The sequence below is a fragment of the Mustela lutreola genome, chromosome 1 (assembly GCF_030435805.1).
Source record: "Mustela lutreola isolate mMusLut2 chromosome 1, mMusLut2.pri, whole genome shotgun sequence".
Lineage (NCBI taxonomy): Eukaryota > Metazoa > Chordata > Mammalia > Carnivora > Mustelidae > Mustela > Mustela lutreola.
In genome coordinates this window covers 166,711,655-166,783,743 of record NC_081290.1, presented here as the reverse complement: position 1 = coordinate 166,783,743, position 72,089 = coordinate 166,711,655, and the positions used below count along the sequence as shown (strand labels likewise).

General features: G+C 37.3%; 1 protein-coding gene across 2 annotated transcripts; it reads left to right on the top strand.

Moving 5' to 3' along the window:
• The first annotated feature begins 39,569 nt into the window (after positions 1-39,569).
• On the top strand, positions 39,570-63,051 carry LPL (lipoprotein lipase). 2 transcript variants are annotated; one of them, XM_059178931.1, is made up of 10 exons: positions 39,570-39,922; positions 46,648-46,808; positions 51,143-51,322; positions 52,627-52,738; positions 53,553-53,786; positions 55,181-55,423; positions 57,558-57,678; positions 58,401-58,583; positions 59,606-59,710; positions 61,472-63,051. In XM_059178931.1, coding segments are annotated over exons 1-10 (1,428 nt in total). In that variant the 5' UTR covers positions 39,570-39,834; the 3' UTR covers positions 61,473-63,051. The 2 variants fall into 2 exon arrangements, with proteins under 2 accessions (XP_059034914.1, XP_059034923.1); XM_059178940.1 differs by lacking the exon at positions 39,570-39,922 and adding an exon at positions 40,001-40,301.
• The last annotated feature ends 9,038 nt before the right edge of the window (positions 63,052-72,089 follow it).

Below are 72,089 nucleotides of genomic sequence, written 5' to 3'. Positions count from 1 at the left end.
TGAATACCCAACTTTTGTATCAACATGGATGGGACTGGAAGAGATTATGCTGAGTGAAATAAGTCAAGCAGAGAGAGTCCATTATCCTATGGTTTCACTTATTTGTGGAGCACAACAAATTGCATGGAGGACATGGGGAGTTAGAGAGGAGAAGAGAGTTGGGGGAAATTGGAAGGGGAGGTGAACCATGAAAGACTATGGACTCTAAGAAACAATCTGAGGAGTTTAAATTGGCGTGGGGGTGGGAGGTTGTGGTACCAGGTGGTGGGTATTATAGAGGGCACAGATTGCATGGAGCACTGGGTGTGGTGCAAAAATAATGAATACTGTTATGCTGAAAATAAATTTAAAAATAATATATATTAAATATAAATATTTAAATATATATGAATATTTAAATATTTTAAAAAGATTTTAAAAAATAAATAAAAATGAAAAATTATAAAATAAAATAAAATATACTTGAGCATTGAGTTCATAGTTTGTGAATACAGTTCCTGGAAGTCTGGAGGAATAAGTCCTGTCTGGTTACATGATGAAAGGTGTCCCACAAATTCAAGGAAGCCAGTTGTGTATGTGTGTGTGTGTGGTTATAATTTCTACCTTTGACATCAGTGACCTCAGAGCTTCCTCCTAGTGTTACACCACAAATTGTGTCACTGTGCAAAATTTGAGACTATGTCTTTCACCATCAATGCAGAACCAAATATTCCTCCTGTGATAAAGGAAAAATGAGTAACAAATTAGCTCAAAGGAAAATGGTCCTAGTTCTCTAAGGACTCATATGTGAAAGAGAAGTTGGATGTGTGTACTGAGGTCATTGTGATCTATGAATAGAAGTTATGGAAAGACAAAAAAAAAGTAGTTTTTACTGTCAGGAACGCAATAAACTGCCTTGAGAAGTTCAGAGTTTCTATTAATGGAAGCATTTTAATTGAGGCTTGATGATTGCTCAATTGTCAGGATACTATAGAAAATGCTTTTACATTATATAAGAGATTGTGGTTTTACCAAGTCTGACTTAGTTTTATTTGCTATACTGTTATAATTTTAGGGTTACAATTCAATGCTCAACATTTTCACCATTATCATCATCATCCTTATCATTTTCATTTTCACTAATATTTGTCTCATGCTCATAATAAATCAGGCATTGTGACAAATACGTATGTGTGGGTATTTAATTTTTTTAACAATCCCAGGAAATAGGTAATAGTAGGCAATATAACTAATATTTCCATTGATAAGTGAGAAAAACAAGCTTACAAAGATTGAGAATCCTGCTTTTAAACTCTCAGGATTAAGAAGAAATAAGTGGTTGTCAGGGGACTAGCAGTAGGGAGAGGAGCTTATTACAGAAGCATACCAAAAAAATTTGGGGGGTGATGAAATTATTTTTTTTCATGATGGTGGTTACATGGTTGAATGCATTGATCAACACTCAGAACTATACACTAAAAGGAGTAAATTGTATACTGTAAATTATTTCCTAATAAATTTGATTTTTAAAAATTTTGCCTTTGATCATAGAGCCAGTTAATACATCTTTGTGAGCTAAGATACTTATATGTTTGGATTCTAAGGTTATTTGGTTCTTGCCTGAGACCTATATTTTGTGTCTGGTGCCATATTACAACTGTGTTGCCTGGTATATCCAAAGTCTTTGTGGATACTCTTACAGACATGCCTAAGTCATAATATCTATCACATTGTACTGTATCCATCTCTGTAATTTACTTTTTATTCATAGTTTCCAGAATTGCTTTATTCTGTTAATTTGAAAAACGAGTTATTTTCATTATCTCTATAATTATTTCCACAATTCTAGTTTCTTTCACAATACCCAATTCAGGCAAAATGAGTCTTTTCCTCAATAAATAGCATTAGGAAAATTGAGATTTGGATTCTGCATAAGGAAATATTTTAGAGATTCACTGCTGCTCAGAAATGGACAAGTGCCCACTAGAACAAGGGTGGCTTATATCAGAGAGCGAAGTATTTCTAATCAACTTTTACTGGTTTTACCAAAGTTCCCAAATTTAAAAAAAGAATGACTTCTCCAAAGACTTGGGGAAACTTGCTTTAATAGTTTTATAAATACAGAATATCATGAGAGATTAGAGAGTTTTGCTTTGCTTCTACTTCCATTCAGCTTTTCTTCTGTGCCTACTTTCATGAACAAAGAGATTCCTACTGAGAGCAACCTAAAGGCAAGATTTAGAGGAAACTGTTGAATTAAGTCATTAAGAATAGTCAGTTTTATAAAAAAAAAATTATATTTTGTAATTAGCATACTTAAGATATTTTTCAGATCATTTGTTGTATTGCAACTGAAAATTGATACAAGTCAAATAATCTAAAATGATGAATGTTATTTTATTAACAATGATAAAGAAAAATGGGTAAGAGGTTAAATAAACTGAAGTTGTGAACTTTTTAGAAAAGCAAATTACATTAAATTTCTGTTTTTTTCATACATATTTCAGATGCCCAGTTTAGATCTGTACACACAACACTAATTTCTCAACATTTTACAGATGACAGTAGACTGAACATGACCATGAAAGCAAGATGCTGAAATACTCACAGCACCAAATTCACCAAGACAGAACATAATTAAATAGGTACAGAACATAATTAAATAGGAATTGAGGCTGTCAGTTCTCTGCAGCAAAAGCGGTCCAGATCACTTCAAGGTAGGTAGAATAACATAGGGAAAGTCATACAGAAGCTCCAGAGCTCCCCTTCTAACTAACTGCATGATCTTAAAAACAAGTCTCTACATGTTGGGCTTTTTTTTTTTTCTTTCTCACCTGCAAGATGAAAAGTATACAATTACTTGAATAGATTTCAGGACAATTCTTATATGATAGCAGTAGGTAATGTATTAAAATTTCAAATGCAATTCTGATCTGACAGTAGAAATGCCTGGAAAATTCCTAGTTTTTAATATTTGCATGAATTTTGAAATGTCAAGCCATTGTGAAAATTTCTTTTGCAGCTTTCCAGTATCTGGCCAATGACAACCAACAGCAATCGTTGTGAATTGAGCAAGATACAGACATCTTAAATTAGAGAAAATCTTGCCACATAGAACTTGTGTCATTATGAAAACTGAGAAATATCAAAGAATGATTTCTTATAGTTGCCCAATAGTGTTAGAAAGGTTAAATAAAAGGGAAAAATTGCCTAATATGTACTTCTCCTCCACAACATAAAATTAGCATTCACATGAAATGACTCTATAAACCAGGAAGTCCTAAAATAGAAAATTAAGTAGTTAAATATCTGCTGGATTAAAGTGTCACAAAACATAAAACATACAAATTAAATTCTATAGTAGAAAAGAAGATCAGAAAATTGCCTTCTTCAGTGTGTTATAAGATTTGATAGTACATATTTAATTCACACTATGAAAGGTGACAGCATAAGATCATAAAAATAAGTTTTCTTAAGCAATTTATTTAGCATTTTAACAATATGCTTTTTTGGTATAGTGTTTTATGATTTAAGAAGGGTTCACACACATTATATTATTTGAGACTCAGCAAAACTCTGAGATAAGTAAAGCATCCTTATGCCATATAGACACCTATCCCTCCCTCCCTCCCTAGGTGAAAATGGGAATGACCCACAATAATCAATAAGCAAATCCTATAGGTAGTGTAACCTTGTGTCCATTGTGAATCCAGCTGATGGCCACCTTTCCCATTTCCATTCCTGGACCTAAAAGAAGTGACACAAATGCCAGATTAAAAGCTCTGTCACAGGATACCTGAGTGGCTCAGTCAGTGAGGCAGGCAAGTCTTGATCTTGGATTTGTGAGTTTAAGTACCATGTTGGGTACAGAGGATACTTAAAAATAGAGTATTGAAAAATTCTTCTCTAGGGGGCCAAGATGGCTGAAGAGCAGGGGACCCTATTTCAAATGGTCCCCTGAAATCAGTTGGATATCTAAAAGACAACTGAACACCCATGAAATCAGCATAAGATGTAAGAAGATACATAAGAATCTATACCAACGGAATATCTACAGCAGATAATTTTGAGGTATGAAGTGGGAAGCCACCATTCTACAGGCAGATATTAGAAGATAAACAGAAGGGGGAGGGAGCCAAAATAGTCACTGGTGTCAGGAAGGTGAAATAACACAGAAGCACAAAAGCTCTGTGTTCTCTGTGCTGGGAACCAGGCAAAGACTCGCAGACAGGCAGAGGCAGGGAAAGGACTTTAGTACAGCCCCTTAGATTGAAACCTGGAGCTGCAGGGGTGCATATGTGAACTGGGGGTGGCTAGAGAAGCACAAAGGGCAGAGATGTACCTGGACCTGAAAATGAGGGCTGGGAGTGCTGCTGTGTGCTGCTCAACTGAGGATGCTGAGGTTTTTATCAGAACGGAAAAAAACAGAGTCAGTGTGGCCTGGAGGGCTTTCTGGAGAACAAACTGCAATCTCTCTGTTCTGATAGAGGATTGGATATAATCAGTTCTGCTCTCACTCTTGGAAGACACAAAGAAAGTCACCAGGGAAAGCTGCAAGAGAACAAAAGTCCTGCAAAACTGGTTTTCACTGAGCCCATCCCACCCCACAGGGGCAAGGCAATACTGCCCAAACACGGTTGCCTGAGTAACAGCATGGCAGGCCGCTCCCCCAGAAGATAGACTGAAGGAACACAAGGCCAACAACCTGAAGGTCCCTATAAAAGAGATGCATCTTGGGTCAGTTGTGGTCAATAGTTTGGACTCTGTACATTCCCTCAACCACCTCTCACCAGAATGAAGAGGAGGAGGAACCCCCAACACAGGAAAAATAAGTCTGTGACCCCTGCCACAGAAGAAATGAATACTGATATAAGCAAGAAATAGACTTCAAGGTAACAGTTATGCAAATAATAGCTAGGTTGGAGAAAACCATTAAAGGCAACATAGATTCTCGAAGGGCAGAAGTGAGAACTGATCTGGCAGAGATTAAAAATGCTATCAATGTGGGGCACCTGGGTGGCTCAGTGGGTTGGGGCCTCTGCCTTCGGCTCAGGTCATGATCCCAGGGTCCTGGGATTGAGCCCCGCATCAGGCTCTCTGCTTGGTGGGGAGCCTGCTTCCTCCTCTCTCTCTGCCTGCTTCTCTGCCTTCTTGTGATCTCTCTGTTAAATAAATGAATAAATATTTTTAAAAAAATGCTATCAATGAAATCCGGTCTAATCTATGTACTCTAACAGGGTAAATGAAGCAAAAGAATGAATTAATGATCTAGAAGATAAACTGATAGAAAAGAAGGGTCAGGAGGAAGCCTGGAACAAACAGCTTAGATTCCATGAAAATGGAATTAGAGAAATAAATGAAGCCATGAAATGTTCAAATGTCAGAATTATTGGGATCCCTGTGGGGTTGGAGAAAAAGAGAGGGCAAGAAGATAGAGTTGAGCAAATCCTAGCTGAGAATTTCCTAATCTGTGGGATGAAACAAGTATTCGTGTTGTAGTGGCAGAAAGGATAACCCCCAAGATCAAGGGGAGAAGACCAACACCCAGGCCTTTAATAGTGAAATTCGTGAATCTTAAAACCAGGGAAATCATCTTAGGGCAGCTAGGGAGAAGAGATTCCTTATGTACAGAGGGAGGACCATCAGAATAACATCAGAACTGTCCACTGAAACCTGGCAAGCCAGAAAGGGATGGCAAGACATATTCAGAGCACTAAATGAGAAGAACATACAGCCAAGAGTACTTCATCCAACAAGGCTGTCATTTGGAATGGATGGAGAGATTAAGAGCTTCCAGGACCAACAGAGATGAAAAGCACATGTGACCATTAAGCTCGCCCTGCAAGAAATACTAGGGGAGGTTCTATAAAAGGAGAAGGACCCCAAGAGTGAAATAAGAGAAATACACAAACTATACAAACCAGGACCTCACAGGCAACATCATAATCAAATCATATATTTCAATAATTACTCACAATGTGAACAGCCTAAATGCTCCCATAAAATGACACAGGTTGCAGATTGGATAAAAGACAGGACCCATCCATATGCTGTCTACAAGGAACTCATTCTGAAACTAAAGATACATCCAGAATGAAAGCGAAAGGATGGAGAATGATCTTTAATGCCAACAGACTGCAGAAGAAAGCTGCAGTCTGCAGCTTTCTGCAGCTGCAATTTAATTTGTCTCATATCAGACAAATTAACTTGTAAGCTAAAGACTGTAGTCAGAAATAAAGGAGGACACTACATATTTCTTAAGGGTCTATTCAAAAAGATATAACAATTGTAAATACCTGTGCCTCCAACATGGGAGCAGCAAACTACATAAGCTAACTGTTAATGAAAATAAAGAGACATATTGATGAGAAAATATTAATGTAGGGGACCTTACACACCACTCTCACCAACAGATCATCCAAACAACATCAAAAAATTAAGAAAAACAAGAGCTTTGAATAACACACTGGATCAGATGGACCTCAAAGCTATATTCAGAACATTCCACCCTAAAAAAACAGAATAGTCATTCTCCAGCATACACAGAATTTTCTCCAGAATAGAACACATACTGGGACAAAAATCAGGTCTCAACTGACACCAAAAGATTGAGATTATTCCCTGCATATTCTCAGAACACAATGCTTTGAAACTGGAACCGTCAGAAAAAAAAGTTTGGAAGAAATTCAAACACTTCAAAGCTAAAGACTATCCTCTTCAAGAACATTTGGATCAACCATGATATCAAAGACTTAAAAAATGCATGGATTAAAAAAATAATAATAAAATAAAATATATGCTTTTCTTGTGATTATAACTATCATACCTGTTTAGAATGTAAATTACAAATTTCAAATGCTTCATTGTGTCGCTAGTAGAGTATTTTGGACCACACAGAAGATATTGATGATAATAAATGGTTTCTTTGTCTTAAAAAAAAAATGCATGGAGATCAATGAAAATGAAGACACACAGTCCAAAACCCATAAGATACAGCAAAGGCAATACTAAGGGGGAATACATTGCCATCCAAGTCTCACTTAAAAAAAACAAAACAAAACCAAAAAACCGACAAAAATGAAAAATCCAGAATACACAAATTCTCTACACCTTAAAAACTGGATAATCAATGGCAAATTAAGCTTAACTCATGCATGAGAATGGAAATAATTAAGATTAGAGCAGAGATCAATAAATTGGAAAACAGAAGTACAGTAGAACACATCAATGAAACCAGACGCTGATTCTTTGAAAGAGTTAATAAGATTGATAAAACACTGCCAGACTAAGAAAAAAGAAGAGAAAGTACCCCAAATAATAAAATTATATAGAAAGAAAAGAGATCACAACTAACAACAAGATAAAAGAAACAATCATCAGAAATTATTATCAACAGTGATGGTCCAGATGGACCTCATGGAAATATACAGAACATTCCACCCTAAAACAACAGAATACTCATTCTTCTCAAGTGCACATGGAACTTTCTCCAGAATAGACCACATACTGGGTCACAAATTAGGACTCAACCGATACCAAAAGACTGAGATTATTCCCTGCACATTCTCAGATCACAATGCTTTGAAACTGGAGCTCAATCACAAGGAAAAGTTCAGAAGGAACTCTAACACCTGGAAGCTAAAGACCACCTGCTTAAGAATGCTTGGATCAACCAGGAGATCAAAGAAGAACTGAAACAATCATGGAAACCAATGAGAATGAAGACACTTCTGTCCAAAACCTATGGAATACAGCAAAGGCGGTCCTAAGGGGGAAATACATAGCCATCCAAGCCTCCCTCAAAAAAATTGAAAAAATCCAGAACACAGAAGCTGTCTCTAAACCTTAAAGAACTGGAGAATCAACAACAAATAAAACCATCTCAACACATAAGAAGGGAAATAATCAAGATTAGAGCTGACATTGATGAGGTACAAACCAGAGATACAGTAGAACGTATCAATGATATGTTCTTTTGAAAGAATTAATAAGATCGATACGTATATTGGTACTTTTTTTGGAAAAATTTTTTAAAATGTATTATTTATTTTCAGCATAACAGTATTCATTATTTTTGCACAACACCCAGTGCTCCATGCAATCCGTGCCCTCCATAATATCCACCACATGGTACCCCCACCTCCCACCCCATGCCCCTTCAAAACCCTTAGATTGTTTTTCAGAGGCCATAGTCTCTCATGGTTCACCTCCCCTTCCAATTTCCAACTGCCTTCTCCTCTCTAACTCCCCATGTCCTCCATGCTACTTGTTGTGTTCCACAAATAAGTGAAACCATATATAATTGACTCCCTCTGCTTGGCTTATTTCACTCAGCATAAACTCTTCCAGTCCTGTCCTTGTTGCTACAAAAGTTAAGTATTCATCCTTTCTGATGGAGACATTATACTTCATAGTGTATATGGACCACATCTTCCTTATCCATTGGTCCATTGAAGGGCATCTTGGTTCTTTCCACAGTTTGGCGACCGTGGTCATTGCTGCTATAAGCATTGGGGTAGAGATGGCCCTTCTTTTTACGACATATGTATCTTTGGGGTAAATACCCAGGAGTGTAATGGCAGGGTCATAGGGAAGTTCAATTTTTAATTTATTGAAAAATCTCCACACTGTTCTCCAAAGAAACTGCACCAACTTGCATTCCCACCAACAGTGTAAGAGGGTTCCCCTTTCTCCACATCCCCTCCAACACATATTGTTTCCTGTATTGCTAATTTTGGCCATTCTAACTGGTGTAAGGTGATATCTCAATGTAGTTTTAATTTGAATCTCCCTGATGGCTAGTGATGATGAACATTTTTTCATGTGTCTGATAACCATTTGTATGCCTTCATTGGAGAAGTGTCTGTCCATATCTTCTGCCCAGTTTTTGATATGCTTGTCTGTTTTGTGTGTGTTGAGTTTGAGGAGTTCTTTATAGATCCTGGATATCAACCTTTTGTCTGTACTGTCATTTGCAAATATCTTCTCCCATTCCGTGGGTTGCCTCTTTGTTTTCTTGACTGTTTCCTTTGCTGTGCAGAAGCTTTTGATCTTGATGAAGTCCCAGAGGTTCATCTTCGCTTTTGTTTCCATTACCTTTGGAGACATATCTTGAAAGAAGTTGTTGAGGCTGATATCGAAGAGATTACTGCCTATGTCCTCCTCTAGGATTCTGATGGATTCCTTTCTCACATTGACGTCTATTGTCCATTCTTAGTTTATCTTTGTGTATGGTATAAGAGAATGGTCGAGTTTCATTCTTCTACATATAGCTGTCCAGTTTTCCCAGCACCATTTATTGAAGAGACTGTCTTTTTTCCACTGTATATTTTTTCCTGTTTTGTCGAAGATTAACTGACCATAGAGTGGAGGGTCCATATCTGGGCTCTCTACTCTGTTCCACTGGTCTATGTGTCTGTTTTATGCCAGTACATTGCTGTCTTGGTGATCACAGCTTTGTAATAAAGCTTGAAATCAGGTAACGTGATGCCCCCAGCTTTATTTTTGTTTTTCAACATTTCCTTAGCGATTCGGGGTCTCTTCTGATTCCATACAAATTTTAGGATTATTTGCTCCAGCTCTTTGATGAGTACCGGTGGAATTTTGATCGGAATGGCATTAAAAGTATAGATTGTTCTAGGATAGACATTGTAACAATATTTATTCTTCCGATCCAAGAGCATGGAATGGTCTTCCACCGTTTTGTGTCTTCTTCAACATCTTTCATGAGTGTTCTGTAGTTCCTCAAGTACAGATCCTTTACCTCTTTGGTTAGGTTTATTCCCAGGTATCTTATGATTCTTGGTGCTATAGTAAATGGAATCGATTCTCTAATTTCCCTTTCTGTATTTTCATTGTTAGTGTATAAGAAAGCCACTGATTTCTGCACATTGACTTTGTATCCTGCCACATTGCTGAATTGCTGTATGAGTTCTAGTAGTTTGGGGGTGGAGTCTTTTGGGTTTTCCATATAAAGAATCATGTCATCTGCGAAGAGAGAGAGTTTGACTTCTTCATTGCCAATTTGGATACCTTTTATTTCTCTTTGTTGTCTGATTGCTGTTGCTAGGACTTCTAATACTATGTTGAACAAGAGTGGTGAAAGTGGGCATCCTTGTCTTGTTCCTGATCTCAACAGGAAGACTGCAAGGTTTTTCCCATTGAGGATGATATTTGCTGTGGGTCTTTCATAGATAGATTTGATGAGGTTCAGGAATGTTCCCTCTATCCCTATACTTTGAAGCGTTTTAATCAGGAATGGATGCTGGATTTTGTCAAATGCTTTTTCTGCATCAATTGAGAGGACCATGTGGTTCTTCTCTCTTCTCATATTAATTTATTGTATCACATTGATTGATTTGCGAATGTTGAACCATCCTTGTAGCCCAGGGATGAATCCCACCTGATCATGGTGGATAATCTTTTTAATGTGCTGTTGGATCTTGTTGGCTAGGATCTTGTTGAGAATCTTAGCATCCATATTCATCAGTGATATTGTTCTAAAATTCTCCTTTTTGGTAGGGTCTTTGCCTGGTTTGAGGATCAGGGTAATTCTGGCTTCATAGAAAGGGTCTGGAAGTTTTCCTTCTGCTTCAATTTTTTGAAACAGTTTCAGGAGAATAGGTGTTATTTCTTCTTTGAAAGTTTGGTAGAATTCCCCATGGAATCCGTCAGGTCCGGGGTTTTCTTTTTTGGCAGGTTTTTGATCACTGCTTCAATCTCGTTACTAGATATCAGTCTGTTCAGGTTGTCAATTTCTTCCTGGTTCAATTTTGGGAATTTATAGTTTTCCAGGAATGCATCTATTTCATCTAGGTTGCTAAGCTTATTGGCATATAACTGTTGATAAGAACTTCTGATGATTGTTTCTACTTCCTTGGTGTTAGTTATGATCTCTCCCTTTTCATTCATAATTTTATGAATTTGGGCTTTCTCTCTTTTCTTTTGGATTAGTGTGGCCAATGGTTTATCGATCTTTTTGATTCTTTCAAAAAACCAGCTTGTAGTTTCATTGATACATTCTACTGTATCTCTGGTTTCTACCTCATTGATTTCAGCTCTAATCTTGATGATTTCCCTTCTTATGTGTGGAGTTGGTTTGATTTGTTGTTGATTCTCCAGTTCTTTAAGGTGTAGAGACAGCTGCTGTGTTCTGGATTTTTCGGTTTTTTTGAGGGATGCTTGGATGGCTATGTATTTCCCCCTTAGGACCGCCTTTGCTGTATTCCATAGGTTTTGGACAGAAGTGTCTTCATTCTCATTGGTTTCCATGATTGTTTCAGTTCTTCTTTGATCTCCTGGTTGATCCAAGCATTCTTAAGCAGGTGGTCTTTAGCTTCCAGGTGTTAGAGTTCCTTCTGAACTTTTCCTTGTGATTGAGCTCCAGTTTCAAAGCATTATGATCTGAGAATGTGCAGGGAATAATCTCAGTCTTTTGGTATCGAGGAAAAAGCCCAAGAATAGCATTGAACAGAACTATAGAGACAATCTTCAGAAGGAAAGACTTCAAAGGTAACTCGATGTCAATAAAAACGTATCTATCAATAATCACCCTCAATGTGAATGGCCTAAATGCACCCATAAAATGGCACAGGGTTGCAGACTGGATAAAAGGGCCAGACCCATCCATATGTTGTCTACAAGAGACCCATTTTGAACCTAAATATACACCCAGACTGAAAGTGAAGGAATGGAGAAGCATCTTTCACGCCAATAGGCCTCAAAAGAAGGCTGTGGTAGCGATTCTTATATCAGACAAATTAGATTTTAAACTAAAGACTGTAGTCAGAGATACAGAAGGTCACTACATCATTCTTAAAGGGACTATCCCCCAAGATGATGTAACAATTGTAAATATCTATGCCCCCAATATGGGAACAGCCAATTACATAAGAAAACTGTTAATGAGGATAAAGAGTCATATTGATATGAATACACTAATCTTTGGAGATCTTAACATGCCTCTCTCAGAAATAGATCATCGAAGCAGAAACCAATAAAGAAATAAGAGCATTGAATGACACATTGGACCAGATGGACCTCATAGATATATACAGAACATTCCACCCTAAAACAACAGAATACTCATTCTTCTCAAGTGCACATGGAGCCTTCTCCAGAACAGACCACATACTGGGTCACAAATCAGGACTCAACCGATGATCTTTCCTCTTTTATTCATGATTTTATTATTTGGGCCCTTTCTCTTTTCTTTTGAATACATCTGGCTAGGAGTATTAATTTTATTAATTGTTTCAAAGATCCAGTTTCTATTCTCATTGTTCTGTTTTACTGGTTTTATTTCTATATCATTGATTTCTGCTAATATTTATTATTTATTTTCTCCCACTGGATTTATGTATTATTTGCTTTCTTTTTTCATTTTCCTTAAGTATAAGGTACGGTTGTATATTTGAGACTTTTCTTGTGTTTTGAGAAATTCCTTATAGCCATATACTTCCCTCTTAAGACTGCCTTTGCTGCATCTCAAAAGATCTAAACTGTTGTGTTCATTTTCATTGGGTTGATGTATTTTTTTAAATTCTTCTTTAATTTCCTTACTGACTTATTCATTCCTTAGTTTTATGTTCTTTAACCTCTGTGTATTTATGGTTCTTCCAAAAATTTTTTGTTTGACTTCAAATTTTAAATCCTTGTGGTCTGAAAATATGCACACATTAATCTCAATCTTTCTGTATGTGACTTGTATTGTGACCTCATATGTGATCTATTCTGGAGAATGTTCCATGTGTACTTGAGAAGACTGTGCATTCTGTTGCTTTAGGATGAAATGCTGTTAATATATCTGTTAAGTTTATCTATTCCAGTGTGTCATTCAAAGACCTTGCTTTTTTGTTGATATTCTTCTTACATGATATGTCTATTGTTGTGAGTGGAGTGTTAACATCCCCTACTATTACTGTATTATCAATGCATGTATTTAATTTTGTCATTAATTGGCTTGTATAGTTGGCTGCTCCCGTGTTGGGGCATAAATATTTACATTTTTTTCTCTTCTATTGTTGGATAGACCGTTTTATTATGATATAGTGTACTTCATCTCTTATTAGCCTTTGGTTTAAAATCTAGTTTTTCTGATATAAGGACAGCAACCTCATCTTTCCTTTGATATTCACTGGCATGATAAATTGTTCTCCAACCCCTCCCTTTTAATCTGGTGGTGTCTTTGTGTCTGAAACAGGTTTCCTCTACACCGTATATTCATAGATCTCCCCCCCTTCATTCTGATACTCTATGTCTTTGATTGGAGCATTTAGTCCATTTGTATTCAGAGTAATCATTGAAAGATATGAAGTTTGTGTCATTGTATTACCTTAAAAATTATTATTCCTTGGATTGTCTCTATTTCTTTCTGGTCCTTGTTACTTTAGGGCTTTCTCTTCACTCACAGGATTTTCTTCAAAATTTCTTGCAGGGCTGGTTTAGTGTTCACAAATTTGTTTTTGTTTCTCCTGGAAACTCTCTCTTTCTTTCTATTCTGAATGACAACCTGCTGGATAAAGTATTCTTGGTTGCATTTATTTTCCCATTTAGCATGTTGAATATATCATGGCATTCCTTTGTGGCTTGCCATGTCTCTGTGGACAGGCTCCTGCCAGTCCAATATTTCTACACCTGTAGGTTAAAGACTTCTTGTCCTGAATTGCTTTCAGGATTTTTTCTTTACCTTTGAAATTTGGAAGTTTCACTATTATATGTTTAAATGTTGACCTATTTTTATTGGTTTTTGAGGGAGATTCCTCCTGAACTTGAATAACTTTCTTCCCCAGATTAGGGAAATTCCCAGCTATAATTTTTTCACATAAATAATCTGCCCCCCATCATTTTCTGGGGTTCCTACTATCTGAATATTATTTTGATTTATGTAGTCACTGATTTCTTGAAGTCCCCCTTTGTGATCCAGTACTTGTCTTTCCCTTTTATTTTCAGTTTCCTTATTCACCATCATTTTGTCTTCTATATCACACTGATCCCCTCTTCTGTATCATTTAACCTTGCTGTTAAAGCCTCCATTTGTGACTGCATCTCAGTAATTTACTGGCCTGGTTCACCAGAGGGAGTCATTTTGTGTTTATGCAGTGAACTTAGATTGACCCTACCCCTCCCAGAGGAACTTATTTGCAAAGCCTAGATACAAGGGTGTGTCAGACCAGGTGAAGACACCCAATCAGTGGGGCATACATATATCTACTAGGGTAAATTGAAATTCACTTGGCCACCCGTGTGTTACCTAGCAGTTTTTTATGTGTGGCAGACCTAGCATGACTGTGCCATTTTCTGTGTGTATTGCAATCTCATTGGTCACCTGTGTATAGCCTGGCTAAACTACCTCTATAAAAGTTAGTCTGTAAGGCTGGGAGGGGTTGCCTCTTTGCAAGAGATGGCCCTGACTGGTTACTTTGATTTCAATGCTTGGTGTGAAATAAAGCTTTGCTTGACCTTTATATCAGTCTTGCTTCTTTGATTATGGACCCTAACAGTAATAGCATTTTTAATTTCAACCTGATTAGATTTTAGTTCTTTTATTTCTACAGTAAGTTATTCTCTAGTGTCTTCTATGCTTCAACACTAGTATTTTTATAATTCTTTTTTAAAAATCTCTTTCAGACATTTTACTTATACCTTTTTTTTTTGTGCCTTGTTAATATTTTTTTTTGTATTTTAATTTTTTATTTTTTATAAACATATATTTTTATCCCCAGGGGTACAGGTCTGTGAATTACCAGGTTTACACACTTCACAGCACTCACCAAAGCACATACCCTCCCCAATGTCCATAATCCCACCCCGTTCTCCCAAACCCCCTCCCCCAAGCAACCCTCAGTTTGTTTTGTGAGATTAAGAGTCACTTATGGTTTGTCTCCCTCCCAATCCCATCTTGTTTCATTGATTCTTCTCCTACCCACTTAAGCCCCCATGTTGCATCACCACTTCCTCATATCAGGGAGATCATATGATAGTTGTCTTTCTCTGCTTGACTTATTTCGCTAAGCATGATACGCTCTAGTTCTATCCATGTTGTCGCAAATGGCAAGATTTCATTTCTTTTGATGGCTGCATAGTATTCCATTGTGTATATATACCACATCTGCTTGATCCATTCATCTGTTGATGGACATCTAGGTTCTTTCCATAGTTTGGCTATTGTGGACATTGCTGCTATAAACATTCGGGTGCACGTGCCCCTTTGGATCACCACGTTTGTATCTTTAGGGTAAATACCCAATAGTGCAATTGCTGGGTCATAGGGCAGTTCTATTTTCAACATTTTGAGGAACCTCCATGCTGTTTTCCAGAGTGGCTGCACCAGCTTGCATTCCAACCAACAGTGTAGGAGGGTTCCCCTTTCTCCGCATCCTCGCCAGCATCTGTCATTTCCTGACTTGTTGATTTTAGCCATTCTGACTGGTGTGAGGTGATATCTCATTGTGGTTTTGATTTGTATTTCCCTGATGCCGAGTGATATGGAGCACTTTTTCATGTGTCTGTTGGCCATCTGGATGTCTTCTTTGCAGAAATGTCTGTTCATGTCCTCTGCCCATTTCTTGATTGGATTATTTGTTCTTTGGGTGCTGAGTTTGCTAAGTTCTTTATAGATTCTGGACACTAGTCCTTTATCTGATATGTCGTTTGCAAATATCTTCTCCCATTCTGTCAGTTGTCTTTTGATTTTGTTAACTGTTTCCTTTGCTGTGCAAAAGCTTTTGATCTTGATGAAATCCCAATAGTTCATTTATTCCCTTGCTTCCCTTGCCTTTTGCGTTGTTCCTAGGAAGATGTTGCTGCGGCAGAGGTCGAAGAGGTTGCTGCCCGTGTTCTCCTCAAGGATTTTGATGGATTCCTTTCGCACATTGAGGTCCTTCATCCATTTTGAGTCTATTTTTGTGTGTGGTGTAAGGAAATGGTCCAATTTCATTTTTCTGCATGTGGCTGTCCAATTTTCCCAGCACCATTTATTGAAGAGGCTGTCTTTTTTCCATTGGACATTCTTTCCTGCTTTGTCGAAGATTAGTTGACCATAGATTTGAGGGTCTATTTCTGGGCTCTCTATTCTGTTCCATTGATCTATGTGTCTGTTTTTGTGCCAGTACCATGCTGTCTTGATGATGACAGCTTTGTAATAGAGCTTGAAGTCCGGAATTGTGATGCCACCAATGTTGGCTTTCTTTTTCAATATCCCTTTGGCTATTCGAGGTCTTTTCTGGTTCCATATAAATTTTAGCATTATTTGTTCCATTTCTTTGAAAAAGATGGATGGTACTTTGATAGGAATTGCATTAAATGTGTAGATTGCTTTAGGTAGCAATTAGGGAAATTTCACAATATTTATTCTTCCCATCCAGGAGCATGGAACATTTTTCCATTTCTTTGTGTCTTCCTCAATTTCTTTCATGAGTACTTTATAGTTTTCTGAGTATAGATTCTGTGTCTCTTTGGTTAGGTTTATTCCTAGGTATCTTATGGTTTTGGGTGCAATTGTAAATGGGATTGACTCCTTAATATATCTTTCTTCTGTCTTGCTGTTGGTGTAGAGAAATGCAACTGATTTCTGTGCATTGATTTTATATCCTGACACTTTACTGAATTCCTGTATAAGTTCTCGCAGTTTTGGAATGGAGTCTTTTGGGTTTTCCACATATAGTATCAGATCAACTGCGAAGAGTGATAATTTGACTTCTTCTTTGCCGATTTGGATGCCTTTAATTTCCTTTTGTTGTCTGATTGCTGAGGCTAGGACCTCTAGTACTATGTTGAATAGCAGTGGTGATAATGGACATCCCTGCCGTGTTCCTGACCTTAGCAGAAAAGCTTTCAGTTTTTCTCCATTGAGAATGATATTTGCGGTGGGTTTTTCATAGATGGCTTTGATGATATTGAGGTATGTGCCCTCTATCCCTATACTTTGAAGAGTTTTGATCAGGAAGGGATGCTGTACTTTGTCAAATGCTTTTTCAGCATCGATTGAGAGTATCCTATGGTTCTTGTTCTTTCTTTTATTGATGTGTTGTATCACATTGACTGATTTGTGGATGTTGAACCAACCTTGCAGCCCTGGAATAAATCCCACTTGGTCGTGGTGAATAATCTTTTTAATGTACTGTTGAATCCTATTGGCTAGTATTTTGTTGAGTATTTTCGCATCTGTGTTCATCAAGGATATCGGTCTATAGCTCTCTTTTTTGGTGGGATCCTTGTCTGGTTTTGGGATCAAGGTGATGCTGGCCTCATAAAATGAGTTTGGAAGTTTTCCTTCCATTTCTATTTTTTGGAACATTTCAGGAGAATAGGAATTAGTTCTTCTTTAAATGTTTGGTAGAATTCCCCCGGAAAGCCGTCTGGCCCTGGGCTTTTGTTTGTTTGGAGATTTTTAATGACTGTTTCAATCTCCTTACTGGTTATGGGTCTGTTCAGGCTTTCTATTTCTTCCTGGTTCAGTTGTGGTAGTTTATATGTTTCTAGGAATGCATCCATTTCTTCCAGATTGTCAAATTTATTGCCGTAGAGTTGCTCATAGTATGTTCTTATAATAGTTTGTATTTCTTTGGTGTTAGTTGTGATCTCTCCTCTTTCATTCATGATTTTATTTATTTGGGTCCTTTCTTTTTTCTTTTTGATAAGTCGGGCCAGGGGTTTATCAATTTTATTAATTCTTTCAAAGAACCAGCTCCTAGTTTCGTTGATTTGTTCTATTGTTTTTTTGGTTTCTATTTCATTGATTTCTGCTCTGATCTTTATGATTTCTCTTCTCCTGCTGGGCTTAGGGTTTCTTTCTTGTTCTTTCTCCAGCTCCTTTAGGTGTAGGGTTAGGTTGTGTACCTGAGACCTTTCTTGTTTCTTGAGAAAGGCTTGTACCGCTATATATTTTCCTCTCAGGACTGCCTTTGTTGTGTCCCACAGATTTTGAACCGTTGTATTTTCATTGTCATTTGTTTCCATGATTTTTTTCAATTCTTCTTTAATTTCCCGGTTGACCCATTCATTCTTTAGAAGGATACTGTTTAGTCTCCATGTATTTGGGTTCTTTCCAAACTTCCTCTTGTGGTTGAGTTCTAGCTTTAGAGCACTGTGGTCTGAAAATATGCAGGGAATGATCCCAATCTTTTGATACCGGTTGAGTCCTGATTTAGGACTGAGGATGTGATCTATTCTGGAGAATGTTCCATGTGCACTAGAGAAGAATGTGTATTCTGTTGCTTTGGGATGAAATATTCTGAATATATCTGTGATGTCCATCTGGTCCAGTGTGTCGTTTAAGGCCTTTATTTCCTTTCTGATCTTTTGCTTGGATGACCTGTCCTTTTCAGTGAGGGGAGTGTTAAAGTCCCCTACTATTATTGTATTATTGTTGATGTGTTTCTTTGATTTTGTTATTAATTGGTTTATATAGTTGGCTGCTCCCACGTTGGGGGCATAGATATTTAAAATTGTTAGATCTTCTTGTTGGTCAGACCCTCTGAGTATGATATAGTGTCCTTCCTCATCTCTTATTATAGTCTTTGGCTTAAAATCTAATTGATCTGATATAAGGATTGCCACTCCTGCTTTCTTCTGATGTCTATTAGCATGGTAAATTCTTTTCCACCCCCTCACTTTAAATCTGGAGGTGTCTTCGGGCTTAAAATGAGTTTCTTGGAGGCAACATATAGATGGGTTTTGTTTTTTTATCCATTCTGATACCCTGTGTCTTTTGACAGGGGCATTTAGCCCATTCACATTCAGGGTAACTATTGAGAGATATGAATTTAGTGCCATTGTATTGCCTGTAAGGTGACTGTTACTGTATATGGTCTCTGTTCCTTTCTGATCTACCACTTGTAGGCTCTCTCTTTGCTTAGAGGACCCCTTTCAATATTTCCTGTAGAGCTGGTTTGGTACTTGCAAATTCTTTCAGTTTTTGTTTGTCCTGGAAGCTTTTAATCTCTCCTTCTATTTTCAATGATAGCCTAGCTGGATATAGTATTCTTGGCTGCATGTTTTTCTCGTTTAGTGCTCTGAAAATATCATGCCAGCTCTTTCTGGCCTGCCAGGTCTCTGCGGGTAAGTCAGCTGCCAATCTAATATTTTTACCATTGTATGTTACAGACTTCTTTTCCTGGGCTGCTTTCAGGATTTTCTCTTTGTCACTGAGACTTGTAAATTTTACTATTAGGTGACGGGGTGTCGGCCTATTCTTATTGATTTTGAGGGGCGTTCTCTGAACCTCCTGAATTTTGATGCTCATTCCCTTTGCCATATTGGGGAAATTCTCCCCAATAATTCTTTCCAGTATACCTTCTGCTCCCCTCTCTCTTTCTTCTTCTTCTGGAATCCCAATTATTCTAATGTTGTTTCGTCTTATGGTGTCACTTATCTCTCGAATTCTCCCCTCGTGGTCCAGTAGCTGTTTGTCCCTCTTTTGCTCAGCTTCTTTATTTTCTGTCATTTGGTCTTCTATATCACTAATTCTTTCTTCTGCCTCATTTATCCTAGCAGTGAGAGCCTCCATTTTTGATTGCACCTCATTAATAGCTTTTTAGATTTCAACCTGGTTAGATTTTAGTTCTTTTATTTCTCCAGAAAGGGCTTTTATATCTCTCGAGAGGGTTTCTCTAATATCTTCCATGCCTTTTTCGAGCCCGGCTAGAACCTTGAGAATTGTCATTCTGAATTCTAGATCTGACATATTACCAATGTCTGTATTGATTAGGTCCCTAGCCTTCGGTACTGCCTCTTGTTCTTTTTTTTGTGTTGAATTTTTACGTCTTGTCATTTTGTCCAGATAAGAGTAAATGAAGGGGCAAGTAAAATACTAAAAGGGTGGCAACAACCCCAGGAAAATATGCTTTAACCAAATTAGAAGAGATCCAAAATCGTGAGTGGGGAGAAAGGGGATAAAAAGAGGTTCAAAAAGGAAGAAAGAAAAAAAAAAGAAAAAAGAAAAAAAAAAAGAAAAGAAAAGAATTTTTTTTAAAAAAAGAAAACACCTAAGAAAAATGTAAAAAAGAAAAAATATATATATTAGATAAACTGGTAAAAAATCGTTAAAAAAGAAAAAGGTAACAGAAAAAAAAAATTAAAAAAAATAATTTAACCCGAAGGCGAGAATAAAAAAGAAAAAAAAAATGAAAAATAAAAAATTAAGTTAACTGCAAGACTAAAAAAAAATCACAGGAAAAAAGCCATGAGTTCCGTGCTTGGCTTTCTCCTCCTCTGGAATTCTGCTGCTCTCCTTGGTATTGAAACCGCACTCCTTGGTAGGTGAACTTGGTCTCGGCTGGATTTCTTGTTGATCTTCTGGGGGAGGGGCCTGTTGTAGTGATTCTCAAGTGTCTTTGCCCCAGGTGGAATTACACCGCCCTTACCCGGGGCCGGGGTGAGTAATCTGCTCGGGTTTGCTTTCAGGAGCTTTTGTTCCCTGAGCGCTTTCCGTAGAGTTCCGGAGGACGGGAATACAAATGGTGGCCTCCTGGTCTCCGGCCTGGAGGAGCCGAGAGCCCAGGGCCCCACTCCTCAGTTCGCCCTCAGAGAACAGCGCCCAGTTACTCTCGTCTGTCTGACCTCCAGCCGCGCTCCGAGCTCACTGAGCCTGTGACCGGTTCAAGGTAACACCGAGCTGTGAGCTTACTGTCGGCTCTGTCTCTGTAGCCGGCTTTCCTGTTCCAATAGCCGCAAGCTCTGAGACACTCAGACACCCCCGATCCTTCTGTGACCCTGCGGGACCTGAGGCCACGCTGACCCCGCGTGGGCTTCGCCCCGGTTTAGCCTCTGGAGCAATGTCCCTCAGCAGAACAGACTTTTAAAAGTCCTGATTTTGTGCGCGGTTGCTCCGCCGCTTGCCGGGAGCCGGCCCCTCCCCCCGGGGTCTATCTTCCCGTCGCTTTGGATTCACTTCTCCGCCGGTCCTACCAGAAAGTGGTTGTTTTTTTGTTTCCAGAATTGCTGTTCTTCTTCTCTTCGATCTGCCGATGGATTTTCAGGTGTTTGCAATCTTTAGATAAGCTATCTAGCTGATCTCCGGCTAGCTGAAGCAGTCTCAGCTTGCTACTTCTCCGCCATCTTGACTCCTCCCCCACTTATACCTTTTTTGATTAAATATCTGGTAGTGAGTATTACCTCTTGTTCTTTCTTTTGAGGTGATTTTTTTCCATCTAGTCATTATGTTCAGAAAAGAAAGGAGGAAAGAAAAAATACAAGAAAGAAAAACATCAAAAACAACAACAGTAGGAACAACAACAACAACACAGTAAGTGTTTCTCATGCACAGTGTATACACTTCTTTCTTGTGTTTTGGCTCCTCTTTCCCTCTGCTCCTTCTACAGTATTCCTCCTTGGCCATATTGAGGAGTATTTGGATGTTTAAGTAGGTGTCCTTTGATTTGTTTGTCAAGATAAGGCTGTAAAGGAAAAAAGAAAAGAAAAGAAGACAAAATAAAGTGAAAAACAAAATTGAAAATGAAAGCACAATTCAAGATAAGAGGAAATGGAACAAAGATGGAAATAGACAAGCAATAAACTATAAGATCTAAAGAATAAGAGAGAAGGAGGAAAAAAGTAGGGAAAGAAGAAAAGTAAAAGAAAAAAGTAAGTTGATTCAAAAAAGAGAAGAAGGAAACTAATGAACCTAAAAAAAAAGATTTTGAGTCTGATAAAAAAAAGTATGTGTGAGAGAGAGAAAGATTAAAGAAACAAAGAAAAATATATAAAATAAAAGATAGAGTAGAAAATAAAAAATAAAACAAATTATTTATTTTTTCTAATTAAGAAAACATTTGGAAAGATCTCAAATCCTTGTAAGTTAAAGAGCATTCTACAAAAGAATGAATGGGTTAATCAGGAAATTAAAGAGGAAATTCTTAAAAAGTGCATTAAGCAAATGAAAATGACAACATGACAGTCCCAAACCTCTGGGATACAGCAAAAGTAGTTCTAAGAAGGAAGTATATTATAGTACAGACCTATTTCAAGAAGCAAAACAGTCTCAAATATGCAACTTAAGCTTACACCTAAAAAAGCTAAAAAAGGAAGAGCAAATGAAGCCTATATCCAGCATAAGAAGGAAATAATATAGAACAGAAATAAATGATATAGAAACAAACAAACAAACAAAAATGTTCATAGCAACAATGGTCACAATTGCCAAACTGTGGAAAGAACCAAGATGCCCTTCAACGGATGAATGGATGAAGAGGATATGGTCCATATACAGTATGGAGTATTATACCTCCTTCACAAAGGATAAATACCCAACTTTTGTATCAACATGTATAGGACTGAAAGAGATTAAGCTGAGTGAAATAAGTCAAGCAGAGAGAGTGAATTATCATATGGTTTCACTTATTTGTGGAGCATAAGGAATAACACAGAGGACATGGGGAGATGGAGAGGAGAAAGAAGTTGAGGGAGATTGGAGGGTGAGATAAACCATGAGAGACTGTGTACTCCGAGAAACAAACTGAGGGTTTTGGAGGGGTGGGGCTGGGGCATTGGGTGAGCCTGGTGGTTGGTGTTATGGAGGGTACATATTGCATGGAGCACTGGGTGTGGTGCATAAACAATGAATTCTGGAACACTGAAAAGAAATTTAAAAATAAATAAAAATTTTAACAAAAGGGTAGAATAAATCAATAAATCTAAGTTTGTTTTTTGAAAGATTTCATATAATTGGAAAACCACTTACTGGCATTATGAAAAGCAAAAGAGAAAAAACCCAAATAAATAAAATCATGAATAAAACAAGAGAGATCACAAACAGTACCACAATAATACACAAACAATTATAAGAGAATATTATGAAGAATAAGAGGATAACAAACTGGACAATCTGGAAGCAATGGACAAATTTCTAGAAACATACAAAACAGAAACAGGAAAGAAATAGAAAATTTGAACAGACCCATAACCAGTAAAGAAATTGAATCAGTAATAAAAACAACCTCCCAACAGACAAAAATTAAGAGCCAGATGGCTTCCCTGGGTAATTCTACCAGACATTTAAAGAAGAGTTAATACCTATTTTCTCAAACTGTTTAAAGAATAAATAAATAAAATAGATGGAAAATTTCCAAACTCCTCTGTAAGGTGAGCATTACCTTGACTCCAAAACCAGATCAAGATCCCTGATGAGGAGGGGGCAGGATGGTGGAGAAGTAGGAGACACTGTTTCAATGGGTCCCCTAAAGTAAGATGATCATCTACCAGAACACTCTGAAAAACCATGAAATCAGCCTGAGATGTAGGATTATACACTTCTGGATCTCTACAGGGGCAGCAGACACCAGTGGTGAGGAAAAGCAGTGGAGTTTGAATGATTGGACTGATATTAGAGGATAAAGAGAAGGGGAGGGAGCCTCCAAGAGTGACCCATTGGAAAGTAATACCCCAAAACGAGAATGCCCTGTGGTTGGGGACAAGCATTAACTTGGAGTCTGATTAAAAGCACTCAAAAAGAGCAAAAGATCTTAAGGGCCAACTGGTGGAATAGGGCAGGCACTGGCACACGCTTAAGCCCACGGATCCAGGACAACCACCACCGGCGAACACCTATACCATAGAGAGTGTGGCGAAGCCACCAGGCCATGGTCCCTGAGCCACTGGGGCATGTGAGAGAGTCTGGGTGGATACAGACATACAGACAGGGCTCCCTAGAACTACAGCCTTTTGCACTCTGCACGTGCACTGCGCAACTGGAGTGTGAGCCACGCTCCCCGCCCGCACTTGAAAAAGGTCTGTGAGGACACTAGCCAGTGGTCTCTAAGACAAGCTGAGAGTCTGAACACTCCAAGCCCAGGCCCACATGAAAAGCTCAGTGTGCTGTCTCTGGTTGGAGTCTCTCCAGTGGTCTGGACCTGCCCAGACCACTGGGCAGGCCACTGGAAGTGGACTTCCTGGACTTAAGTGCAGAGACAAGTGGAAGCTCCTGCCACCCCTGAGACAGTGGCTGGGGTCGTGCTCTGCTGGTGGGAGGTGGCAGAGGGGGAGTCTGTTTGCTCTGGACCACCCAGAAGGGAACAGACTGAGGCTTCTCTCTGAGATGGAGGTCTGGTTGTAGTTTGCTTTCCTCTAAATCTCCAAAGAACTGCCAAAAGCTGCCAAGGGAAACAAACAAACAAACAAACAAACCTCCAGAGAACAAAAGCCTGAAAAACCAGTTTCCTCAGAGCCCAGACCCTCTGGGGCAACAGAACTCAACCCAAGCAAGACTGCCTGAAAAACAACAAAGCAGACCACTCCCTCAGAAAGCCAGCCAAATGGTCCCCATAAAACTGTGAAACCCCAATATCAGGGGGGAAAAAAAGATATTAAGCTCCCAGTATTGACCTAAAACCTGAATATTTCATAGATACAATTTTTATTTTTAATTTTTTCCCACTATTCTCATTCTTTTATTTTTTTAAATTGTAAACCTATTTACCATCACAAAGAGAGGTTCAATACAACAAATTCCGTAATAACGTTTAAACTTGAAATTTTGATACATATATGTGTGTTTTTCTTTTGCTTTTCATTTTTTTTTATATTCACATAGAGAAAAGCTTCAACGTAATCCTCTTTCCATAATCAATACTGTATATATATATATATATATATATATATATATATATATATATCAGTTTTACCCCCCCTTTATCTCTGGAAAGTTGAGTCCTTTAACAAAGATATAAAGATAAACCCAGGAAGAATCAAAATAACTTTCCTTGTCCACACTGAGGATTTATAACCACCCTCACAATTTTTTCCTCTTTCAGCATTTCTGTATATTTATTTTTGTTCTGGTAGTATATAAATCTTATACTTGGGGTTCATTTTGGCTGGGTTCATTTTTTCTTCTCACTTACTTTTATCAGTCTTTTTGTATACCTTATAAATCTTACCTTTGGGGCCCATTCTGGTTGGGTCTTCTCTCTCTCTCTCTCTCTCTTTTTTTTCTGTCTCTCACTTTTTTTTTTTTTTAATTTATTCCTTTCTTTTTGGTGGGGAATCCCTATTGCTCAGAAGCGTTCCAGGGTGCAACTCGCCTGGATCACAGTTGATACATTCAGCTACACACCCCCCCAGCCAAATCTCACCAAAATGACCAGGAGGAGGAATGCCCAACAGAGGAAAAATTCAGAGATTGTGCCCTCTCCATCAGAACTATTGGATATGAACATAAACAGCATGTCAGAAAGGGAATTCAGACTAACAATTATCCAGGCAATGACTAGGTTGGAGAAAACTATTAATGACAACATGGAATTGATAAGGGCAGAAGTGAAGGCTACCAGGGAAGAAGCTAAAAATGCTCTCAATGAATTTCAATCTAATCTAAATTCTCTAACAGCTAAGGTAACTGAGGCAGAAGATAGAATTAGTGATCTAGAGGACAAACTGATAGAGAAAAAGGATCAGGAGGATGCCTGGAACAAAGAGCTTAGAAACAATGAAAACAGAATTTGAGAAACAAATGATGCCATGAAACATTCCAACGTCAGAATTATTGGAATCCCTGAGGGAGAGGAGAAAGAAAGAAGACTAGAAGATAAAGTTGAACAAATTCTCTATATGAAAATTTTCCCAATCTGGGAATGGAGCCAGCATTCCTGTCCTAGAGGCAGAAACGTTTCCCCCCAAGATCATAGAATCTAGAAAGACCTCGAGACACCTCATTGTAGATCTGATGAATCACAATTTTAGACAGAAGCTCTGAAAGCAGCTAAGGGGAAGAGACTCCTTACATATAGAGGAAGGCCCATCAGAATAACATTAGACCTGTCCACAGAAATCTGGAAATCCAGAAAGGGTTGTCAAGATGTATTCAGGACACTAAATGAAAAGAACATGCAGTCAAGAATACTTTATACATACAGCAAAGATGACATTCAAAATGGATGGAGAGATAATGAGTTTCCAAGACTGGCAAGGTTTAAAAGAGTATGTGACCACCAAGCCAGCACTATAAGAAATATTAAGGGGTATTCTATAAAAGAACAAAGAACTGAAAAGTATCATAGAACAGAAATTTATGGAGAAAATCTACAGAAACAAGGACTTCACAAGCAACATGATGTCAATACAAATGTATCTCTCAATAATCACTCTCAAAATGAATGGCCTAAATACACCCATAAAACAGCACAGGGTTGCAGATTGGATAAAATGACAGGACCCATACATATGTTGTCTACAAGAAACCCATTTTGAACCTAAGGATACATCCAGACTGAAAATGAAGGGATTGAGAAGCATCTTTCATGACATGGGCCTCAGAAAAGCTGGGGTACCAATTCTCATATCAGATAAATTAGATTTTAGACTAAAGACTGTAGTCAGAGATAAAGAGGGACACTACATCATTCTTAAGGGGTCTATCCACCAATAAGATCTAAAAATTGTAAATATTTATGTCCCCAATGTGGGAGCAGCCAACTACATAAGGCAATTGTTAATCAAAATAAAGAGTCATATTGATATGAATACATTAATAGTAGGCTATCTTAACACACCACTCTCTGTAATAGACAGATCATCTGAGTGGAAAATCAATAAAGAAATGAGATCATTGAATGACAGTGGACCAGAGTGACCTCATAGATATATACAGAATATTCTATCTTAAAACAACAGAACACTCATTCTTCTCGAGTGCACATGGAACCTTATCCAGAAAAGACCACATACTGGGTCACAAATCAGGGCCCAACCAATACCAAAAGATTGAGATTATTCTGTGCATATTATCAGACCACAATGCTTTGAAACTGGAACTCAACCACAAGCAAAAGTTTGGAAGGGATTCAAACACCTTGAAGCTAAAGACTGTCTTGGCTAAGAATGCTTGGATGAACCAGGAAATCAAAGAAGAACTTAAACAATTCATGGAAACCAATCAGAATGAAGACACTTCAGTACAAAACCTATGGGATACAGGAAATGCTGTCCTAAGAGGAAAACACATAGCCACCCAAGCCTCTCTCAAAAAAAGGAAAAATCCAGAATACACCAGCTTTCTTTATCCCTTAAAAACTGGAGAAAAACCACAAATTAGGCCAACCCCACACACAAGAAAGCAAATAATCAAAATTCGAGCAGAGATCAATGAGATAGAAACTAAGGATATAGTGGAACACATCAATGAAACTAGAATCTGGTTTTTTGAAAGAATCAATAAGATCGATAAACCATTGGCAAAAATAATCCAAAAGAAAAGAGAGAGGACCCCAATCAATAAAATTATGAATGAGAAGGGAGAGGTCACAACTAACACCAAGGATATAGAAACTATCATCAGAAATTATTATCAACAACTATATGCCAATAAGTTAACCCAAACTAAATGGATGCGTTCCTAGAAACCTAGAATTCCAAAGCTTAATCAAGAATAAATTGACAACCTGAATACACCAATCACTAGTAATGAGATCAAAAAAAGAAGCAGTGATCAAAAACCTTGCAAAAACAAGAACCCAAGACCTGATGGACCCTGAGGGAATTCTACCAAACATTCAAAGAAGAAATAATGTCTATTCTTATGAAGATATTTCAAAAAATAGAGGCAGTAGGGAAACTTTTAGACTCTTTTTTATGAAGCCAACATTACGCTGATCCCCCAAACAGGCAAAGACTCCAACAAAAAGGAGAATTTCAGACCAATATCTTTGATGAATGTGGATGCCAAGATTCTCAACAAGATCCTAGCTAATAAGCTCCAACAGTACATTAAAAAAGATTATCCATCATGACAAGGTAGGATTTAGCCATGGGATACAAGGGTGGTTCAACATTCGCAAATCAATTAATGTGATAGAACAAATCAATGAGAAGAGAAAAGAACCATATGGTCTTCTCAATTGATGCAGAAAAAGCATTTCACAAAATTCGGCATCCTTTCCTGATTAAAACTCTATATATAGAGAGGGAACATTCCTCAACTTCATCAAATCTGTCTATGAAAAACCCACAGCGAATATCTTCCTCAATGGGGAAAAGCTGACAGTCTTCCCTTTGATATAAGGAACATGACAATGATGCCCACTCTCACCACTCTTGTTCAACATAGTACCAGAAGTCCTAGCAACAGCAATCAGACAACAAAGAGAAATAAAAGTCATTCACATTGGCAATGAAGAAGACTAACTCTCTGTGTCTTCCCAGATGACATGATACTTTATACGGAAAAAACAAAAAGACTCCACCCCAAAGTACTAGAACTCATACAGCAATTCAGTAATGTGGCAGGATACAAAATCAATGTACAGAAATCAGTTGCATTCTTATACACTAACAATGGAAATTAGAGTATTGATTCCATTTACTATAGTACCAGAAGCCACAAAATATCTGGAAATAAACTTAATCAAAGGGGTAAAGGATCTGTAATTGAGGAAGAAATTGAAGAAAACACAAAAAGATGGAAGATCATTCCATGCTCATGTATTGGAAGAATAAAAATTGTTAAAATGTGTATACTGCCTAGAGCAATCTATTCTTTCAGTGCCATCTCAATCAAAATTCCACTGAAATTTTTCAAGGAGCTGGAACAAACAATCGTAAAATTTGTATGGAACCAGAAGAGACCCTAAATTGCTAAGGAAATGTTGAAAAAGAAAAAACAAAACTGGGGCATCACATTGCCTGATTTCAAGCTTTACTATAAAGCTGTGATCACCAAGACAGCATGGTACTGGAATAAAAACAGACACATAGACCAGGGGAACAGAGGAGAGATATGGACCCTCAACTCTATGGTCAAATAATCTCTGACAAAGCAGGAAAATACACACAGTGGAAAAAGACCCTTCAATAAATGGTGCTGGGAAAATTGGACAGCTAGGTGTAGACAAATGAAACTCAACCATTATCTTACACCATATACAAAGGTAATCCCGAAATGAATGAAAGACATCAATGTGAGGCAGGAAGCCCTCAGAATCCAAGAGGAGAACATAGGCAGTAACCTCTTCAACATTGACTACAGCAAATTATTTTATTTTATTTTATTTTATTTTTTTAACTTCTTTTCAGTGTACCAAAATTCATTGTTTATGTATCACACCCAGTGCTCCATGCAATACATGCCCTCCATAATACCCACCACCAGGCTCATCCAACCTCCCACTTCCCGCCCCTTCAAAACCCTCAGATTGTTTTTCAGAGTCTATAGTCTCTCATGGTTCATGTCCCCCTCCAATTTCCCCCAACTCTCTTCTCCTCTCCATCTCCCCATGGACTCCATGGTATTTGTTATGCTCCACAAATAAGTGAAACCATATGATAATTGACTCTTTCTGCTTGACTTATTTCACTCAGCATAATCTCTTCCAGTCTCGTCCATGTTGCTACAAAAGTTGGGTATTCATCCTTTCTGATGGAGGCATAATACTCCATAGTGTATATGGACCACATCTTCCTTATCCATTCGTCCACTGAAGGGCATCTTGGTTCTTTCCACAGTTTGGCGACCGTGGCCATTGCTGCTATAAACATTGGGGTACAGATGGCCCTTCTTTTCACTACATCTGTATTTATGGAGTAAATATCCTGTAGTGCAATTGCAGGATCATAGGGAATCTCTATTTTTAATTTATTAAGGAATCTCCACACTGTTTTCCAAAATAGCTATACCAACTTGCATTCCCACCAACAGTGTAAGAATGTTCCCCTTTCTCCACATCCTCTCCAACACACATTGTTTCCTGTCTTGTTAATTTTGGTCATTCTAACTGGTGTAAGGTGGTATCTCAATGTGGTTTTGATTTTAATCTCCCTGATGGCTAGTGATGATGAACATTTTTTCATGCGTCTGATAGCCATTTGTATGTCTTCATTGGAGAAGTGTCTGTTCATATCTTCTGCCCATTTTTTGACATAATTATCTGTTTTGGGGGTGCTGAGTTTGAGGAGTTCTTTATAGATCCTGTATATCAGCCTTTTATCTGTACTGTCATTTGCGAATATCTTCTTCCATTCTGTGGGTTGCCTCTTTGTTTTGTTGACTATTTCCTTTGCTGTGCAGAAACTTTTGATCTTGATGAAGTCCCAAAAAATTCATTTTGCTTTTGTTTCCTTTGCCTTTGGAGAAATATTTTGAAAGAATTTGTTGTTGCTAATATCAAAGAGGTTAATGCCTATGCTGTCCTCTATGATTCTGATTGATTTCTGCCCCTCACATTGAGGTCTTTTATCCATTTCGAGTTTATCTCTGTGTATGGTGTAAGAGAATGGTGGAGTTTCATTTGTCTACACCTAGCTGTCCAATTTTCCCAGCACCATTTATTGGAGGATCTGTCTTTTTTCCACTGTATATTTTTTCCTGCTTTGTCAGAGATTATTTGACCATAGAGTTGAGGGTCCATATCTGGGCTCTCTCCTCTGTTCTCCTGGTCTATGTGTCTGTTTTTATGCCAATACCATGCTGTCTTGGTGATCACAGCTTTGTAGTAAATCTTGAATTCAGGCAAGGTGATGCCTCCAGTTTTGTTTTTCTTTTTCAGCAACTTTCAAGAAGTTTCAATCCTCTTACAGTGTTATTGGCAATGTAAGTTGGTGCAGCCACTTTGGAAAAACAGTGTGGAGATTCCTCAAGAAATTAAAAATAGAGCTTCCTTATGACCCTGCAACTGCACAACCGGGTATTTCCCCAAAAAATACAGATGTAGTGAAAAGAAGGGCCATCTGTACCCCCAATGTTCATAGCAGCATTGAAAGACAAATTTCCCATGATTTAACTCATATGTGGAATTTAAGAAACAAAACAGATGAACATATGGGAAGAGTGGGAAAAGAGAGAGAGAAAAGAAAAGCCATAAGAGACTTTTTCTTTTAAAGATTTTATTTATTTATGTGACAGAGAGATTACAAGTAGACAGAGAGGCTGGCAGCAAGAGAGGGGGAAGCAGGATCCCCACTGAGCAGAAAGTCCAATGCAGGGCTCGATCCCAGGACCCTGAGATCATGACCTGAGCTGAAGGCTAGGCCCAACCCACCTAGCCACCTAGGTGCCCCGCATTGAGAGACTCTTAAAGATGGAGAACAAACTGAGGGGTTGATTGAGGGAGTTGGGTAAGGGATGGGCTAGATAGGTAATGGGTAGTTAGGAGGGCACTTGTTGTGATGAGCACTAGATGTTGTATCTAAGTGATGAATGACTGAAACTAAAATTTCTTTTTAATTTATTTATTTGAGAGAGAGCACACACACATGAGTTGGGAGGGGAAGGAAAGGGCAGAAGGAGAGGGAGAAGCTGACTCCCTCTTAGTGAGGATCAGGACATGGGGTTCAGTCCAAGACCCTGGCATCAAGACCTGAGGCAAAGGCAGATGTTTAACCCACTGAGCCACCCAGATGCCCCTCCTGAAACCAATATTGCACTGTATGTTAAGTAACTTGAATTTCAATAGCAATTAAAAAGACGTATTGATGGGGCACCTGGGTGGCTCAGTGGGTTAAAGCCTCTGCCTTCAGCTCAGATCACGATCCCAGGGTCCTGGGATCAAGCCCCACATAGGGCTCTCTGCTCAGAGGGGAGCCTGCTTCCTCCTCTCTCTGTGCCTCCCTCTCTGCCTACTTGTGATTTCTGCCAAATAAATAAATAAAATCATTTAAAAAAGACGTATTGCATGGATCACTGGGTGTGGTGCATAAACAATGAATTCTGGAACACTGAAAAGAAATTTTTAAAATATAAATAAAAAATTAAAAAAGAAAAAGAAAAAAACCCCAAGATATTTAATAGCATTTCTGGCTTCTACCCACTAGATGGCAGTAACACCTCCCTGCTCTTACCTTTCATGACCATGAAAAAAAAATTTCCATACATTGCCAAAGGTCATCTGTGGGCCCAAATCACCCCTGGTTGAGAACCTATGCTTTATATGTACATTTTATAGTGTAGGAATAAGTGCTGTCCTGGTAAATATGTAGCCTACTCACTCTCTTATGGGAAACACACACACACACACACACACAGTCTTAGTTTGTACTATTTGCCAATTTCCATACTCCCTTAATGACTTGTTCCAAGCTCAAATGCCATCAGCCTACTCGTATAATTCCTAAAGGTTTAGCAGTTATCTTTAGCAAACTTTTTTTAAGGCTGCTTCAGCAAATTACAGATAAGGATTAACGGTGTCTGAATTACAGATAAGGATTAACAGTGCCTGCATGAAAAATGTTCATCATCACTAGCGATCAGGGAGATTCAAATCAAAACCACATTGAGATACCACCTTACACCAATTAGAATGGCCAAAATTAACAAGACAGAAAACAACGTGTGTTGGGGAAGATGTGGAAAAAGGGGAACACTCTTACACTGTTGGTGGGAATGCAAGTTGGTGCAGCTTCTTTGGAGAACAGTGTGGAGATTCTTCAAGAAATTAAAAATAGAGCTTCCCTATGACCCTGCCATTGCACTACTGGGTATTTACCCCAAAGATACAGATGTAGTGAAAAGAAGGGCCATCTCTACCCCAATGTTTATAGCAGCATTGGCCATGGTCGCCAAACTGTGGAAAAAACCAAGATGCCCTTCAACGGACGAATGGATAAGGAAGATGTGGTCCATATACACTATGGAGTATTATGCCTCCATCAGAAAGGGTGAATACCCAACTTTTGTAGCAACATGGATGGGACTGGAAGAGATTATGCTAAGTGAAATAAGTCAAGCAGAGAGAGTCAATTATCATACGGTTTCACTTATTTGTGGAGCATAACAAATAGCATGGAGGACAAGGGGAGATGGAGAGGAGAAGGGAGTCGAGGGAAATTGGAAGGGGAGGTGAACCATGAGAGACTATGGACTCTGAAAAACAACCTGAGGGTTTTGAAGGGGTGGGGGATGGGAGGTTGGGGGAACCAGGTGGTGGTTATTAGAGAGGGCATGTATTGCATGGAGCACTGGGTGTGGTGTAAAAACAATGAATACTGTTACGCTGAAAAGAAATTTAAAAAAAAAAAAAAAAAAAAGGATTAACAGTGCCTGAGTGAAAAGGGCATTCCAGCTGAGACTGTTGATGTTAAAGTGATTCTTGGACCAGGGTTCTAGTGACCAAGAATAGGCCCAGAGCTCCAACTTTTGTGGTTCTCCTCTCCTTTCACTGTGGATTTTGACACCTATTTTCCGTGTTCTCTATCAAGATCTAATGATTTGCTTTCCTTGGAACTTTTTGGTGAAGCTGGTACAGCCAAAGTCCAAGATGGGAAAGTCTTTGGCATTCAGGCAGGACTGAGATGACAAGACTCCTTATTTTCTCCTAGCCAGTCAAGTAGACAAATTGGTTCAAGGCCTCTAGAGAAAGCCCTTAATAATGTGGGCTCAAGGTCCTGGCATATTTATGTCCTTCTTTCATTTATCTTAGGTAATAAGTCAACTGGGTTGACCTGTAGCTTGAAATAGTTCAAAGAGTGCAGCTAGGGTAGGATATGTGTAGTAGGCTTAGGTTAGCTGTGTAGAATTTTGGATAAGGTCAATCAAATCTGTGTGTAGTGAGAAGGCATATAGAAGTTGATGTTTGAAGTTAGAGAATAAACTTTTTAGAAATAATTCTAAAGATCAATTTGTGTGCTGATTTTCCCAGGTGATTGTCCAAGTCTAGGCAAATTCTCAATTCTGAGTATGATGCCTTAGCCTTTGTAATGGTGATGATTGTTCACATGTGGCATAATGTATTATTATTATTAGACTATGTATCTTGGATGAAAGGTATTAGAATTGGTAGTGGACAACACATACATCATTTTTGATAAAATACTACTTTACTAGTGATGACAAAAAATCAATAAAATGGCAAGGTTTGTTTTAACAACAATATAAGGAGAAAAATATCACTAATAAAATTATACTGGTTGCTATAACATTTCTAAATCTTGAAATAAAGTTAAAAAATATTACCATACAATTACAGATGTTTTTGATAATGCAAGCTTAGATCTAGATCCTCTTGATTTGGTCCTGATTTGCATTTATCTTTACTTTATTTGTGCATAGCCCTACATTGCCATGTTTAGTCATATGTAAGGTTCTTTAAGACTTCAAAGGTTTCAATTTATCCTTTTAATTGTCATGTTCACACAACTCTGTGAACATATTGAAAATAATTTAATTGTATACCTTAAATGGATATACTTTATGATATATGACTTATATCTTAATAAAGGGCTTTTGTATTACAATCCTATATAGAGAGCTCTTAGAATGATGCCTAGCACATATAGAAACTGCTGTATGAGAGGTAACTGTTATTATTTAAAATAAAAATTAAAACAAGAAATCATTTTTCACACTCCAGGTTGGTAGATATTAAATAGCTCAGTAATATACATTAATAGCAAGAATATCCACAATCACTCAACTCTCCTACACTGTAGGTAAGAATGTAAATTCATGCAGTGTCATTAGCGGACAAGTGGCTTTACTTATTAAGATGACAAATATTTATACTTTTTGACTCGGTAATTTTAAGGAATTTGTCTTTGTTCATTATAGCCTAGTTTATATTATCAAAAGTTCTAAATAACTATTAATGATGTCTGGTTTAATAAATGATGGAACCACTATATAAGGGAAACTCACATGGTCATTTAAATTTTTAAAAAGGAGTTCTTCATAAACTCATCTCTAATTCACATATTAAGTGGAAAAATAAATTGCATAATAGTTCTTATAGTATGCTAACATTACTGTAGAAAGTGAGTTGTGAATTTGTAGATGAATATGAACATACATAGGCAAACATTTACAAACACATTTATGCTTATAAATGTATAGACTTTCTACAAAGGTACACAAGGAAGGGAACTTGCTTTTGGAGAAAGACCAAAGGATTGGAAGTAGGAGGTCAGAAGAAGACATTTGTTTGGTTGCACACACATTTGTGTTGCTTCAAATCTTTTGTCTTTTGTGATTTTATTTTGGTCAAGAATTTATTACTTTTTTAACTAAAGAGTTAGTTAAGAGGAAAAAGACAAATATTAGGCCAGAAGAAGTTTCCAGTCAGAAAAAGTTGTTTCCCATTTCCATAACCCAGATAGATTTGGCCTAGATTATGACAAGTTTCATACTTTCAAAATTCAGTGAAAATTAAAAATAAAAAATATCTTGCTTTCTCCCCCATTTAACACTGGATAACCTTTTACTCAGTGTTCTTAATTACACTAGCAACTATTGACCAAGAACCTCTTAACTTCCCAGCACAGTTTGATGCTATGGGAAGTACCACAGAGATAACCTACCTTCATGTTACATATAATTTAACAAGATAAGAAAAATTCAGTAATAAAATTCGGTAATAAAAAGAGCTTGGGGCACCTGGGTGGCTCAGAGAGTTAAGCCTCTACCTTTGGCTCAGGTTATGATCTCAGGGTCATGGGATTGAGTCCCACATTGGGAATCTCTGCTCAGCAGGGAGCCTGCTTCCCTCTCTCTCTACCTGCCTCTCTGCCTACTTGTGATCCCTCTCACTCTGACAAATAAATTAATTAATTAATTTTTTAAAAAGCTTAATGATTGTTCAATTTAAGTTAATTCTGTTTGAAGCCTCCTAGAACAGCTGTTTTGAGATGTTACAGTGTCACCAGAAATCAGCAGGGGGCATGTCAAACAAATCCCTGCTGAATTCAGTTTAGCTAATTTTCACCCCATGTCTTTGATGTTTTGTCTGAAGTTATCTCAGAAAGCAAAGTCCTCAAGAAAACACTGGTGGTCTTATTTCAAGTCATGAAGTAGGTCTCAAAGAAATTCTTATTTCCTACATGAATTTCAGTTAAGTTTTTTTTTTAATAAAACTACTTAAAAATAAACATGGATTATAAATCCAGTAGGTTATTTGTGGGGCATTCATTTTGGTTTTTATGAGCTGTCTTCTAGAAAAGACCTACACCACCTCCCCACCTCAGCCAGTCACAGTATCTGTCTCTCTGGTAGGTTCTGATATGTCTCCTTCACCATAAGGCCTTGTTCCAGGACATGGCATTGCAATGCATTGGCTTTTTGAATTATTATTCACTCCTTTAAAAAAAATATTTTATTTCTCTTCTAAACTTTATTTAGTCAAACATTTTAATGCTGATATTAGAATATGACCTCTTTCTTTTCTTTCTTACTTCTTCTTTCGTTGTTTGCTTTCTTTTGTTATTGGAAAAGGGGAGGGGATGGATATCCCCAAAACAAAAAAACGAAAACCTTTAAAATGTGTCTGGATTATATAACACCATACTTTTATCATTGAAGAAATTTTTTCCATACTCTACAGTTTCTTCAGCCCCAAAGCAAAGAAAGTATCACTAGATCCTTTATTCAAACCTGGTAGAGGAAGGAGATCATATAAATTGGCTAAGTGTAATATTTATTTATACTTGGTCTTTTTCAAAATATAACACCCAACTTTACCAATGGAGAATTAAACTCTCTCTGAGTTTAACCATCTTTTGAACTGCTACTTGGAATTTCTTCAACATAGCTTTGCTCGGTAATGAATAAAAAAAGTCTGCAAGACCAGCATCTCCACTTACCAGCTGTCCAGTAGGACAGCTCTAGCCTCAGGTACCAGATCCCAGAGCTATGATTTCAACCTCATCCTTACCCTCACTGTCATATCACCATCCCTGACAGATGCAGCGTGTGCATATGTGCATACGGTAAGTGGCACTGGAAAAGTCTTTCACAGCAATTTTTAGTTAGCATTTTGATTTTGCTTTTGCTTATTTAAAGGCAATAGATTTTAAGTACTTTTTTATTTATGAGTTTATATTTGTACATTTTATTTTCATTAGCCATTTTTTCTAATTACATATAATTTTTGTGATAAAGACCAGATCTTTTTCAGTATTGATGTTCTTTTAGAGCTCACTTAGACATACCATCATATTCTAATTTAGAAAAAAAAAGCCATAAAAATATATACCCTAAATTATGCATGCACAACAAACATCCACTTCTCAGCCTTTTCCCAGTTTGTAATTACAGCAAGATTAAAATATAACCATCAAATATCCCCCCTCCTTCGGATCACCAAAGGAAAAGTCTTTATGATTTGTGGTTACTGTTCTTTATTCTTGAGTTTCATTTTTCCTCAGCTGCACAATGGGAATATTACTAAGTCCAGGGCGTTTTTGTTTGTTGGTTGGTTGGTTTGTAATGATTAAATGCACAAAGGAATGAAAAGTGCTCAGTGTATGCAAACAGCAGTCTCTCAATCTAAATAATAGATGATAGGTAAGTAGAACTTCACGACTGTTCTGGAGTTTCTGGTCCTTTCTGTAGGTAAACCCACTTAACTTTTTATTTACATCATTTTCAACTTATGCAGGAGCAATGATCCTGCTGTAAGAATGCTGGGTTGTTAAACATTTATAGAACAGTTTAGCTTCCTCTAATCTGAAGATTTTTAAGCCTGTTATAAAGGAAATGCTAATTATTAAAAAATCAAGCATCATGTTATCGGTAATCAAAAAACTTTGCTGAAGTTTGGACGAGGCACTTCACCAAGACAATCTGCTAACGCACAGTAGTCCAGACCTGGAGATCAGCTGAGCCTCTGCAGTAGAAGGCAGGCATCTCTGAGAACAGCCAATCAGGAGAGAGGGTTGCCGCCACACCCACCTGTTCTTTGCTTGCCCCAGCTATAGGAGCCAAATTGTCTTTTTTTTTTTTTTTTTTTTTTCTTTAACCAGGCTGAGTTGCTAGGAGTTAATTCTTCCTGGAAATAGCTGCCACTCTGATGGACATGCAGCATAACAGCACAGGCCATTTCAAAGCTGGTTTAGTGTTTAAAAAAAAAAAAAAATTACTCTAACCCTTGGTTTCTTTGATTTTGTTTTCTGTTAACCTGGGAAATCATTTTAAACATACATTATAAGACTCGGACCTCCCTTTAGCAATTATGTAAAATCTTGTAGTTCTCTGAAAGAGACAGAAGTGCAGATTGGGTTGTCTATCTTAGCAAACAATATTTATGTGGGAAAACAGACTTCATGAGTATGCTCTATAAGATAATAGGAATTTTTCCCTTTTTGTATATATGTCATTTATACCTGGAGTACATGCCATGCAACTGTATTCATTTTTGTCATTTTTGTTTTTAAGTTGGAATTTACTATATAGCTTTTGAAGGACTAGACTACCACATCATAGTTATTCATCTCCTTCATAGTCTGTTCTAAAGTTCCTCTGAGGGGTTTAATTCTTTGCAGGTTTCAGAATTCCTCTACATGCCTTGACATATAGAATGAATGTGCACAATAAATTGCTGAATAATTGCAATGCAAGACAATATATTGTGTTGTGCCACTTACTACATCAAATTACGAACAGAACTCTATTTTACAGAATAACAAATTTAGAATCATTGGGGTATTATCAGATGTATTTCATTTATAAGAAAAACTTAACATGGGAGCCCCGTTTAAATTCTGTGATCTTTCATCCTTCTCACACACAAATGTGGATGGGTGTAGAATGAATAGCAAGAAGCATTCAAGATATTCAGAGAAATAATTCAATATAGACAGTGAGTTGGAGGTTCTGATTTATAAGTCAGTTTCTCAGATTTATATCTGAGTGTGGAATATAATGATAATTGTCTTTGCTGGCCAATGAAAATTATTTACATTTAGAAAGATATTTGAAAGTATTTTGAACATTTTGGCAAAAAAAAACAACAACATCCAATGAGACTTCATTATTATTTAACTTGCATATCTCAATGCATTTTTAATAGATTTATTAAGATATAATTTACATACTGTAAACTGCACCCATTTAAAGTGTACAAGTCAAAGTTTTTTTAGTATATTCACCCACTGGTACAACCACAACCATAATATAATTTTAAAACTTTTTAATCACCATTCCCCCAAAACTTCTCCATTGTTCCCCAACCTCTATTTACCAGCTCCAGGCAACCACTAGTCTACTTCCTGTCTCTAAAATGTGACTACTTGTGGATTTTTATATAAATAGAATCATAGAATATGTATTTTTTTTTGAGACTGGCTTCTTTCACTTAGCATAACAATCTATTTTTATATTATTTGACCTCAATAATCTGTCTCTGATGATAAAATGTTATTCTTGGACTCCTTTGAGTTTGAGGATTGGGCACAATTTTCGTGAGAGAAAATTTAAAAACTAGTTAGACCAAGAAGGCTTTTCTCTACCACATAGGCTAATTCATTTCGCCAATGTTAATATACCAGATGTGCAAGCATAAACTGCAGAACAATGTGTGTCCATGGATCCCTAAATTGACTTTGTCTAGGAAAATTTTGGGAAAAGCAAACAAATAACAACAAACACTGCAAGTAACAAACAGAAGCCATGAAAAGAGAAGTGTAGTTTTAAGTATTAATCAAATGTAGTTTAACAGCTTAACCTTGGAAAACTGGTGATTGAGAGTATTTAACATAAATGCATATAAATTTGTATTTTGTGCTTGTACAGGGGGCCCTTGAGAGACAGAGTCCTTAGGAAAAGCAAAGAGGAACCTTACAGAGAAAGCAAATTTCCCTTCTGCCCTTTTCCCCTCTTCTCACTGGCAAGGTTTTATCCTCCTTACTGTTTGCTCAAATACTTGGAAGTGAATTTAGGGCCCTCCCCCCAACTTATGATTTTTATAGCCAATAGGTGATGAGGTTTATTTGCATATTTCCAGTCACATAAGCAGCTGTGGAGTGGAAACAGTGTCAGACTCGATCCGTTCTCCTCCTCCTTAGGGGGAACCTGTCACTTCTAGCTGCCCTGCTCTCCCTTTTAAAGGGCAACTTGTCCCACGCTGGACCTCAGCTCCAGCCTGCTCCCACCTCGGGCTCAGCTGGTCCATCACCCTGTTCGCGCTTCTGCCAGTCCCCTGTAGCTCCTACCGAGAGACGCGCCCCGAGATGGAGAGCAAAGCACTGTTGCTGGTAGCGCTTGGCATGTGGTTCCAGAGTCTGACCGCCACCCGCGGAGGGGTGGCCGCCGCCGACAGTAAGTTTTGAACGTAGACTCCCCTCCACTTGCGGACTCCACTTTGGCCACTTCCACAGGTTACGAAGGTGGGAGAAGAGGAAGCCGAAAGGGGTTGCAGATGCGTACTGGAGACTCTCCTAGACTAAGCGCCAGTCCAGAGAAGAGCCAGCAGGCTGGGGTCTGGAGGGGCAGGGAAGTAATTCTCCTTCTGATCTTGTTGAAACCGTTCCCGCGTTGTCCCAGTCAGGCGGAGGCGGTGTTTCCGCGTCCGTAGACTTCAGAGAGTACGGGGTAGCTCGAGGGGCGGGACGAGAGAGGTCGGAGGAAGGGCTTAAATGGCGGTGATCGGCAGTAACCCTCTCGCGAGGACCCTGGAATGAAAGGCACGCAGGTCAAGGTGACCCTGGCACGGCCGCCACCGCGGCTCGGCCCCCGCCTATGGGAGCGTGGTTAGAGAGTGGTCCTTTCTCTTAGAGAAGCTGACCCGAGAGGGTGGGGACGGGGGAGGAGGCGTTGTCCGCATCGCAGAAGCACTGGGCACTCGCCCTCGGCGTGGACCCGGTGGTGGGGGACTGGGACGCGCGGCGCCGAGTCCGCGGACTCAGCGTCCCGCAGGCGTTTGAGAGCCGGGGAAGCTTTCCAGTTTCCATTATTGCACGCGCCGCTTTTCTTAGCACGCGGAAAGCCTAGCGGAGGGCTGCCCTCCTCAAAACAGGGCGCAGAGACCAGCAGACTGTGGCAGCCAGCTGCGGTGGTGGTAGGAGGTTTGCATTTGGCTACTCTTAAACTCCTCAGAGCTGAGTCCGGCTCTGACGCTCAGCCTGCGTCCACAGCACGTGGAGCTTCCGGGAGCCGCCGCGTGAAATCCAGCCAGCGCCCTGCAGCCGCCACTCCTCGGGGTTAAGGTATTACGGGAGAAATGTAGGGAGACAAAGGAGCAGCCCAAGACCTGCCCAGTATAGAGGCAGCCCTAGTACCTTGAACCTTACTTGGTTCACTGAACATAAAACAGCAACCCAAAGGCAACATTTTTCCCCCTGAGTGATGAAATTGCAGTTAGAGCAGTGTCGCTTGGTTATGTTTACTGGCAACAGGGTTCAAGTCGAGTTTCTCCATTACTTTGCAGACTTCTGCAGTGGGTTGGAAAAAGAACATTTTGTTAGATTTATTTTTTAAAAATGTAGATTTCACCAAGTCTGATTGGATTTAAAAAAAAAAAAAAACAGTATCTGAAGAGTGAATTAAAAAGTCTTAAATATCTTGCATAGTGGTATGTACCCCTCTATAGTGTTTAACCCTGTCCAAGAAGATGGTAGGAACAAATTCCATATTCTTATTTCAGAAAATACACGATGGTGTGAAGCTACTTTTACTGTAAAAACACACACAAATATGTGTTTTCCACAGTTTGTGTTTGCTAGCTTTGAAATACACACAGAGACACACACATACACACACACCCCATTATCTATTTTGAGAGAAGGAGGTAGAGAGTGCACCCGCAAGCACAAAGTTGAAAGGGGCAGAGGGTGAGGGAGAAGCTGACTCCCCGCGGAGCCGGGAGCCCCACATTGGACTTATACCAGGACTCTGGGATCATGGCCTAAGCAAAGGCAGAGGCTTATCTGATGGAGCCCCTGTTTTTGCTGGCTTCTTAGAAGTTCACAGCCCTAAATTCCTGGTCTGGTTAGTGTCACCTCTCTGAGTTTAGATTCTTCAACTCAAAAATGAGTTCAGGCCACAGTCAAAATTCTCTTAGCCTCCTCTAATTCATACCCTTTGATTTAAATGGGCGCTTTGTGACTGATGAATTAAATTGGATTTTAAGCAATGCATGCTTTAGCTAGCTGTAAATGTATCAAGGGAGGAACATTTTTTTTTTTTAAATAATTTCGAAATTTTTGTTTTTGTTTCTTAAGAGAAAGAGAGAGCCTGAGTACTTGGGGGTAGGGGCAGAGAGAGAGAGAGAGAGAGAGAAACTGAATCCTAAGCAGGCTACACACCCAGCGCCCTGCACATTCTGGGCTCCATCTCCAGAGCCTGAGAGCTTGACCTGAGGTGAAATCATAAGTCAGATTTGCAAGGGACTTAGCCACCCAGGTGCCCCAAGGGAGGAATCATTTTTAAGTAGACATGAAATTAATCCCTCCTATCCTTCCCTCCTACTTTCACTACACCACTACCTCCCTTTATATTATGCTTCTCCCATCACAGCAAATTATCTCCCATTTTCTCCTCCAGGTGAATTCATCTAGGAACTTAGCAATTTAAGAGGCAAAATTTATCAGTGAGAGAATGGTAAACAGTACCTCTCTGGGCTCTGACTTTGCTTATTCTGGATTTTTTTTTTTTTTCCTAAGAAGAATATGAGGATACGAGATGCTCACTGCCCTCAGGCTCTTTGTTCTTGAAGCCACCTCCATCTCTGCAGGGCCTCATTAGGAAGCTTAAAGAGCTAGACAAGGAGCATATGAATCAGTACTCAGTAGCTGCAATTCTATTTGATCTGCCATAGTAAATTTCCAGGCTAACATCTAAGTTAAATGTGATGGTGATGACAGCAAAATAGCTGATAGCATTTGCAAATGAAGCAGACCTCAGCACTGGAGTGATTGATTAATAGCAGTATTGAAAAGTTCGTGTCAGACACAGGGGTAGAGTTACAATGGAAAATTTTCACTTTCTTTCAGATAGTGTAGTGTATTTTTAGCATAACCTTTCTTCTTCCCTTTGTTCAGGAGGAAAAATTGAGCTATATAGTTTACTGCTTCTATTTTATGAACTTTTTTTCTATAAAAATGAAAAGCAAAGTTTGTTAAATAATCAGGAGCATGTAAAGACCAATCAATTCAGTCAGATAGGATATTGATTTTTTTTTTTCACCTCATCAAACTATTTTGGTTCTCACGCAGTCAGTGGTTTTTGGCATTCTGTAGAAGCTGCCTGAGTAAGTATGACCATCAGTTTCAGAGAGAAGGTAAATTAGTGATGAAGTCCTTTAGGCATGTATGTGGTGGGGTAGAAAATTCAAAGAGAATTGCATTATAATTGAGCTCTTGTACCTCATGTCTTCATATGCACACTAATCCTATTCATCTGATAATTGTGAGCTGACTTTAGAATATCTTTCCTGGAATGCTCAATGTTCTTTTCTAGGAACAATAATGTATACCTTATAAATTTACCTTTGAAACTCTTTGATTTCTCAACCTAATTTCATCTCTCTGAGTGATTATCAACATTATGTAAATTTTTGTCTTTGTTTATACACTTAGGATTTTAGCTATTTAATAATCTAGAAATAAAGATTACATTGTCGAGAAATACATTAACTTGTAACTTACCCTAGATCTTACCTTAGTGCTGAATAAGAACATATCTGATGGGAACTGGTTGATGTGGTGATGATGATATGAGTTGAATTCAGGATGGAAGCTCTTACAAAAGAATACACCTTACCCTTCCACTAATTTAAGGTGGCTCTTATTTCTAAAGGGTCCTGATATAAAAGATTCTTTTCCCCTTGGGGCGCCTGGGTGGCTGCCTTCGGCTCAGGTCATGATCTCAGGGTCCTGGGATCGAGTCCCGCATCGGGCTCTCTGCTCAGCAGGGGCCTGCTTCCTTCCCTTCCCCTCTCTCTGCCTGCCTCTCTTCCTACTGTGATCTCTCTCTGTCAAATAAATAAATAAAATCTTAAAAAAAAAAAAGATTCTTTTCCCCTTAAAAAAGGTAAATGCAGAGCCATTAATACCATTTTCATGTATGGAAAATAATAATTTTCTTGGTAACCGTTGAGTCACATCAGTTCATCTGCCAGCCAACAGCAATTCCAGTGTATACTGGGACAGCTACACATATTGACTGACATATATCAGCTGTGTGAGAAAGTGAGGCTTGGGAAGTACATTCATCCCTAGGTTGCTGAGACATTCTTACACCAGTATCGGGAATATTTTCTATCAGAATCCAAAGAGAAGGAAAGATTAACTGTAATCACTATAACATTTATGATTTCATATCTAGCACTGACATAGAATTGAAAACATCTTGTAGCATATGGAGTGGTGCTATCTTCCTGTCAAATGCTTCATTATGCTTTCTATAACTTAAAATGAAAAAAAAAAAAAAATTTCCCTGAGAAGTGAAATAAAAATCTCCAGATACAAATTTGTTTGAGAATGCATGAATTTCCTATTTTTTTTTTTATTTAGAAATTATGTATCCAACAGGAAATGTTAGTTGTGGAAAATTGGACCTCTCAGTGGGCTATGCAGATAATCTGTACAGGAGGTTTTATTTATTTATTTATTTATTCATTCATTTATTTTTGAGAGGGAGCCTGTGAGGCCGGTGAGGGGAGGGATAGAGGGAGAAAAAGTCTTAAGCGGGTTCCACCCCCAGCATGGAGCCATCCTGGGGCTTGATCTCACCACCTTGAGATCATGACCTGACCCGAAATCAAGAGTTGGATGCTCAACTGACTGAGAATCTATGAATTCAATAGAGTTTTTCTTTTTTCATGGAAATATACAAAGCTAGCCTTAATAATGCCAGAGAATATTTTTAGTCTTTTCAAAACCACCAGTGACACCAGGGCTGCTGCATTGCATAATTCTAAGGAAAAATCAACCAAAGTGAGTGGCATCCTCTGAAGTCAGGCAGGGCAATAATCTTAAATATCAGTTTAACAAGTAGGTGGCGGGTGAGATCTGTCTGCCAGGTCATTTGATTTCTATTTCAAAAAAAATGGTGATCAAACATGTTAAAATGTGATTACTGGGGTGGGTGACTCAGTTGGTTAAGCGACTGCCTTTGGCTCAGGTCATGATCCTGGAGTCCCGAGATTGAGTCCCACATCAGGCTCCCTGCTCAGCAGGGACTCTGCTTCTCCCGCTGACCTCTCTCCTCTCATGCTCTCTCTCACAAATAAATAAGATCTTTTAAAAGAATGTGATTATTGAGGAAGAATGACTTATTTGATGTGGAGCAATATGGGATAGGTGAAACTAATTTAGTTTTAAATTTTCTAAAGTACTTTGTAACAATAAAAACACTTCTTGGACATTGAGAGCAAAATCAGATTAAAAAATTTATAATATTCTTTTTCTACTATCAGGGAAATAATAAGGCCACCAGAGTACTTCCTGGTTAGAAAGGAAAAGGAAGACCTACATCTTCAAGTTAGATGGAAGGCAGAGTGTATTTTGGTGGGTCAGTTGTACTTTTACTATATGAAAATGAAAAAAACCTTAAATATCAATAGCTTACCACAGGCTATTATTTGAATAAATTATTTTAGAATAGTCAGGTGCTAGAAGTGTGTGCGTGTGTGTGTGTGTAATCAACTTGTCACCTATAATGAATTAGTAAGTAGCCACAATACTGCTTAAGGAGTTTTAGAAAATAATTAAGAAGGGAAATATTGACCAGTACTCAGCTAATTACATGATAAGCCTGACTTGAATCCTTATACTTTCACTATACTATATCATTTTTATTTTCACTTCTTTGGCCTGGCTTTTGCAATGTTACTTGAAATTACAGATTTTCAGCATTTGAATTGTGAAAAGAGTAAGCTTAGGTTAAGAAATTAGAAATAAAAAAATCTAAAAACTACAAATTATTACCTTTTAGTAGTTTTTAATTTTTTTTTTTACTTGTTAAGAAATTAAATAACTTCCCTTAACATAACTTACCTTTGACTTGCTCACTTTGTGTAAGAATTTGACTAATGGGAAATACAATTTACTTCAAGCGTTCACTCTAGCATTAAATGAAGATTTATCAAAATTCAAATATATTATCAAGAGAGGCAAATGGTTGGCTGAAGTATTATTTCCCTCCTTATTCACTTTGTGATTGACTATGAAAAGTCAAAGTGAATTCTTTCCCAAATCTGCTTTGCTACAGTTTTTTAAGCTTTGACTTTGTGTGAAAGACTGCAAAGACAAGAAATATTATAAAAGAAATATTTGGGGAAAGAATTAACCAGTTCAGAGGCACCTGGATGGCTCAGTTGGTTAAGCGTCTGTCTGCCTTTGGCTCAGGTCATGATCCCAGGGTCCTGTGATGGAGCCCCCAGGTCCTAGGGCTCCCTGCTCAGCAGGGAGCCTGCTTCTCTTGCTCCCTCTGCTGTTCTCTCTGCTTATGCTCTCTCACTCTATCTGTCAAATAAATAAATAAAAATCTTAAAAAAAAAAAAAAAAAAAGAATTAACCAGTTCACATGTAGCACAGGCATTTCCAAATGACTTTTTAAAACAATTTTAGTTGATGTACCTTGATGTGGGGGTGGGAAAAATTTTATTCAAAAATTTACTTAGGCTTCCAAGTTTTCTTAATGCTAACATTTTAAAAATTATGCTACTGAAAAGGAAAACTTTCCTCAAACCTATTTAATATTTTGGGAAAAGATTCCTTTGTTGTAACTGGAGATTGAAAGAGGGTGAGATAATATACGGAATAAGTGGAACTTTACAATGCAAGAGCCATGAGCCAATGTTCTTTGGGAGAATGAGTTTTGAGTTATAACCAAAAGACCTGGATTCTGATCTCTGTCAACTTTGATCATCAGTGAGGATTAGTCATTCTCTTGCAATCCACATATATTTACAAAAATAGAAATAAAAATAGCACTGGTGAAAGTTGCTTAGAAGCTTAAAACATACCATTCCAGCAAATAAAACAAACAACCCTCCAATTAACCACCTATCCATTTTTTTTTCCCCTTTTTGGGAATTACAGGAGGAAGAGATTTTATAGATATTGAAAGTAAATTTGCTCTAAGGACCCCTGAAGACACAGCTGAGGATACTTGCCACCTCATTCCTGGAGTGACAGAATCTGTGGCTAACTGCCACTTCAACCACAGCAGCAAAACCTTTGTGGTGATCCATGGCTGGACGGTAAGACAGTCTCTTTAGGAAGTAGCAGAATGGGGTAGACCAGGCATCCTGCCTGTCTGGCTTTCTCCCGTTGTTGGGAGCCCTGTGATGAGTCTTCCTATCCTGTGCTTCTGTTTGTTTTCCAATGGCTTTATTTTAAACTTGAGTATAGGAAATTCTGGCTTGGGGTGGGAATTGTGGAATCTAAAATCATGGATTCATGAGTATTTCCCCCAGGTAGTGTCATCCTTCATTTTACCATGGTACTTAGTTGGTGCCCTTGAACCAGCCATTCTTGTGAGGTGGGAAAATAAGCCTTTGCTCAACTACAGAGCAGAATGTAGTTTATTGTTTTAGGAAACCAGGAGGAAACTGCATGATCCTGATTCATGCAGCACATCACCAAAAGTCCTTTTCTAAGGGAGAACCTGTCAGAGGGAGGAGAGGGTTGGAGTGGTGTGAGGAAATATTGATTCTGATTCTGGCTTTGCCATTCTCCAGCTCTGTAATGTGATTGATGCTACTTCCCATTTCTGGGCCTCAGATGACTGATGTGTAAGACAAAGAGGTTAGACTCCACTTCCAAAATTCACCAGTTGTAAACTTTAGAGAACTTTTCTAGAGATGAAAGAGGGATAGCCAGGGAAGTGTCATGCCAAATGATTAGAAAATGTAAAAACTGTGGTTACAGTTACTTTTACTTTTAAATAAAGGAATGCACTTGTTGTGATAAGCACCAGATGTTGTATGGAAGTGCTGAATCACTAAATTTTACATGTGAAACTGTGTGTTAACTGGCTGAAATTTAAATAAAATCTTAAAAAAAAAAAAACCCAAAAAACAAAAATAAAGAATACAATTAACATAGTGCCTTCTAAATATGCCAGTCACCTTCCATGGTGCAGTTCTTAGCTACTTCAGTTTGTTGTTAATATTTTCAAACCCTAGTGAGAAGATTTCATTTTTTTTAATATAAAAAGAATTTATATAAAATGGGAGGTTCAAGAGAAGTAGTCCTGCCATTATGTCAGAGCTTGTGAATAAAGTAGTAGATACTAAATGAATTCTAGTGAGATGAATTAGAGAATGATTGATAGATTTCTAGTCCTGATTTCTTTTTCTGTGTAACTTAAGTTCCTTTCTTATTAATCCAGGACAAGTGCTGTAACTTTTATGGAGATGAAGGCAACGACTAACAGAATTTGCATGGATGTTTATTTTTTAAAAATCTCTTTACTAGAATTAACATAATAAATCACATATCTGATGATAAAAATACGTATTCAAATACTTAGATGTTTTTACATTTTTAAGAGATTTAAATAAGAAAAAGTAAACATTGGTAGTTTTAGAGACATTTTGGTTGTATATGGAACTTCAAATAGTTTTCAAAAACATATAGTAAGCTTAAGAAACATTTTATATGACAGAATAAATTGAATATCTCAGACATCTCAATCTTATCCCTAAGAGAACTTGATGCTTTAGGGATTTTTCAAAAGCATAGTTCCTTCTCATGCAAAGATGACATGACTGATCCAATATCAGTACACAGTGCCAGTTTCTATCACTGGCCCTCCTGCTCACTAAGCCTCCATATTCTTCACATTGTGTGTCCTAACATTTTGAGAGCCTGACCTCAGAGGTTAGGCCACTGTGGAACTGAGTGTCATCATAAAGAGCTGGTTGCTCCTATGTGATGATTAATCCAGCCACACTGGGTAATGGATCTTAGCTTATCTCAGTGGTCTGCCTGGCTGGCTAAGTTGGACCACCTGGACTGAGTGATCAGAAGGACTTCAGTTCAGCTGTGTGTCTGAGAGTCAAAGATTTTAAAAATTTGTGCTGATTTAAGGAAACTCGGAGGAAAAAACCTAGTAAATAATAACCTTTTTAGAATTAAAGAAGGTGAGTTCTTGTATTTTCCACCCCTTTATTGTTCAGAGTTACTTACAGCAGTATTTTACATTGAATTAAAAAAAAGAAAGGTTTGAAATAATTTTTAGGCAATTAATAAAAGTATCAGTCACTGTAGGAGTAAGTTGGGTTACTGACTCTTTGACAGATTGCTTAACTTGGAAACATTGATAATACAGAAAAACATGTAATAGGGGTTTGGAGCAAATATAATTTTTTGCCTTATCTGAGATAAACTCTTTGGCAACTCAAGGTCATAGGACAAAGGGAAATGAAGAAGTTCTGCAGCTTTGCCATGGAAAATTCAGAAGAATGCTTAGTGTGTAATATGCATAGAGCACAGCCCAGAAGGCAGTTTAGACACAGCTGTCCTGGAGCTTTGCCACCTGCTTAGGTTTTATAGACCAGAGTGTTAAGTACAAAGTTCTCCTTGTGGTAGGAGGTCCTCACGCCTGGCTGAAAGGAGGAGTGGTTAACATTGCATTCTGAAGAACTGACATCATCCTTTCTTGAAAGGCAGTTGCAAAAGGTGGCAAACCCTCAATGTCTAAGAGAGGAAGAGCGGAGACAGTACCAATTCATTGGGGTTTTGGGCCAGGTGGGTGTTCTGACTTGTTCCCGCCATGACCGAGGCTGCACTTAGACTCTTTTTTTTTTTTTTTTCTCAAGATTTTATTTGTTTGTTTGACAGAGATCACAAGTAGGCAGAAAAGCAGAAAGAGAGGAAGAGAAGCAGGCTCCCCGCTGAGCAGAGACCACCCCCCCCATGTGGGGCTCGATCCCAGAACCCTGGGATCATGACCCAAGCTGAAGGCAGAGGCTTTAACTCACTGAACCACCCAGGCACCCCTGTGCTTAGACTGTTTAAAGCAGCCTCTCGTTGAGACAGGTTCAAAAAGAGTTTAAATGATTTTCTAATGGACTAATGTTACCTTTATAGATTTTCTTCTTTTCTCTTCATACTTGGTATTATATCACTGCAAGTAGATTGGGAGTCAGAGTGGTTACAAAAAGACATTTATGAGGTGGCAGTAACTTCAAGATCATCTGACCCCAACCCCTTTGTTTTATAGGTGGCCTATAATGTTAAGACAGTGCCTACATTCATAGAAGTAATTATTGGAAGAGCTGGGACTGAAACCAAAATCTCCTGAGTTTCAGGCTTGCTTTTCCCTGCCACAGAGCACAACTAACCGCTATTAGTGTCAGGAGTGAAGTGAGATCTCGTTTTGATAGTTTTAGTCTAGAAAATAAACTAAATAAAATGGAAGAAAAAATCTAAAAGAATCCACTATATAAGATCAATGTTCCAATTGAAGTTCCTTGGTTTGAGAATTCATGACTCCTATTTTTGTTACTGGAATTAAGCTAAGAAGAGTATGAGTTTTATAGGTCTCCCTGAAAAGCTATCTTAAACATGTATTTCAGAATCTTCTTTTTTGAGCACATATTTAAGTAATCTTTTCTGTGGCTACAACATGATTTTCTCTCAGGTCATGGTAGGAGTGGGTAGATTAGTGGATTGGAATCCGGTTACTGCTATGTTTAAGCTCATGGCAAGATGGTGCACAGTTTTACCATCTGCAGTTTTTAAGTCTGTTTCCGTTATTGTAAAGTATGCATCTTTGCAAAGGTGTCCAATGCTCTTTCTGAAAACTTAAATTAAAATTTTACAGAAATAGAATTAACCTGAGGACTCTTAATAGTTCTTTTGACTTTGAATTTGGGAATCTTTTTAAAATAAGAGGCAAAGAATTATAGTTGGAAGTCTTCTTATCTCCAGACAGGGCCAACCTAATAATTTGGGAATTGTGACTATTAAACCTCATTAATTCCCACTCTGATAATTAAGAATTTGAGAGAAATGATAAAAAAATTCTAAGCTGATCATTTGCTTATGTATTAACAGAGAGATTGCTGAATGAATTTACCTTCTATTAGGATTAGTATGCTTGAAACTACTTTTTTCTTTAGCATATCAAATGTTTGATATAAATGACTCTTTATAAGAAAAACAAGTACATTCACATCCTCCAAAATAATGTGGTTGGGAAAAATTTATTAACCTAATTGGAAATAATTAAATTAAATTTATTTTAAAATAGTCTATAATTCTGCAGCAGAATTTTAACTTATTCAGATTGATCTTTTATATAAATGATTGGTTTTTACAGAATTTATAAAACAAGTGTTTAAAAATTGGTGGTGTGAACATAACCTGCCATTCCTCAGCTCAACACATTCCTTCTTTGGCATATTCAGATTTGCCTCAAGAGAGTCAGGCATAAGTCTCTGATTATTCTTTTCCATGGTTTAAGTTTTCTTTCTGAGCCAATGGGCTTCCTTTGAGGTTTGTTTTCTTTCCATTTAATATAGCTGACATATCTATAACAAGTTGCAGGTGGGTATTTTAGGAAAGCTTGTATCATCCTCTTCAGGTGACAGGAATGTATGAGAGTTGGGTGCCAAAACTTGTGGCTGCCCTGTACAAGAGGGAACCGGACTCCAATGTCATTGTGGTGGACTGGCTGTCACGGGCCCAGCAGCATTATCCAGTGTCTGCAGGGTACACCAAGCTGGTGGGAAAAGATGTTGCCAAGTTCATCAACTGGATGGCGGTAAGTAAGACTGTGGGAAGAAGGCTAATGGGTCCGAAACTGATCCCTTCACTATTGCTGAACAAAAGGCTGGTCTTTATTCCTTTTCACTTAAATATAAATATTTTCTGGGGCAATTCAAATATACAGAATAAATACAGACTTTTTTTTAGCCAGAAAGCAGCATTATGATAAGAATGAAAAACTGTAAAGTCAAGGCATAGTCTTGCTATGCCCTATCCTTTGATATTCTCCTAGTGATTAGATCTGGCACGACCAAGAACTATTTAGGCAGAGCAGACAAAAGCTTGTTATTTCAGGGCAGATAAAAGATGTCATGTTCAGCCAAATCCTTCTCTACACTAGGCTGGTGCATGAAAATGTTATCCTGCCTTTGACCCATTAGAATACCAATATTTTTCATGAAAAGATTAATACTACCCATTCCTTAGTGTAGATTAAAGGTCCAGATACTTGTTGAGGGTTAAGGGATGGATAGGTTTGAGCTAGGAAGAAAATGGCAGGGTAGGTCTGTAGACTATGAGGTGGCTGTGGGTCAGGAATTCTGATTTAGCTTCCACTTTGATCCATGTTATTCTCTGATGTCAGCCTCTGAAATTACCTTTGAAAAATATCTTGGGGTTGGCTGAAAGAAAGTTAAGACTCTGATAGGGCCAAATTATTTAAGCCAGATACTTGGAGGTAAAAAATAATCTGTTTATTAGACTGACCATTAAAAGTTAGAGTTCTTTTCTTGACTCTTTTGCTCGTTAAGAAAGTGAACCTGGGCAAATGGTATCACCTGCCTGGGCCTTAGGCTTCTCATCTGTTGAAGATAAAGCCTGGATCATATGTTTCTGTGGTTATTTCCCCCTGTAATATTTTCTGGCCAACCTGAAGGAATAAAATTATGTAGAGTATTTAGAGTAGGGAATAATGGGTTAAAGTTAAATATATATTTGATATATGTGTGTATGTTTACATATAGTTTATCTACATATAGATGACACATACATACATATATCTACATATAAGTATATAACTACACATGTACATGCATACATATATTTTCAGATATATGGAAATTCAGGTTTCCATACACTTCAATTTAGATGGATGGGAAAAGTTTCTAACTTAGATATGTTTTTAAAGAAAAAGAAAAATCTCAACACTAGAGCATTTGATCTAAAACACAAAATTAAAATAACTAGAGTTAATTTTAAGTGTTGCCTGTATTTCAAGAACAATACTTATATTCACTTTTTCTTTTAGCTTTGATCTTTTGTACAGAACTGTAAGAACCTTTTTCTTTTTCTCTTCCAAAGGAGGAATTTCACTATCCTCTGGACAATGTCCATCTCTTGGGATACAGCCTCGGAGCCCATGCTGCTGGCATTGCAGGAAGCCTGACCAATAAGAAGGTCAATAGAATTACTGGTAAGAAAGCACTGCCAGTAGTCATCACAGAAGAGTTGAGATGCTAGTCATTCTGAAAGAGAATCAGAAAGTTTGTCAAATACCCGTATGTGTGTGGTTTTCCTGTGTTTGCCCAGCCATTTGATTATCTCATAGGAGGCCTTCTTTTTCTTTTTTTTTTCCCCTGGAATAAGATAGAATATGGGCCCTTGCTCTCCTAGGCTTACCATATACTGTCAGAAGAGAAATAGAGAAGAGTTAATTAAGCACAGATTGCCCAATGGAGTCTCTGGGAAGCTCATTCCCCTCCTCCCTCTGCTCTGCGTTTTGGTGGTATAATGCATGTATGTCACCTCTCCCATCAGTGCTGAGAGAAATGAAAAAGGGCCAACACCAGAGGCTATTTGAAAAAAGGAAGACAGTCAACCCCGGTAATGGATAATTTGGCATGCCAAGAGAAAAAGAAAGAGCCCGCCACTGCTTGAAGCCCTTCTCACCAGGTTCAAAAATAATTTACAAAATTATTTTTTTGAGATCTACTTGTCCTGAATGAAGATTTCTATTTACTGTTCAGGAGCCTCAAATTTCTTTCACTGGAGCTAAGCCTACTTTTGATACTCTCAGTAATTTAAGAATCCAATCACTACAGAATAAGGAACTAATAAGAACCCATGTGGCTGCCAGTTACATTCAAATGATGAACAATTGAATGCTAAGGTGATACTGATGGAGGCTAAAATGAGTGGGAATTTAAAAATCTGTGAGGCCTTTATTATGTTTCTTTGTTGTTTGTGTCTCCCCACCTACTCCCCCCACCCCCACCCCCCGCATTAAGGCCTAGATCCAGCTGGACCTAATTTTGAATATGCAGAAGCTCCAAGTCGCCTTTCTCCCGATGATGCAGATTTTGTAGATGTCTTACACACATTCACCAGAGGATCACCTGGCCGAAGTATTGGAATCCAGAAACCAGTAGGACATGTTGACATTTATCCTAATGGAGGCACTTTTCAACCGGGATGTAACATTGGGGAAGCTATCCGTGTGATTGCAGAGAGAGGCCTTGGAGGTAAATATGATTTAGAAGTTAGTTAAATATAAGTTTCACACTTAATTCTTATTGATCTAGTCTCCTATCCATTCCCAACAAGTATGTAGTTTTAATATACACATTGAGCCAAGAAATCTTTCTGAAAAGGCTATCATATTCAGTGTGATCACCTTTACTGCCTTAGTACTTCCTTTGGTCAGACAGACAGACATTTTTTTCTTTTATGTGTTATATTGTAGACTACACTGAGTACAGAGCTTCCAGAAATAAAAGAGAAAGGTGAGACCTACATAAGAAAACTCCACTGCATTGGATAATAGCAGTATAAAATGATATCAGGCCACATGTTCTCTTATTGTTGTAAAACCATAAAAGTTATTGTTAATTAGTTCAGATTTCTTTTGTCAGCCTTTTAAAGAGACGTCCAAATAAGAAGCAAATCAGGGGCACCTGGGTGGCTCAGTCTGTTAAGACTCTGACTCTTGGTTTTGGCTAAAGTCATGATCTTGTGGGTCGTTGATCTTGTGGGTCTGGATTTAATAATCCAGACCAGAGCGGGGCTCTGCCCTCAGTGGGGAGTCTGCTTGAAGATTCTTTCCCTCTTCCCTTCCTCTCACTCATGCACATGCATTCTCTCTCGTCCTCTCTTTCTCTAAAATAAATACATCTTTAAAAAAATAAAATAAATCACCTTTCTCTAACTGTTCCAAAATTTAAGGAAAAAAATATAAGTTAATGTTATCTTAATGTTTACTGCAATAATCATGTTTGTGTCAAATTTATAATTTGTTTTAAGGGATCTTTTCATCCTTTGTGAGCAGTGGAACTTACCTGTAGTCAATATGCTCAGGTCTTTTGTGCAGTGTTATAGAAATTACAGCTTAATGTTACTGTTTTTAATAGTTATAAAATCTTATGGTAAGAGATACACTTTTATTATATAGCTAATTATTTCCATGGTTAATTTGATGTAAAAATTATTGATAGTGAGACAACCTCCAATTATACATATTATAAAATACTTTTCACTTAACAATTCTGCCTTTTATGATGTTATTTCTAGAAGCATGGAGAAATATTTTATGTTTTCAATATAAAAGAAAGATGTGACAAACAGGGGGAAATCAACTTTTACCTTGAATGTCTCTTATTATATCTTCATAAACATACAAATATAAGACAGCAGAAAAGGCAAAAGTTCTCTGAAAATTTGCAATTTTGACTAAGAAAGACAGGAGAAACTGCCACCAAAAATATCTCCTTAAATAGGACTTACACTCAAGCAGTCATAGGACTAGATCCTTAGGTAATTTTATTCTGACATCACACCTAAACTAGTTTGGACTACACGATGAAACACTCACTGTGGGCACTCATGGAGTTGAATTTCTTTTGTGCCTCTTTTTCCCCAGATGTGGACCAGCTAGTGAAGTGTTCCCATGAGCGCTCCATTCATCTCTTTATTGACTCTCTGTTGAATGAAGAAAATCCAAGTAAGGCCTACCGGTGCAATTCAAAGGAAGCCTTTGAGAAAGGGCTCTGCTTGAGTTGCAGAAAGAACCGTTGCAACAACTTGGGCTATGAGATCAATAAGGTCAGAGCCAAGAGAAGCAGCAAAATGTACTTGAAGACTCGCTCTCAGATGCCTTACAAAGGTAGGCTGGAGAATGTTGCGAATAAAGAAAATCAATTTGATCCTATTTTTTTATCATGCTTACTGCATCACATGTATGATGTCTGTCCATTGCAACAGAGGTAGTGAAATGATGTTACTAAACCCTGAATCCTCACTTGTATTTCCTTTGGTTGAGAAAAAGTTACCTTGGTCTATTTAACTGAAGCTCCCAATTTATATAACCAGTAATGCCCAGTGCACAACCTGCACTATCCTAGGCAGCAGCCTTGCCTGCCACCCTCCTCAGTAACTGTGACCACCAGCATTGGCCAGCCCATTCGTACTAGGCTCTGAACTAATTTGAAAGCATCCATCTATCCATGGTCAGCAAGAAACTATGGCACATGGGCCAAATCCAGCCTACCTCCTGCTTTTGTAAAGAAAGTTTTATTAGAACACAGCCATACACATTCATTTTCGTATTGACTAAGAGTGCTTTTGTGCTACTGCAGCAGAGTTAAGTAGTTGGGACAGAGACCGTATGTATGGCCCACAAAGCCTAAATCATTTGCTATCTGGCCCTTCACAGAAAAAAGTTTGGTTTAAGTGAAGGCAAAAACTACCTATATTTTAACTGTTCCTGGGAGGGAAGAATATACCAAACCTCAAGATATTTCCATTTTGTCATGAATTTATACCCAGTTGAATTTCAAACATGTTTAGAGCAAGATTTATAGGGATTAGAGGAAAACAGGAGAGGAGATACTAAGGAAATCTGGCAAGAGGAACTAGGCCAGAAAAGCTAACTTATGTGGGGTCCAGGTGGAAGTCCGAGGGAAAGGATGATATTGAAGTACAGTTTTCTGAGATAAAATATATATGATAGAGGCAACTATTTGAAGGGGCTTTGTTAGAACCGCTATAGTGGTATATTTGGTGGCCTAAAGGTTTGGAGCAGCAATAATTCAAGGGAACCTTTTAAGCAATGAGGAAACCCTTAGTTTCCCTGACTCTTCAGAATAAGAAAACGGGTGTGAGGTATAGAGGAGACTGGACTTTTCTGAAGACTTATCCCCATGTGTCCTGCTCAGTGCTATGCAGGGCGCCATCCTATTTTTGGGAGTACTTTGGCAGTCTCAACTTCCCTTGCTCTGGTATATGGTGATGCCTGCAAGGACTCCATTCAACTCCAAACTCTGGTTTTTTTGCACCTTTAGTAGCTATGTGTTAATCCAGCTGCCTTTCTTATCTCCTTAATCTCCCCCATCTCATCTACTCCAGCTTTTTAATGGAGATGGGGAGAGCAGCAAGGAAATGTAGATGTTCAAGTATCTGCTTCCAGAGGTTCTCCCTAATACAGAACACATTAGGAACTAGCAGTCTTTATAGCCTCACTGATAATTTGATAAATACGGTTGATTGTGAGCCTGCTATATACTACCTACTCTGTGCTAGATGCTGAGGGGATAAAGAGGATAAATAATGTGATCTTCTGACCTGAGGGAATTTACACGTAGGTAGGGAGTCAGACATACTCATAAAACATGAAGAAACAGTCACACAATGTCCCATTAAAATATGCTCCATATAGATGTTTGGCGATAAGATGGCCAAGAAAGGGTAGAGTTCGGGGCTCCTGGGTGGCTCAGTGAGTTAAAGCCTCTGCCTTCAGCTCAGGTCATGATCCCAGAGTCCTGGGATCCTGCATCAGGCTCTCTGCTCAGTGGGGAGCCTGCTTCCCTCTCTCTCTCTGATGCTTCTCTGCCTACTTGTAATCTGTCTGTCAAATAAATAAATAAAATCTTTAAAAAAAAAAAAAAAGAAAGGGTAGAGTTCTTGAAGAAAGAATCATGGTATTTTCGCTTCTTGATTTGCTCTCCCTTGTGCCCCATCAAAAATGACTACTTTCTAGGACTGCTTTACAATTCATATACACCTGGATTTCTTCTATCCACTACCACCACACTTTCCTGAAAGGGAGTGGAATTCAAGGTCTGAATTTTCTAGTAATGAACACTGTGCAGACATGAAGGAATCTTCCACACTGATAGTCATGTGTGAACACTTCCTATTTAATGGTTCAGGATTCTGTGGTTCTGAGTTACCCATTTATTTGGGGACAGTGGTGGTTCCATAAAAACTGATCAGCACTTGTTCCAATTTTCTCTCTACAGTCTTCCATTACCAAGTAAAGATACATTTTTCTGGGACTGAAAGTGATACACAGACCAACCAAGCCTTCGAGATCTCTCTGTATGGCACTGTGGCCGAGAGTGAGAACATCCCTTTTACCCTGTGAGTAGCCACATGGCATTACGTCCAGCATGTGGGTTTATCATGGCAATGCTACCTGCTATAACCATTGGTCCTTAGAGCAGAAGAGTAGGACACTTGGAAAAGAAACAGTCTTCGGATTTTTTTTAAAAGCTTTATGGCGGGCATCTGGGTGGCTCTCATTACATTGGTACATATAATAGCATGGATTAGAAAGAAAATAAGTACCCAACATTGAGACAATGGCTAAATGAGTTGTGGTTTAAAGCCAATAAAATCAATATAGTTTCTAAAAACTATAATTATAAAAATCCCAGTAAAACAGGGCAAAAAATGGAAAATAAAATATGAAGTAAACAAAGAAAGAATAGAGAATTATATGTATTTTATGACTTTAACAAAGCAAACATGTTCACATAGCAATATAGATTGAAAGGGGATAGATGAAAATGAATATAAATGTTTCTGAATGATTGATATATGGATTTTTTTCCTAAGAATTGTATTAAATAGTTCATACTGTTAGTGTAAAAGTTAGAATAGATTAAAAGGGTTTATCTTTTAAAATATCCAAATGCCATTGATCTTCATCTTGAGTATTTTGCTGGACATTTTTTGCATTTTTAAAATACCTCCCAAACAATAAAGCTATTTATGTCTTGTAAGGAAAACAAAAATGAAAAAAACAAAAAACAAAAACCTTATATCCAGAACTAACCGAATATGCTAATTTTTTTCTTTAGGCCTGAATTTTCTGCAAATAAGACATACTCTTTTTTAATTTACACGGAGGTGGATATTGGAGAACTGCTAATGTTGAAACTCAAATGGAAGAACGATTCATACTTCAGCTGGTCAGACTGGTGGAGCAGCCCCAGCTTTGCTATTGAGAAGATCAGAGTAAAAGCTGGAGAGACCCAAAAAAAGTAATTAATTGTATTTTCCCCATTCATTTTAAACTCACTGTGTCCTGACCTAGAAATAATGGAGCCTTCATCATTCAGGTTGGAACTTTAGTAAGCTCTTTCTTTAAAACTGTATCAACTAGATAATTATACCTATAATTTTGGGGAGACATGTTCTTTTATTATCACACCCAGGGAAGTAATAGTGTTTCTAAATATCATGGAAAGAAAATATAAGCCCTGAATTGATCACAATTATTGGATAGAGCTGAGATTTTAAGTTGAGGATCTTAGCTTCTCATTTAGCACTGTTTCTTACAAGCACAAAACAGTTATGGAAAGAATCTCAGAGATTTGACTTTCAAAGATTAAAATCAACCTCTTCAAGAAGAATGAGATTCCAAAGTAATCTCACCCTGTCTTCCTTCCCTCACCTCACGTTATCTATAAATTAGCTGCATAAAGAGCCCCATAGGATTTAAACCTTCTATAATTAATGTATGGGGATTTTGCAAACTATAGTGTGCCATTATTGTTAATAAAAATGACTTTTTAAATTAAGATTGATTTTTTTTTTCTCTTTGGTCATTTTCTTTTATAACAAACAAACAGAACAGAACCAAACAAAAACAAACAAAACAAAAAACAGGTTGTGGATGAAGAGGCTATGCCGAGAGTTTATTTCTTTCACAGGAGTTGAAGGATCATTTGTGAATTCCCTAATGCATATTAAAGGAAATGGTAAATTTGATCTTCTGTCACGTTTTGGTGAAAGCTCTGAGATTTTGGGGCTGCTCCAAGCTGTCTTTATGCCTGTATAGACTAATTAACTCTTTTGTTAAATAGTGGATTAGGCCCTCAATTAACTCTCTGGTTCAGATATGCTGCTGGCCAGAATGGCCTGACTTTAAGCAGTTTACTGGAAATATCAAAATAATTAATCATAATGATCAGGTGGGATTTAAACAGCTCTGACCAAACCATATATTTTCAGTTGTTTCTCTTTTCCCTTTTGACATGCTCACATTCATTTTCTTCTACAGGGTAATCTTCTGTTCCAGGGAGAAAGTGTCTCATCTGCAGAAAGGAAAGGCATCTGTAGTATTTGTGAAATGCCATGACAAGTCTCTGAATAAAAAGTCTGGTTGGTGAGCATCATAAGCTAAAGTTCCTTGGATACCCTGAGCTTGCTATTACATAGCCCCTCCAGGGGGACAAAACATCAGCTGCAGCACATAGTCCTTAGTGCTCCAAGTGGCAGCAGACTCCAGAACAGAGAACCAAAAAGGGGCAGCCACCCAACATCCATCTCAAAATCCCCAACAACAGGAAGCTAATGGAGTTAGAATTTAGGAGATGGTTTTCTTTTCCATTTCAAAATAATCTGTTGGCTCTGTCCTACTGACCTTTAAGACTGGTCCATTTTGCAGCTGTCAGCTAAGCCTTTCCAGACTGTCAGTACTAAGTGGAGTTAAACACGTGACCTTCTCCAACCTCTCCTGAATTTTCACATTGCCTCACTTTCATTTCCCTACTCATTCCCCTGCCAGATACCAAGTGTTAATGGGTTACAAGTGTGAGAGGGAAAAGCTTAGATCATGTCATACAAGCCAGGAAAGCAAGAAACAATGGGCAAGGCTGGTCACAACCTCATCCAGAAATAGAAAAAACAATTGCTTCTGGTTTTTCTTCTCTGTTACATTTATAGACAAAAGTACAGAATAAGAATTGCCTAATCAAAACACATTAAAGACCCTATGTGGAATATCTCTGTTATTTTAAATTTTTATTTTATGTTGTAATTTATCCATGGATAATTATGGATTATGGGTAAATTAGGAAAAAGAGGCTAAAATAAAATCACTGTGACTCTATCCCCCAGGGATAACTCCCAATTAACATTTAAATTTATATTCTTTCAGACCTTCTCAATGCGTATATAATATTTATATTTTTTCTTATGGCATGCACTTTGAATAATAAGATGAAGCCACGTGATTAAAAACATTAATGTAAGAACACTCAAGATAAACTTAAAATGAAAAATAGTTGATGGTACTGAGTCAGGCAGAATAACTGAATTTTTATCTAAGTGGAGACAGTTCTAATCAGAAGTTCATTGCTTTGTTTTCCCTCATCACAAATCTAAGACAATTTCACCTTTGCTTTAACTTTTAGAAGAGACTGTGAAGTTTTGTACATGCATTTATGTCACATACAAACATATACAAACACTTGTTACACATACATTTTCCCCAAAGCATCCACTGTTTTAAGTCTATATGTGAATGTAAAGAGAAAACCTGAAAAATTAGGAAGTATCTCCAGCTGTTTTAAATGTATTTCTGGTCATATTATTTATATAAGTCACCGTCATTTATCTGAGAAAGTCTATTGATACATTCCTTGTATGATTACAGGATTACTGACACCACAGATATTTAGGTGGCTTTTCTTTATACATCTGAACTTTATCTAGGAATTGTGAATCAGACTAATAACCCTCTGCAGTTTCTTTCTTCTGTCACTAAATTAATCAAAAGTTCTCTGTCTCTTCTGATAGAAGACTCATATCAAAAGAAAAGCAAAAAATCAGGCATTTCATTTGACAAGTTTTAGAATTAAGAAATCTTAAATCATATATTCTTTGAAATAATTTGATTCAGTCCTCTGAAAAATGAAAGTCCTTATTGGGGCATGGCTAAGTAGACCATAGAGGGTTTTTTATTCCCACAAGCCTGCCATTATCCATATTTGATCCATTATCCATATGTACCCTGGGTATATAATCACAACCTTTGTTCTGAACTTCTAATCGAATAACTTTTTCATCATGAAGGTGGGGGTGGGATGGGGAGTTATAAAACACTAAGCAAATAATAAATTTCCCTTCCTCTGCTTTTTCTCAGACCCTGGGCAAATCTCCAGAAGGAAGAACACCAGAGGAATTCCTTGAAGAACGAAATAACTTTTACAAAAGATGCTTAGTGCTTTGGTTATTTCAAAGAGAATTTTTCTGAATTAATCCCTAATTAATAATTGACTAGTTATTTTAGGATACAGTCTTAAATACCAAAAAAAGTGGCTAATTCAATGTGAGGAATATACTGCCCAAATAACACATCTTCCAACATTAAAAGATCACAGATTTGAAAATCACTGTTTTGCCCTTAGAGAAAGAAGTAAGAAACATTTTGGATCATGGTAACATGATAGGCCTTCTTTATCTCGTGAGTTTAACCATAGCCTAAAATTGAGTAGAATCTCGTTTTTTAATCAGAAGTCTGCATTTTCTGGACTGATACCTTCTCAAAGTTTTCTCCAAGTCTGAATATAAAAAATGATATTTTTTTCTTTTCTTTTTCTTTTTTTTTTTTTTTTTTTTGGTGACATGAGTTGGACCCATTACCTACTAGTCAAAACACCTGACTTTTTTGGAATGGCTCTTCTCTTGACATTGGGTTCTGTGTTGCCCAACAGAACCAGGGCCTAGTGACTTGGAGAAAGGAATAGAAAATGAAGTTCATAAATCACTGAAACTTTATGCCCTCCCTGAAGCTGATTGCATCATTGCTAAGTTAAAAATTAAAAGAGATACAAAATTTAGACCAATTTGGTTTTAATAGGCTTTACAGTTTACTGCTTAATCTCTACCCACCATTTGTCTTGAGATTATATTTTAACAGTGCTTTCTAGGTTGATGTTTTAAAAGAGCCTATTATTGTCAACTGACACATAATTTTAACTATGAGAAAAGGAAATGATACCGCAGTTTCATTTACCAGATTTCTGAAATTATATTCATCAATTTGAGGTCATTTAATATTTGATAGGCACTGTTCAGTTTTAGGGTTATCTCAGTCATGCTTCAGTTATACTTTGACCATGTCTCTTTCTTCCCTGGTTTTAATAAGATGATATGTACCAGAGGTCAAATTTTACGTCATACAAGTTCCTATAAATTTTAAACAAAGGCTATTGTTACTAAGTAAGAGATGAAAAAGTATATATCCATAAACAGGGCTTAAAAACATTGTGGGAAATTAAAAGAATCCTCAATTGCCATAGCCACATCAAATGCCATGAGAGGTGTTATTTTTAACAATTAGTCAAGAGTGAGTGAACAGTTATTTATAACTAGGTATCATATTTTCAGAATGATCTATAATTAATATAAATTAATAAAGAAGTAAAATGTTTCAAAGTCTATTGCTGAGAATTCAAACTGTGAACATGTGTGGGTATCTGAACATATTACTTATATATGAAGCCCCACATGTACATTTTTTCTTCAGCATAGCTTAGAAAGCAAACAATCAAGAGGTATAGCATTAGGACATATTGGAGTAGAAATTATTCCAGAGGTGCCAGAACTTCAGCTCTTCATTTGAGAAGTATGGTTATACCTATACAAAGTAGGATGAATGCTGTGATTGATGTCAGCTAACTTGGAATGGATTTTCTCTAAAAATAAAATGTTGTAAGATTTGTTGTTGTCATCCCCCTTTTTGCTAATTCATTAATTTTCTGGATTTGGGCTTTGAACAAGGGTGTATGGATCTAATTGGTGTTTGGCCCTAGGAACTCTGACTTCTACAGACTTCACTATATGTATATATATATATATATATATATATATATGTGTGTGTGTGTGTGTGTGTGTGTGTGTGTGTGTGTATATCTACATATGTATATGCAATACATGCATAGGTGTATATATTGCACATGTATATATATATATGTATATATATATATGCAATGCTTTGGCTTTAAATGTTATTTATTAGCTGTAAATATATGTGTGTATGAGCAAAAGGAAATTGTATATGGAAAGATTGTGGCTAACTGCATTTATAGACATGCGTTACTAACTCTGTACATGTCTTTGTCAGTGAGAGTCTCATTGGGTCAACTTACTCTGATGAAATAATACCATAAAGTAGACTTTTTTTTTAAGAAAACTTAATTAACAATGTTAAGAAATAGAATCTGCTTTTAATAAAACTAGCAATTTTATTACAATACTAAGTTATTATTTTGTTATGTTTTAGTTCCCTAAAAAGATATTTATTCTTAAGGAAGAGTCATTCAGCACATTTTTACTGAAAAAATTTATTGAGTAAAATTACTACACTTGGAAAAAAATATAGCTTCTAAAAATTACAATATACATTATATTTAATTTTTATATTTACATTTGTACAAAGCCTTAGAAATCCTATAAAATAACTATAAAGGAAAATACTACAGATTTTTTTTCCTAAATAAAATGCAGAGAATTTTCCTTGCCTGCATCTACTTCTTCACTAATAAAATGTTAAATTAATATAGAAGATTTTGACCATGTTCTAGAGTATATTATCTTTATTTCTGAGGTCAAATTGTTACCTCTGAAGTGAGTTTGTGCAATAAAATTAACTATTTGGTGTGCGAAGTTCCATTCTTTAGAACTTTTTTTGGGGAGAAGAACACATAGCCCTACATGCAACTAAGTAGAGATTGCTTCTTAGTATAGTCAGAGAGAATTTCATACAGAAAACATTTGTTTTGGTGGCTACCAACCCAAAACTTCATTGTTAGTTAGGCATAGGGTTTCTGGGCTGGGGTCCTCTTGACAGAAAGAGACTTCCCAGCTTAAAATTTGTTCACTGTCCATCAATGCCTGTTGATATAAGTAAGAATACAAATAACAGGAGTTGGCAAGGCTGTAGAGAAAATGTGAACTTGCATGTATTATTGATGGGAATGTAAAATGGTGTGGTTACTCTGGAAAACAATCTGTCAGTGCTTTTAAAAATTAATTTTAGAGTTGAACCCATTTGATCCAGTGATTCCACTACTAGGTATATACCCAAGAGAAATGAAATGTATGTCCACAAAGATTTGAAAAAATATTCATAGCCGCATTATTCATAAAATCCCCAAAGTGGAAGCAACCTAAATGTCCTTCAACTGGTGAAGATATAAGGAAAATGTCATATGTTTATACAAAGAAATATTATTGAAAATTAAAGAATGAACTGCTGCTATCTGCTGCAACGTGGATGTACCTCCAACAATTTTGCTATACAAAAGGACCAGATGCAAAAGACTACATAGTGTATGACCCCATTTGTATGAATTTTTCAGAAAAGAGAAATTTATAGAGAAAAAAAGTAGTTTTAATTGTTGCCTGGGGATGAGAGTGGAAGAAAAATTAACTACAAATAAATATAAGGGATCTTTTGAGGATGAAGAAAATTAGATTGTGATGATTGCAGAACTCTGTACTAAAAAATTATATTGTATAATTAATAAAATGAGTGCCTTTTATGGCATGTCTCAATAAAGGTATTAAAAATGTATATGCATAGACTTGTGGGGATAGACACAATCATGTTACATATATAATCTATGAAAACTACAATTTAGAGATGCTCCCATCTTGCTCCCTTAAGAGGAATCTTCAATGTTTATCTATTATCTTCTAACACCAGCCAAGTCTATCCCAGGGCCCAGCACATGGCAGTTTGTCATAAGCAAATGCTGCCATAATCTTGTTCTTTTAAAATGTTTTAATATATGCAACTGATAAATCATGAAATTCTACCTCTGAAACAAATAAAACATTTAAAGAATGTCTTATTTTAGCCTGATTCAGTCAGACTGCAGGCCCGTTTTTGATGCACTTATACTGTAGAAATGTTATTATAATTATCCTCTAAATAATTCTTATTGGGGATTTTATATATTTAAAATATCACCTCAATGTGAGGCAGGAATCCATCAGAATCCTAGATGAGAACATAGACAGTAACCTCTTCGATATCGGCCACAGCAAGTTCTTTAAAGATATCTCTCCAAAGGCAAAGGAAACAAAAGTGAAAATGAACTTTTGGGACTTTATCAAGATCAAAAGTTTCTGCACAGCAAAGGACACAGTCAACAAAACAAAGAGGCAACCCACGGAATGGGAGAAGATATTCGCAAATGACAGTACAAAGGGCTGATATCTAGGATCTATAAGGAACTCCTCAAACTCAACACACACAAAACAGACAATCATATCAAAAATTGGGCAGAAGACATGAACAGACACTTCTCTAATGAAGACATACAAATGGCTATCAGACACATGAAAAAATGTTCATCATCACTAGCCATCAGGGAGATTCAAATCAAAACCACATTGAGATACCACCTTACACCAATTAGAATGGCCAAAATTAACAAGACAGTAAACAATGTGTGTTGGGGAAGATGTGGAAAAGGGGAACCCTCTTACACTGTTGGTGGGAATGCAAGTTGGTGCAGCCACTTTGGAAAACAGTGTGGAGATTCCTTAAGAAATTAAAAATAGAACTTCCCTATGACCCTGCAATTGGACTCCTGGGTACTTGCTCCAGAGATACAGATGTAGTGAAAAGAAGGGCTATCTGTATCCCAATAGTTCATAGCAGCAATGGCCACAGTCGCCAAACTGTGGAAAGAACCAAGATGCCCTTCAATGGACAAATGGATAAAGAAGATGTGGTCCATATACACTATGGAGTATTATGCCTCCATCAGAAAGGATGAATACCCAATTTTTGTATCAACATGGATGGGACTGGAAGAGATTATGCTAAGTGAAATAAATCAAGCAGAGAGAGTCAATTATCATATGGTTTCACTTATTTGTGGAGCATAAGGAATAACACAGAAGACATGGAGGGGAGATGGAGAGAAGAAGGGAGTTGGGGGGAAATTGGAGGGGGAGATGAACCACGAGAGACTGTGGACTCTGTAAAACAATCTGAGGGTTTCGGAGGGGCAGGAGGTGGGAGGTTGGTTGAGCCTGGTGGTGGGTATTATGGAAGGCACATACGTATTGTATGGAACACTGGATGTGGTACATAAATAATGAATTCTGAAACACTGAAAAGAAATTTAAAAAAAAAATAAAAAAAAGATTTTCCCTCTCCCACTTTCCTCTCTCTGCCCCTCCCTAAGTCCCCTTTAAAAAAAAAAAAAAAAGAATATGGTATTGTGTACTTGAAAGTCACTGAGACAAATTTTAAAGCATTCTCACCACACACACACACACATAATCAGGAGTTAACTATGCTAATTATTTGAGGTGATGCTGTGTTTATTATCTTAATCTTTGTAATTATTCTATAATGTATATGTATATCAAGTTATTACATTGTAGACTTTAAATATATACCTCTATATATTGATTCATCAATAAAGTTAATAAATAAATAAATATCTCCATTTGGCTTTATAATGGGTATTTCAAATCTAACATGTGAAAAACATAACTATTGATTGTAAACCTTCTAACTCCCCATTTTTTTTCCAAACAGTTAATGGCAAGTTGCTTTTGCCTCGTACTCAGGAAGAAAACTTTAGAATTTATCCTTAAGTCCCACCCCACCTTCTTTCAGTCAAGAAATCTTATCAGCTCTGCTTCAAAGTATATCCTGAATCTGACCACTTTTTACTTGCTAATGCTATCACTATCAAATCTTACCTGGATTATTTCAGTACTCTTCCCTTTAATCTCTACAATTGCCTTGGCTACCCATTAGTCTTGTAATGATTTAACAGACACATGAACTTTCTAGAGTATGCATAACAATCCCATTCTTTTACTCAAAACTTAATGTCTCTGCTAACAACAAAACTGTAAATTATTATTTGCATATGTGAGCAAATGTCTGTGCAGGTATGTGCATGCATGTTTATGTGAGCACATATGTGTGTGCATTTTTCATTCTATTTTACATTTAGCTCATTTTTAATTAATTTTTATATAAGGTGCAAGCTATGGATAGAGGGTTTTTTATTATTATGGTGGAAGTGTCAGTAATTATTTGCTTTTGTATTTAATATAGTCAAATTGTTTCTTCAGCATTTGTTGAAAAGACTTAACTTTCTCCATTGAATCACTTTGGCAACACTGTTCTCTGATCTTCACAAGTCATTTATTCATAATGATTGATTTTTGGTTTTGGCATATTTTGACTCTGAACAGATTTAACTCAGTATGCCTGTACAAAATTTCTAGTATGGGAATTTCCCTATTTTATCATGGCTTAAGTTTTTTGTTTGTCAGCTTGTTTACCTTCTCATCCCAGGTTTCTGGACCTAAAATGGAAATCTGCCTAAGATGTGAGATGAAGGAAGGTACCTGGACCTAAGTTATTTCTCCTACCTCTCCCATTCCTTTGACATGGTTCCAACATCTCTAGATTTTTTTTTTTTTGGATGTAGACATCTCTTAATTTATAAACTAAGACAATTCTTCTTTAGTGAAAGATAAAGCACAAAGATTTTACAATCCAAATGAAACTCATTCTTAAGACATGACAGAATAAATTGCTTAAGGGAATAAGATCAATAATTGGCAAAATTGGTTGCAGAAGGCAAGGATGGCAAAATTTTCCGTACAGTCTTAGTGTTCCTATAAGGGGCTAGTATGGTAGTGGAAATCATGTCATGGATGAGATGCTGAAGATTGGCACATGATCTGCACTTGAGATCAAGAGGCTACCATTCTAGGTCTTCACATGCATCTTCTTTCTTAATCCTTATAAAACCCATTAGGTTGGCATCATTGCCCCATTATAGCTAAGGAAATGCTGTATGCAAAGTCCAAGTTCACACTACCAGAATATGGTTGCCAGGATATATAATCCCAAGAACATCTCCTGAATTAGGCTGAGCTAAATCAAAATTAGGAGTTCTTTAAGCCCCTTAATGCCCAAATACAGGTCAAGGGAAGTGGATAGAGAAACAATAAATAATTGTATTCCCTACACTTTCTTAATTCAATCAAGTCATTCTTCACTAATCTAATATGAAAGCTCTGCCCCAGATAGCATGGCCTCTTACTCTTTCTCCAAACAAGATTTCTTATTCTGATTTATACATTTTTGCTCATATGGCCTTCCCTGTCAAGAATAATGAATGTATCTTCTCTATACCTTTCAGTATTCTGAACTCTCTCCCTCAATCTCCTTTCTTCCATTGCTACATGACCACTAAGATCTGTCATCATGAGCATAGCATGTATTCAGATATTGCTTTATTATTTATTATTAAATTCACTTAGCCAACATATAGTACATCATTAGTTTTTAATGTGGTGTTCAATGATTCATTAGTTCTGTATAACACCCAGTGATCACCACATCCTGGTATTGCTATAATAAGAATAACAGATAACATTTTCTTGCATCAACTATGTGCCAGACACTGTGCAAGTCACTTTGTTTGCACGTGATTGCTTAAAGATATATTTACTTATTTTAGAAAGAGAGAGTGAGTGAGGGGAGGGAAAGATGGAGAGAGAATCCTGAACCATACTCCAGCTGAGCATGGAGACCAACACAGAGCTCTATCCCAGGACCCTGAGATCATGACCTGAGCTGAAATCAAGAGTTGGTCACTTATTTGTGGAGCATAACAAATAACATGGAGGACATAGGGAGATGGAGAGGAGAAGGGAGTCGAGGGAAATTGGAAGGGGAGGTGAACCATGAGAGACTATGGACTCTGAAAAACAATCTGACGGTTTTGAAGGGATGGGGGGTGGGAGGTTGGGGGAGCCAGGTGGTGGGTATTAAGGAGGGCACATATTGCATGGAGCACTGGGTGTGGTACAAAAACCAAACAAACAAACAAAAGAGTTGGCCACTGAACCAATTGAGTCACCCAGGCACCCTTACATTTGTTTTATTCTCACAACAGCCCCCTAAAACAAATACTTTTAATCTTCTCTTTGATGAATACATTGAAGTGAAGAGAAATTAAGTAATTTAGAAATTAAAAACTCATAGCTAGTAAGTGGATAAGTTGGAATTCAAGCCCAAGTCTAACTTCAAAGTTTTTGTTTTTCCTCTAAGTTTTAAATCTATTTGAGCATGTCAGTGCATTTGAGGGATGGTTCACCAGAAATCTATTGGCAGGGAAAAGAAAACAAGAACACACAAGAGGAACTCATGGGCAAGGGGCCATGATGGAAAAGGGAGACAATTTTTTAATTCTGCCGTGTCTCTGTCCCACTGTCTTGAAGCCCAGCCCATATGAAGGTATGTCTGAGTTTTAGGGAGAAGGGACTAATCTGTGGATGGCTAGATTTAGCATATATGGTGTGGGGTCTGGTAGCAGCTTTGGCCAAACATTTTCCCAGCAAGCTTTAATGCACAGGAATTTCCGACGTTTTTTGTAAGCTGCATTGTCTTCAGTGGGGACTCAATCAGAAAAACTTGAGATCTCTTCCAGTTAAATGATTCACTGGTGGTGAGCTGTGACAAGTGATATTAAAAGCTGGAGGTACAGAGGAAGGAAAGTATAAAGTCAACTCAGGCTGACAGATTTTATTAGGAATCCACTAGATGCAATTTGTAAGGTTTTAGAGTCATAGTACCTATGTCAAGTTTGAGCAGGCACATGGAAGTAAACAGGAAAGCTATGAATGACATAGATCTTCAAATGCTTCCTGTGCTCATAAGTGAATTTTTTTTGTACTTCAACTACCCAGAGTGGGCATTGTTTTGTAATTCAATCAAAGACCCTGCATATGTTAGCACTTACTTTGCTCTCTGCCCTGTTCTTCCCCAAAATTAGCTAGGGAGGGAAGATTTAAAGATGTTGGAAGTATCTGTATATGAAGTAGGAGCTAGAAAATAATGTTGTGTTATATTATGTTGCCTCCATCATTCTATTTTCCCATAAATGAATTTATATCATTGTTTAACTTGCTTTCTCAGATGAACACCAAGTTTCTTTAATAATAATGATTATATCATCTATATACTTAAAAAAACCTCAGAGTATAAAAATAAATATATTTATACTAACAACTCTTTAATTAGATGCATAAATAAATTGATGGTGACAATCATGAATAAGTATTTTTTAAAATTTTTAATTCCAACATAGTTAACATACAGAGTTATAATAGTTTCAGGTGTACAATAAAGTCATTCAACAGTTCTGTACATTCATCCAGGGGTCATCATGACAAGTGCATTACTTAGTCCTCATCACCTACTGCATCCATCTCCCACCCATCTCCCCCTGGAAACCATTAGTTTGTTTTCTATAGTTGAGTCTGTTTCTTGGCTTGTCTCTCATTTAAGGAACGACAAATGAGCAAAGGAATAAATACTTTTTAAACTCTGACAAGTAGCATAAATGAATGAAACTTCACTTCATTCTCCAATGTCAGGTTTCTATAAGCAACGGGTATAATTGAAATTGACCCGCATATTCATAATTTCTGGGAACAGGATGTTTAGGATGTTCTAAAAATATATTCTTTGATTTGCTGAAATGGATTTCTCAAGAATTTAACAAATATGAACATAATTAGTTCTAGCAGGAGATTTTACTGTATGTCCTAAGAAGAAGATATAAAAAGGAACTGAGATGCCGACTTTAAAAAAAAAAAAAAAAAAAAAAAAAAAAAAAAAAAAACAGCAGAAAGCAGAAGTTAAAAAGAAGAAAGGAAGATATTAATATCAACATGATATAGTTAATTTTAATTTTAAAAGAAAAAATAACCATTTCCTACTGTGTGTGCCAACATCATGTGAGGTAGTGTCATACACGAAAGTCATGATACTACACATTAAATAAAGAGCTGGTTGAATTCATTCTTGTGAACTCAGCACTTTGATATGTAAGAAAGGGCTAGAAAAATTGGTCTCTCAGAAGTCTCCAAGTTGGAGAGTTTGGGTTGTAAGATGAGGTCCTAGTTTTTCTCTATGTGATTTGGGCTAAAATACCAATGACAAGTACTCTCAGAGGTATGAAGCATTCTACTTGAAATCAGGTCACTTATTATTTCAAGGTGACCATTACTCCAAAGGCACATTTTAACTCTATATGAAACAAATAGTATCACTCTGTTTCTTGACCTTTGTAATATTAAAGTAGTGAATGAGGATTGTACCTTTTTATCCATACCAATGAAAGAAGAAACACTGAAATTATACTAAATATTTTCTGTGCAAGAAATTAGCAGGAATATCCCACTATTATTAGCTGTTTGTGGGTATCTTTCCACAAGATAATTTACCAAAGGAATAGACAAATTAAAATGTATTCCATATTTTCTCATAAATTACATTTCTAAAATCTTATCAGAAAAAAATAGTGGAAAAAAATCGCTTTAGGTTAAGGTGAAATATGATTTTCACACACCTCAAAAGCAAAGTCAAAAGATAACAAGTTGACAAAAGATTGATATTAAAAAAAGAGATTCTAAAAATCAATAAAATCATGCACATGCACACATGCATACACACAACAAAGAGGAAGAGGGCAAAAAATGGGAATAGAAATGTAAATGTCAAAAAAAGTAAAAAATGTAAAAAGAAGGCCATCAAACAGATGGAAAGATAGTCATTATCATAAAAAGAGATGAACAAGAAACCAAAATACCAAGTTTTACTAATTTAGATTGGAACAATTCTAAAGTTAAAAATATACTTTGCTAGCAAACCTAAAAGAAACTAAGAACTCTTTTACACTGGTGGTAGGACTGTGCAT

Coding starts and splice junctions, on each gene's coding strand:
- LPL (XM_059178931.1), top strand. CDS start 39,835: ATGGAGAGCAAAGCACTGTTGCTGGTAGCGCTTGGCATGTGGTTCCAG. Junction 39,923..46,647: donor AGGGGTGGCCGCCGCCGACA/GTAAGTTTTGAA, acceptor TGGGAATTACAG/GAGGAAGAGATTTTATAGAT. Junction 58,584..59,605: donor GCTGGAGAGACCCAAAAAAA/GTAATTAATTGT, acceptor TTTCTTCTACAG/GGTAATCTTCTGTTCCAGGG.